At 47.0% G+C, this 60,948-nt stretch overlaps 1 protein-coding gene and 2 long non-coding RNA genes across 4 annotated transcripts; 1 reads left to right on the top strand and 2 right to left on the bottom strand.

Annotated features, from left to right (window-relative positions):
- Positions 1–16,917: 16,917 nt before the first annotated feature.
- Positions 16,918–18,934, bottom strand: LOC135972019 (uncharacterized). 2 transcript variants are annotated; one of them, XR_010588556.1, is made up of 2 exons: positions 18,720–18,934; positions 16,918–17,199 (listed from the first exon to the last, which is right to left on the bottom strand). It is a non-coding gene; the product is annotated as an uncharacterized lncRNA (long non-coding RNA). The 2 variants fall into 2 exon arrangements; XR_012415998.1 differs by having other exon boundaries at positions 18,776–18,934.
- Positions 18,749–21,938, top strand: LOC135972018 (uncharacterized). The gene is made up of 2 exons (XR_010588555.2): positions 18,749–18,857; positions 21,498–21,938. It is a non-coding gene; the product is annotated as an uncharacterized lncRNA (long non-coding RNA).
- An 8,977-nt stretch (positions 21,939–30,915) lies between these two features.
- FOS (Fos proto-oncogene, AP-1 transcription factor subunit) lies at positions 30,916–34,324 on the bottom strand. Its single transcript, XM_005561816.4, has 4 exons — positions 34,029–34,324; positions 33,023–33,274; positions 32,480–32,587; positions 30,916–32,362 (listed from the first exon to the last, which is right to left on the bottom strand). The coding sequence occupies exons 1-4, from the start codon at positions 34,167–34,169 to the stop codon at positions 31,721–31,723; spliced, it is 1,143 nt and encodes a 380-aa protein (XP_005561873.2). The 5' UTR covers positions 34,170–34,324; the 3' UTR covers positions 30,916–31,720.
- Between the last annotated feature and the right edge of the window lie 26,624 nt (positions 34,325–60,948).

Here is a 60,948-nt window from a genome sequence, read left to right as displayed (position 1 = left end):
TTTCATTTCCTCTTGATGGGTGGGCTTAACCTGTTTCTCAATTTAGGCAGAGCAAACGGGAGAAGTATTTTAAATTGCCATGATATTCCAAGTTGGTCTTACCTGCAGGCCCCTGAGCATGAGCCCAAAATTCTCTCCAACTCTCCTACGGTATTTGGGTATTTTCCAATTCCTCGGAATGCCAAATATAAATAATCCTTTCCTTAGTTTCCTCCAAAACTCTCCCTTTCTCCTTTCCTTTTGCCCCTTGGCATTTGGGTACCATAACAATGAATTTTGAAATAATACTTTAATCACATTTTATATTCTTGGCCAGGCTCAGTGGCTCATGCCTATAATCCCAACACTTTGGGAGGCCCCATCTCAAATTAAAAAAAAAAATTACATTCTTATGGTGCATTTCTGTTCACTAAATGCGTTCATATCCACTCTTCACAATTGGCAGTAAGGAAGATAGTGTAAATTCCACTTGATGGACGACACAGCTGAGGTTCAAAGAGGTGAACCCAAGGGCCCTAGGTGCTGGCCTTCAAGCCAACACCACTATCTTCTGGTGTGACGAGAAGACAGTCTTTACTGACAGACACGTTTATTTTTATCATGGTAAAATATACATACCAAAGTGTACTGTTTGAACGTTTTAAAGTCTACAGTTCAGTGGCATGAAGTACATTCGCATTGTTGTGCAACTGTCATCACCATCATCTCCAGAATGTTTCATCTTCCCAAACTGAAACTTCATGCTCATTACTCAATCCCCATTTTCCCCTCCCCTCGGCCTCTGGCAGTAGCCCCTCTACTTCCTGTCTGTTTAAACTTGACTACTCTAGGAAGCTCATATGAGTAGAATCATAAGCTATTTTCCCTTCTGTGTGACAGACACTTTTGCAGCAAGATTTCTGAAGATGCCAAGATTCTTTCTTCCACGCATTTGTCTTGGTTCATGTTGCCCATTGGCCAGAAAGAGTGTCTATATCCTAAACCCACCTTCATGGACCTGAACACCATTCATAGACAAGCCCTGCAAAGCAGTTGTTTTCAAACATTTTACATTGAATGTTGTTCATTCTTCTTGTCTTGCAGGTAATTACTTGAGTTGTCATCATCAGAGTAGAGAAAAAAAAAAAAAAAAAAAAGAACTCCTGGAGAAGAATATAAGGCATTTCCGTGTTCCACCTCTGAGGTTCCCAAAGCCCTCTCTCTCCTCCATTGGTGTGTGTGTGTCTGTGTGTGTGTGTGTGTGTGTGTGTGTGTGTGTGTGTGTGTGTGTGGTTTAGGGGAGTTTTTTATTTTAAAACACTCTGTGATTTACTTCAATTCATCTTTTGCCCAGAAAGCCAACACAGCTGCAAATCCGTTCTGCCCAGAAAGCCTTCTAGCCTTCCCAGAGGCCTCTTTGCCTGTTCAGTGTACACTTCCGTCCCTCTGAGGCCCGCTTCTCCCAGCCCACTGCCCCCTGGGGTGCCTGCCCAGCTCCTGAGAGAAGGCACTGCTCCCCGGAAGTGGCCGAGCCTTCTCTGTGGGTTTCTGTAACTTGGAGAAGCGCAGGCTCCCCTGGGGCACCCCTGCTCCTCCTCCTCCCCTCCTTGGGCTTCCCCCTCAGAAAGCTGGCTCTGCTGCCCGCTGGTAAACGGACTGGCTGTCACCATGGCAACAACCTGGCCTGGAGCCGGATGACGCCAGACCTGACTCCCCTTCCCAACCTCACCCAAGTCTGTTTGTTTGGGCTCCAGCTGCTTTTGTTGGGCTTTGTTTTGCTTGTCAGTCTGAAGCAGCTACTTTGCTAATTGGCTGCAGGGGGCTGAGATCCGAATCCCTGGGATACCGAGAAGTCCCGCTCCCTGCCTGGGCAGGATTTCCTGGCACTTTGGAGTATTTCCCCCATCACAGTAACAAGTTCTAAAGGAGCCCTGTTTGATGAACACACACTTGCCCTTTAGGCAAGGCAGAGCCCATAGAAAGACTGAGCATCAGATAATCTGGTAAATGCCCCAATCCGCACACCCAACTTCAGTCAAGAACCCTATCACTAAACCATGCTGGGTTCCAGAATGCCACACTTATGACTAAAGACCAGCCTGTTATTTGATAAAACAAAAGAAGCACACCATGTCAGAGAGCAGTCCAGGTGTGCAGAAACATCAAAAATAAATAAATCCAGGAAGAAAAACAAACAAGTATGTGGATGTTAAGGAACAACTTAGGTGAGTGTGGCGAGAGACATCCAAGTAATTTTCACCTCAAATTTGGGGTGGTTTTGCTGCTTTTATTCAGATAACTGTAGAAGCAAGAATCCAGAATATTGTTTGTGACTCATTTGAAAACATGGCATCTACCCTTCTGCTATTTCATCGGGTTTTTAATCTCCCAAATAATCAATTTTAATAACTTACTTGGTCCCCAGTAATCCTGAATTTACCCTCAGGACTATCAGGGACCAAGCAAGTTATTGCTGTGCTTTAAATTTTTGTTTTGTTTTGTTTCACTCTGTCGCCCAGGCTGGAGTGCAATGGCGCGATCTTGGCCCACTGTGGCCTCCGCCTTCTGCCTCAGCCTCCCAAGTAGCTGAGATTACAGGCACCCGCCACCACGCCCAGCTAATTTTTGTATTTTTAGTAGAGATGTTGGCCAGGCTGGTCTCAAACTCCTGTCGTCAATGGATCCGCCCATCTCGGCCTCCCAAAGTGTTGGGATTACAGGCGTGAGCCACCACACCCAGCCATCTGCTTTGAGATATAAAAAATATGTTTCTGGCCTGGTGCGGTAACTCATGCCTGTAATCCTAGCACTTTGGGAGGCCGAGGCAGACGATTGCCTGAGCTCAGGAATTCAAGACTAGCCTGGGCAACATGGTGAAACCCCATCTCTACTAAAATACAAAAGAAATTAGCCGGATGTGGCAGTGTGCACCTGTAGTCCCAGCTACTTAGTAGGCTGACGAAGGAGAATTGCTTGAACTCAGGAGGCAGAGGTTGCAGTGAGCCAAGATTGTGCCATTGCACTCCAGCACTCCAGCCTTGGCAACAGAGCAAGACTCTGACTCTCAAAAACAAACAAACAAACAAACAAAGATGTTTCTTGTGCATCAACCTTTGAAGCTGTGTAAGAGCGGCCTCAGCTCCTCATCTGTAAAATGGAGATAAATAATACCCACAGCCAGGTTATAAAGGGCTTAGCTCAATTTGCGTACTTACTGAGCTACTATCATCAACTCTCACCTATGCCTTTTTTCTGATGATCCCAACACTTTTCATAAGAACTGCATCATAGGCTGGGTGCGGTGGCTCACGCCTGTAATCCCAGCACTGTGGGAGGCTAAGGCGGGCGGATCACCTGAGGTCAGGAGTTCGAGACCAGCCTGGCCAATATGACAAAATCCCATCTCTACTAAAAATACAAAAATTAGCCGGGCATGGCGGTGGGCGCCTGTAATCCCAGTTACTCGGGAGGCTGAGGCAGGAGAATCGCTTGAACCCCGGGGGGACAGAGGTTGCAGTGAGCTGAGATCACACCACTTCACTCCAGCCTAGGCAAAAGAGCAAAACTCCAAAAAAAGAAAAAGAAAGAAGGAAAGAAGGAAAGAAAAGAAAGGAAAGGAAGGAAGGAGGGAGGGAGGGGGAGAGAGAGAGAGAGAGGAAGGAAGGAAGGAAGGAAGGAAGGAAGGAAGGAAGGAAGGAAGGAAGGAAGGAAGGAAGGAAGGAAGGAAGGGAGGGAGGAAGGGAAAGAAAGGGAAAGAAAAGGAAAGGAAGAAAGAGAGATCACATCATTGCCAGGGACAGTAGCTCTTGCCTGTAATCCCAGCACTTTGGGAGGCCAAGGCGGGCAGATCACCCGACGTCGGGAGTTCAAGACCAGCCTGACCAACATGGAGAAACCCCATCTCTACTAAAAATACAAAATTAGCTGGGCATGGTGGAGCATGCCTGTAATCCCAGTTACTCGGGAGGCTGAGGCAGGAGAATTGCTTGAATCCGGGAGGTGGAGGTTACAGTGAGCTGAGATCGCGCCATTGCACTCCAGCCTGGGCAACAAGAGTGAAACTGCATCTCAAAAAAAAAAAGAAAAAGGCCAGGCGTGGTGGCTCAAGCCTGTAATCCCAGCACTTTGGGAAGCCGAGACAGGCGGATCACGAGGTCAGGAGATCAAGACCATTCTGGCTAACACGGTGAAACCCCGTCTCTACTAAAAATACAAAAAAAAAATTAGCCGGGCGTGGTGGCGGGAGCCTGTAGTCCCAGCTACTTGGGAGGCTGAGGCAGGAGAATGGCATAAACCTGGGAGGCGGAGCTTGCAGTGAGCTGAGATGTGGCCACTGCACTCCAGCCTGGGTGACAGAGCAAGACTCTGTCTCAAAAAAAAGAAAGAAAAAAAAATCACATAATTGAGTCACTTAGCACATATTTACTAAACACCCTAATGGGTCAGCACTGTGCTAGACACTAGGGATAAAAATGATAGGCAAGAAAGACCTTGATAGGCAAGGTCAGCACTGTGCTAGGCACTAGGGATAAAATGATAGGCAAGACAGTCCCTGCCCTTTGGGAGCCTCTGGACTAGTAAGGGAGACAGACATTGGTCAAATAACCACACACAATGTAAAATTACTTCTGTGCCATGTGAGTGAAGCCATCTCAGAGCCCCCCAGACCAGTTCATCCTGCTGCTGAATACCACGGAGGATCTCAGTCATTGCTATAATGAGCAGAAAAATTCCCAGCCAAGTCCTGCCTTCATCCCTGATTTGCAGAATCATGAGCTATAGGAAGTCAGTGTCGGTTTTAAGCCTCTCCAAAGTAAAAATAATTGCATCTCTCTTAGGTGCCTACAGCATTAAGAGGACAATTTTTTAAAAGAGGAAATAAACTACATTTTAGTCCTTTTTTCTAGTTAGGAAACCAGAGCTGAGGTAGGTTTAGCTATAAGAACGCAATGATTTGACCTGCTAAATCCTAAACCCTAAAGTGAAGTCCGTCTGCCATCCTGCAGAAACATCCTGGCGGTTTCCTTCACACCTTGTTTTGCTGAAGAGCGCCCTCTTCTGGCTCGGGACCCTTCTCCAGCCACGCTGCCTCTTGCGGCTGCAGCTTTTGGGATTGTACGCTACGACGTCCATTCCTCCACCAAACCTGTACCGAGCGCTGAGGCCCTGGCAATACAGCCTGAATCAGACACCGGCTCCCCCACCCTTGGGGCTGACAATCATTTGAACTGAGTGTCTGAGATTGCAGGGCAAGCACCGTGACTCTTGTTTGACAAAGAAGGAATTGAGACAGGGAAGGTGGCTAAAACTTTGCTATGTTATTGATGATTTGCGGCTGGATTTTAGGGTTTACGGAGACAAAGAACCTTCCACTGAACATTAGATTGGGCCCACGTTTCTCACTCTCCAAAACCCACCCTGCTGGTCACCCTCTGGTTCCAGACCTCAAGTCTCCTCCATCTTGGAAGTCTCCTCATGACGCTCCAAATGTGCCGTTCTTATTGTCACCTCTGCACTTCCCAAATACCTTTCCCTGCCACCTGCCACTTCATCTCTGTAATAACTCTTCTCCAAAGCCCACCCTCAGCTTCCCTATTCTCTAAGATCCTGTAGACCCCACTGGAGGGTCCCCTGGTGTCCCTGATACTATGGACTGTAATATACATTTAGAAACAGTGTGTGGAAGCATTTGGAAAAATATACCTCGTTGTATATGCTGGCTCATGGAGGGTAGAGGGTAGTCCCTACCTGATAGGGCTGTTCTTTGACTTAAATGATGAGTTTGAAGCACTTGGCACACAGTAAACACTCAGCACAGGATACATGTTAACATGTTCAATGTGGTCACCTGCTTAAAAAGCACATGGTCCTCAAAGCATCTGGGATCATCTTGAGCATATCATAAAGAGATGGAACCCTGCCACCGTGTGGAGAGCAGGGCTCACGCAGGAGGCACCGTGCCCGAGACCCAGGGTATGTTTAGGAATACACAAACATGTTTTCATTTCTTTTGAAAATCAGAAGAAAAAAATTAACTTTTACATTGAAAAAAATTTTGGTTGTTTCGTTTTATTTTGTTTTTGTTTTGTTTTGTTTTGCAGTTAGAGTCTCCTTCTATCCCCCAGGCTGGAGTGTAGTGGTGTGATCTCCTTGGCTCACGGCAGCCTCCTCCTCCCAGGTTCAAGCGATTCTTATGCCTCAGCCTCCCGAGGAGCTGGGATTATAGACGCCCACCACTATGCCCGGCTAATTTTTTGTGTTTTTAGTAGAGAAAGGGTTTCACCATGTTGGCCAGGCTGACCAAACTCCTGACCTTAGGTGATCCACCCGCCTCGGCTTCCCAAAGTATTGGGATTATAGGCGTGAGCCACCATGCCCGTCCTGAGAAAAAGTTTTAATATATAGTATTAATATATTTTTCTTTATACCAATGCAGTCATAAAATATAATTTTATAATTATATTAATTGTTAATCAATATAATTATTAATTAACTTGACAATTAACTGTCAAGTGATTTTTGACAAGGGTGCCAAGACCATTCATTGGGGAAAGGACAGTCTTTTCAACAAATGGTGCTGGGAAAACTGGATATCCACGTGTAAATGAAGTTGAACCCTTGCCTAACACCATATGCAAAGATTAACTCAAAATGCATCAAAGACCCAAATGTAAGACCTAAAGCTATAAAACTCACAGAAGAAAACACAGGAGACAAGCTTCACAACATTAGATTTGGCAATGATCTTTTTGGATATGACACTTTTATTGCATAGGCAATAAAAGAAAAACTAGACAAATTAGACTTCATGAAAATTTTTAAATTTTGTGCAAGAAAAGACACCAGCAACAGAGTGAAAAGGCAACCCACAAGATGAGATAAAACATTTGCAAATCATATAGCTGATAAAGGATTAATATCCAGAATATGTAAAGAACTCCTAAAATTCAACAACAAAAAAAGCAAACAACCCAGTTCAAAAATGGGCAAAAGAGTTGAATAGACATTTCTCCAAAGAAGATATATAAATGGCTAATAAATAAGCACAAAAGATGTTCAACATCACTAGTCATTAGGGAAATGGAGATCAAAACTACAATGAGATGCCACCTCACACCCATTGGGATGGCTACTATTGAAAAAAAAACAAGACCGGGCACAGTGGCTCACGCCTATAATCCCAGCACTTTGGGAGGCCGAGGTGAGTGGATCACCTGAAGTTGGGAGTTCGAGACCAGCCTGACCAACATGGAGAAACCCCATCTCTACTAAAAATACAAAATTAGCTGGGCGTGGTGGTGTATGCCTGTAATCCCAGCTACACAGGAGGCTGAGGCAGGAGAATCGCTTGAACCTGGGAGGCAGAGGTTGCAGTGAGCCAAGATCGTGCCATTGTACTCTAGCCTGGGCAACAAGAGCAAAACTCCGTTTCAAAAACAAAAAACAAAAACACCACACACGCACACACAAGCTAGGTGCAGTAGCTCATGCTTGTAATCCCAACACTTTGGGAGGCTGAGGCAGGAGGATTGCTTGAGCCCAGGAATTTGAGACCAGCCAAAGCAACATAGTGAGACCCCATCTCTATAAAAAAAAAAAAAAAAGGAAAATAAATTAAATTAAATTAAAATTAGCCTATGTGGTGGTCCATGCTTATAGTCCCAGCTACTCGGGAGGCTGAAGTGGGAGGATCGCTTAAGCCCAGGAATTCAAGGCTACAGTGAGCCCTGAGCATAACACTGCACTCCAGCCTGGGCAACACAGCAAGGCTCTCTTAAAAAAAAAAAAAAAACCACACACACACAGAAAATAACAAACATTGTCAAGGATGTAGAAAAATTGGAACTCTATGCACTGTTGGTGAGAATGTAAAATGGCACAGCTGCTGTGGAAAACAGTGTGGGAGTTTCTTTTAAAATTAAAAATAAAATTACCATATGACCCAAAAATTCCACCCTGGGTGTATACCCCCAAAAGTTGAAAGCAGGTCTCAAAGAGATATGTGTACACCCATGTTCATGGCAGCATTATTCATAATAGCTGAAATGTAGAAGCAACCCAAATGTCCATCAATGATGAATGGATAAGCAAAACGTGGCATATATGTATAATGGAATATTATTCAGCCTTGAAAAGGAAAGACATTCCAACACACACTGTAGCCTGAATGAAGCTTGAGGGCATTATACTACATGATACAAGCAGTCAGAAAAGGATACCCACCGTATGATTCCACTTATATGAGGTCCCTTAAAATCATAGCTAGAGAAAGTAAAATGGTGGGTGCCAGGGGCTGGGGAGAGGGAAGAATAAGAAATTATTGTTTAATGGGTACAGAGTTTCAGTTTTAGGAGATAGAGTTCTAGAGACAGATAGTGGGATGGTGGTGACAGCTTCAGGACATTGTGAATGTATTTAATACCACTGACCTGGACACTTAAAAATGGTTAAGATGGTAAATGTTCTGTGTATTTTACCACAATTTATAAAAAATTGGGGGGAAAAAAAAGGCCTGGGCATGGTGGCTCACACCTGTAGTCCCAGCACTTTGGGAGGCTAAGGAAGGCAGAGTGTTTAGCCCAGGAGCTGGAGACAAGGTTTTGTACAAAACTATGTCTGTACAAAAAAATACAAAAATTAGCCAGACGTGGTGGCACACACTTAGAGTCGCAGCCACCAGGCCCAATCAGGAAATTTATTCTTTTTTTTTTTTCTTTTTCTTCTTTTTTGAGACAGTCTTGCTTTGTCACTCAGGCTGGAGTGCAATGGCGCCATCTTGGCTCACTGCAACCTCCGCCTCCCAGGTTCAAGCGGTTCTCTACCCCAGCCTCTGGAGTAGCTGGTTATTACAGGCACCCGCCACCACACCTGGTTAATTTTTGTGTTTTTAGGAGAGACAGGGTTTCACTATGTTGGCCAAGCTGGTCTTGAACTCCTGACCTCGTGATCCGCCCGACTCGGCCTCCCAAAGTGCTGGGATTACAGGCGTGAGCCACCACACCCGCCCCAATTTATTCTTAAGAATACACTCAGGCCGGGTGCGGTGGCTCGTCTCTACTAAAAATACAAAAAATTAGCCAGGCGTGGTGGCGGGCGCCTGTAGTCCCAGCTACTCGGGAGGCTGAGGCAGGAGAATGGCGTGAACCCAGGAGGTGGAGCTTGCAGTGAGCCAAGATCGCGCCACTGCACTCCAGCCTGGGCAACAGAGTGAGACTCCGTCTTGGGGAAAAAAAAAAAAAAAAAAAAAAAAGAGCGTTGTGTGTTTTACAGTTCAGGCACGGTGTCTATCCCCTCGGTCGAAGATTGTCATATCCTCCAGTGGTCAAGAGGGGGCGCATCGACTCAGCCTAAAGCGTGGAAATCACACTGGCGTGATCACAGATGCCAAAGTCTGAAAGCCTTGGTCCTGGAATTAGCATTATGGACTTCACCTGGAAGCTTGTTAGAGCCGCAGAATCTCGATCCTACCTGAGATCTGCATCAGAATTTGCGCCTTAAGAAGATCCCGGTCGAAGGACAGGTGCGGTGGCTCAGGTCTGTAATCCCAGCACTTTGGGAGGCTGAGGCAGGCAGATCAGGAGTTCCTACTGGTCAGGAGTTCAAGACACAGCCTGGTCAACATGATGAAACCTCGTCTCTACTAAAAATACAAAAATCAGCCGGGTATGCTGGTGTGTGCCTGTAATCCCAGATACTTGGGAGGCTGAGGCAGGAGAATGGCTTGAACCCAGGAGGCAGAGGTTGTAGTGAGCCGAGATCACGCCACTGCACTCCAGCCTGGGCAACAGAGCGAGACTTGGTCTCAAAAAATAAAAATAAAAAATAAAAATAAAAAAAAAGAAAATCCCCGGGGTAATTTATAGACACATTAAAGTTTGAGAAGTACTGGTTGAAAGTGTCTAGTCGTAGAAAGGGAAGCTTCTTCAAGGGAAAAGAGCATAGGAAAGGAGCTGGCTAAGGCATCCCTCGAAGCCCCCAAATGTCCTGTTCCTTCAACCAAGCAACCAGCATCAATCAAGATGGAACTGAAGCCATAGGAGAGGGTGTAAAAACATTGCATTGGTCACAAATGCATAGGCCTGTCCGGGCGCAGTGGCTCATGCCTGTAATCCCAGCACTTTGGGAGGCGGAGACAGAGGGATCACTTGTGGTCGGGAGTTTGAGACCAGGCTGGGCAATATGGTGAAACCCTATCTTTACAAAAATTAAAACAATTAGCCAGATGTGGTAGCGTGCTCCTGTAATACTAGCTACTCAGGAGGCTGAGGCAGGAGAATCGCTTGAACCAGGGAAGTGGAGGTGGCGGTGAGCCAAGATGGTACCACTGCACTCCAGCCCGGGGGACAGAGCAAGACTCAGTCTCAAAAAAAAAAAAAAAAAAAAGCATAGGCTTTTTCCATTTCGATAAATGCTTATTGAGTGTTACTATGTGCTGGGCATCAGGGATACAATTGTGAGCAAAAATCAGACCCTGTTCCTGCCCTCATGGAGCTTTCAGACTAGTGGGGACACCAAGTGTGTGTAATCCCACAATCACACATAAGTACAAACCTTGACCTTGCTCTGCAGGTACAGAGAGAGGGCCCTGACAGGCTGCTTTACATGGAATGGTCAGAGAAATCCTCAGAAGTCTTGTGAGGATTTCGTTTTGTTTTGTTTTCAGAGTTGGGGTCTCGCTTTGTCATCCAGGCTGGAGTAAAGTGGTGCCATCATGGCTCATTGCAGCCTCCACCTCCAAGCCTCAAGCAATCCTCCCACCTCAGCCTCCCAACTAGCTGGGACCACAGGTGTGCACCACCACGTCTAGATAATTTTGTCTATTTTTTGTAGAGATGAGGTCTCACTGTGTTGCCCAGGCTGGTCTTGAACTCCTCAGCTCAAGTGATCCTCTTGTCTCGGCCTCCCAAAGTGCTGGGATTACAGGGGTGAGCCACCAGGCCTGACCAGGAAGTCAGCTTCAAGCTAGAGATCTGAAGGATTCGTGGGAGTTAACCAGGAAAGAGGAGAGTTCCTGTGGGGGGGGGTTGGCGGGGGGGAAGAATGTACAAAGGTCACACAACAGAGAGGAACATGCTCACTCAAGGAACTGAGAGAAGACAGCCATGGAGTGATGCAAGATGAGGCTGAGAGGAGGGCAGGAAGGGGCAGCCTCAACGGGGCCAGGGACCAGAGGACACAGGCTCACCTAGACCTGAGAGTGGTAGCCTCCCAGTTCCCAAAGTGACTAGTGCATGGTTCTGCCTCCCGGGGACCCTGCACCAAATGGCCCATGTGGATGTCTCACCTCTGTCCTTCCAGTTCCCATTCTCTTCCCATCCTCCCCTACTCTCCCCACTACTAATCCTTTCTTCACCCTGTCACTATCAGCTCCTCTATTGCTTATCCTCTTCTCGCTTGCCCTCCCCAGCATCTTCCTCTTTTTTTTTTTTTTTTTTTTTTTTTTTTTTTGAGGCAGCATTTCACTCTGTTGCCCCCAGGCTGGAGTGCAGTGGCATGATTGTGGCTCACTGCAGCCTCAAACTCCCAGGCTCAGTTGATCCTCTCAGCTCAGCCTCTCAAGTAGCTCGGACTACAGGTGCACGCCACCATGCCAAGCTAAATTTTTTTGTATTTTCTGTAAAGATGGGGTTTCGCCATGTTGCCTAGGCTGGTCTTGAACTGCTGAACTCAAGCGATCCACCAGCCTCGGTCTCCCAAAGTGCTAGAATTACCAGCATGAGCCACTGCACCCAGCCTCATTTACCATCTCCACCTGCTCCCAACTTTTCCAGGAAATCAGATGTCAATCTCCAAGCCAACTTCTTCCCCTGAAAAGAAGACACTCTTTAAGTTAGACACAACCAGCATTCATTGAGAGCTCCCCATGTGCTGGGCCCGGCATCACTTTCCACATTTTTTTCATTTAACCCTCACAGCAATCTTATCCAATAGCTACTATCATTCCAGTTTTACACTTGAGGAAATTGAAGTGTAGAGAGAGTAAGTAATTTTCTCAAGATTACACAGCTAGAAACTGGTTGAACCAAGACTGCCCTCCTGTGTGATAACAGGGACTGCACATTGTCCTGTTTGACAGTATGCTGACTGCACGACTGCATTTCGAAAGCCTTCAAAATGTGCACACCCTTTGGCCCACTTCTGAAAAAGTCATCTTAGATGTGTACAGAGGTCCCGGCAGCATTTCTATAATAGCACAGAATTTAGAAACAACTCAAAGGTTCAACGATATAGGGTTGGTTAAATTGTGGGTCATTTAGAACTAGAAATCTATGTAACTTATTTTTGTTTGTTTGTTTGTGTTTGTTTGTTTTTGAGACACAGTCTCGCACTGTCACCTGGGCTGGAGTGCAAATGACAGGATCTCAGCTCACTGCCACCTCCACCTCCCAGGTTCAAGCGATTCTCCTGCCTCAACCTCCCAAGTAGCTAGGATTACAGGTGCATGCCACCATGCTGGGCTAATTTTTTGTGTTTTTAGTAGAGACAGGGCTTCACTGTTGGCCAGGCTGGTCTCAAACTTCTGACCTTATGATCCACCCACCTTGGCCTCCCAAAGTGCTGGGATTACAGGCGTGAGCCACCACGCCCAGCCTCATGACTATTAAAGTGATCATGTAAAAAAAATTGATGTCCATGAACTACCATGTAGGAGCAGCAAAATTACAATACTTGTAATTACAAATATTACAGCATGGTTCTGTTTTGCAAAAACTACAGTATGTAAATTGAAGTATAAAACTAACATGCAAAGAGGACCGCTTGTGGCCAGGAGTTTGAGACCAGCCTGGCCAGCATAGTGAGACCCCCCCCATCTCTATAAAAAATAAAATATTAGCCCAGAGTGGTGGCATGTGCTTCTAGTCTCAGCTGCTCAAGAGGCTGAAGTGGGAAGGTCACTTGAGCCCAGGAGTTGAAGGGTGCAGTGAGCTAGGATCGTGCCACTGCACTATTCCAGCCTGGGTGACAGAGCAATATCCTGTCCAAAAAATAAATTAAAAATACAACTAGTGTGTGTATTGGAAAGGTAGAATTAAAAATGTTGACAGTGGTTATTCCTGTGATGGGACTACAGTCAATTTTTATTTTCTCTATTTTTTAAGGATCTGAATTTTCAAAGGTTTCTGCCAGGAGCATGTATTTCTTTTGGGAAAAGTTTTTTTAAAACAAGTGAAGAGGTATTGGAAACTTCCCATTTATTATGTTGTTATCTATTTTAAAAACAAACGTACTACTCTGCTGAGAATGTTTTGAAAAATTTTTTTTTTTTTTTTTTTTTTTGAGACGGAGTCTCGCCCTGTCGCCCAGACTGGAGTGCAGTGTCCGGATCTCAGCTCACTGCAAGCTCCGCCTCCCGGGTTTACACCATTCTCCTGCCTCAGCCTCCCGAGTAGCTGGGACTACAGGCGCCCACCACCTCCCCCGGGTAGTTTTTTGTATTTTTTAGTAGAGACGGGGTTTCACTGTGTTAGCCAGGATGGTCTCGATCTCCTGACCTCGTGATCTGCCTGTCTTGGCCTCCCAAAGTGCTGGGATTACAGGCTTGAGCCACCGCGCCTGGCCTGAAAATATTTTTTTCCTATTACAAAAGCAATATGTACTTGCCAAAAAAAAACAATCAGAAAGTACAGACAAGCAAAAAGAAGAAAATAAAAACACATTCCCTCCCACCCAGGAACAGCCAATATTCGCACCTTCATGACTCTTCATAAGCTATGGTTTTTGTTTTGTTTTGGTTTTTTTTTTTTTTCTTAAGAGATAGTGTCTCACTATGCTGGCCAGGTTGGTCTTGAACTCCTGGCCTCAAGTGATCCTCCCACCTCAGCCTCCCACAGTGCTGGGATGAGCCACCAAGCCTGGTCCACGTTTTTTTTGTTTTTGTTTTTTTTTAAGATAGCTTCAACCTTCAAGTTCTGCTGCAGGGGTTACTCAGGGCCCACCCTGTTGCCATCACTGGAAATATGAGTTTGGAAGGAGGTTTGCAGAGTCCTCTGTGATCCCCAGTTCCTAAGATGGTTTTCCTAAGATGGGGCTGTGTTTGGGATCCCCAAATCACAGCTAGTGGTAACAGTGGTAGACACCCTGGCCCTGGCCTGTTTCGGAGCACAAAACTCCTCATGTGTCATGGGGGCCCGGAGCTGTCAAGTATGAGGACCTTAAGAGTAATTCCTCACACGTTTGGGATTGCGACACCCTATCACTGTTTGATTTTGCAACCCTCCTTCCCCTTTCAAAAAGAACTGAAGGAATACATGCAGCATTTGCATATTCCGTTGAGTACTTTTCCACACACGGAGTTGAAGGGAATTAAGATTAATTCGGCTGCAAGACTACCAAAACCCTCCTTCCCCCACCCCTCAGATAATTGCAGGCAATCAGTCAGTCTTCAGTTGGAGTGAAGGATGGCAGCTTTGAGGAGCCATGAAGGCAAGTTCTGCCATGAGGAAGGCCACCCCAGGCCTGGGAGTCCATGTTCCAGGGCCAGATATCCCTGGGCCATTCTGACACTCCCCCAAACCCCACGCACACACAACCAGAGGTTTCCAAGGCCCACCCACACCCTCTCTACTAAAGTCTCCCCTCCTGGGAAGGAGAGCAAGAGAGGCCTCCAGCTCCTGGCATCCAGCCCCAGTGGGTCCACGCCCTCAGCACAGCCCTGGAGCAGAAAATGTTCTTAGAGCTGATGTGCAAGTCGGACCGTTTCTGTTTCCTCAAATGGGGTGATATTTACTCCTGGCGCAGACCCAGGCCCACCCTCCCACCAAGCTCCACAAGTTGAGCTGGTCTCGTTGCTATTTGATATGTTCAATCTTTCTGGAAACTTCAACGACCTTGGAAACGCTATTCTCCTTTACATGTGACTCCTCTTGTCCATAATAATAACTATAGTTTCTCTTTATTATGCTCCTTCTGTGCCAGGCGCATTACAAACACGCAATACCTACAACAGTCTTTTGAAATAGACACAATTATTCCCATTTCACAGATAAGAACATTGAGGTTCCGAGAAGTTATCTGCGCAAAGTCACACAAGTACCGACAGAGATAGGAGTCAACCCAGACCTGCCTGACCCCGAAGCTTATGCACTGCCCTGAAAGGTCACTGCTAGAGGGAACCAAGAGCACATATAATCAACCCCCATTCCATCGACAAGACAGCTAAGCTGGAAAATTCATTTACAAACAGTTACATGGTACTTATGAGGTGCAAGATGCTGCTTTAGCACTTTACAAATACCAACTAATTCACCCTCATTGTATCACTATGAGATGGATACTTTTTTTTTTTAGAGACAGAGTCTGCTCAGTCACCCAGGCTGGACTACAGTGACGCGATCTTGGCTCACTTCGACCTCTGCCTCCTGAGTTCAAGAGATTCTCTTGCCTCAGCCTCCAGAGTAGCTGGGACTACAGGCGCGTGCCACCACACGCGGCTGATTTTGGTATTTATAGTAGAGATGGGGTTTCACCATGTTGTCCAGGCTGGTCTCGAGCTCTTGACCTCTGGTGATCTTCCCACCTTGGCCCCCCAAAGTGCTGGGATTACAGGCAGGAGCCACCACGCCCAGCCTTTTTTTACAGATGAGAAAACTGAGGCACAGAGAGAAGAGTAAACTTGTCCAGGGACACACAGCAAGTGGTAGAGTCTGGATATGAAGTTAACCTTAGAGCTGCATCTTCTATCCCGGAAGCAGAGGCCCATCTCTCCTAAGTCTTTGTCCTTTGACCTGTCTACACCACCGCCACTCTCCTCATCTTTCTGAGAGTCCTCTTCAAATTTCAGACTTCCTCATCCCACTCTGGGTGATGTTACTGTTCTCTTGTGAAATTGCTTTGTGAAACGACTTATTGTGCAAGGCCATATTTGATTAGATCACTATCCAGAGTCCCTAAAGAACTAAGAGTTCTTTAGGAAGGTTTATCGAAGCAAAAGCTCAGGGTTGTTTCTGTGGAAACTAATCAATCAATTCAATAAACAAGGGCTTATTGAGAGCAGTTTGTGTCCCCAGCCCTGTGCTGGGCACCCTGGGGTCTGTGAACAAAAAAGACGTACAGACTTGGACCCCAATAAAGAAACACAGTATATAAGTGCACACTGGGTGCGGAACCTGTGTACAGCCATATTTCAAAAGACGTATAGGATGGCTGGACGCAGTGGCTCATGCCTGTAACCCCAGCACTTTCGGAGGCCAAGGCGGGTGGATCACTTGAGGTCAGGAGTTCAAGACCAGCCTGACAAACATGATGAAACCCCATCTCTACTAAAAATACAAAAAATCAGCTGGGCATGGTGGCGGGTGGCTGTAATCCCAGCTACTCGGGAGGCTGAGGCAGAATTGCTTGAACCCGGGAGGCGGAGGTTGCAGTGAGCGGAGATTGCGACACTGCACTCCAGCCTGGGTGACACAGTGAGACTCCAGCTCAAAAATAAAAAACAAAAAAGACGCATAGGAAAGGAAAGTCAGGAAAAGTGTTTAGGTAAGGGGTGGAATTTGAAATAGGCTTTTTTTTTATTTGAGACAGTCTCACTTTGTCACCCAAGCTGAAGAGCAGTGGCCTGATATCAGCTCACTGCAACCTCCGTCTCCCGGGTTCAAGTAATTCTCCTGCCTCAGCTTCCCAAGTAGCTGGGATTACAGGCATCTGCCACCTTGCCCAGCTAAATTCTGTATTTTGAGCAGAGACAGGGTTTCAACATGTTGGCCAGGCTGGTCTCAAACGCCTGACCTCAAGTGATCCGTCTGCCTCAGCTTCCCAAAGTGCTGGGGTTACAGGGGTGAGCCACCGCACCTGACCTGAATTTGAAAGAAGGGGCAGGGTTCGGATAGCAGGAAGAGAAAGAGCAGACTTCGCAGCAGCAACAGGCATGTTTTCTGCATCCAAATCTACCAGATCCTCAGAAAGAAACCAAAGACAGAAAAGGCTACAATGGCTCGTGTGTTTTGGTTTGGCTTGGGGTTGTCAAGTTTCGCTTGTTCCACCGGAGTGAATACAGAAAAACTCCCTTGCTGGCAGCACCGCGAGGAGGCTTCTGGATGAGAAGGGCGCGCTGCCTCACATGTGCACTAGGAGGCAGAGCTGCCGCGGGGCTGCTGTAACTCCGAGAACAACCAGGGAGCAAGGGGAAGGATCCCAGACCCTTCCTCAAATCCGCGGGCTGCAGGGCCAGAGGGCAGTTGGAAAGCAGTCGTCTTCTTAGTCCGAGTTGCCTTCATTTTCAGCCTAGAAGTTAGGGAAGAAACACCCCCAGTTAAGAGGAAGTTGGGTGAGACTGAAAGGGGAAAGACAAAGAGAGCAGCATTAAAGAGGCACTCTTCCCCACCCCCAGCAAGGAACCTCCGTGTGCCTTGAGAAGACTTCCAAACAGCAGAAAAGGGTTAGGGCTACTCATGCCTCCTGCTGTAGTCTTGGCTGAGAAAAGTTTAATGCAAGGCTTGGGTAACTGTGAAAAGTGACCAACTGCTAGACGAAGACTAGTTTCAGAACAGCCAACTCCTGTTCCCTGGACAGGGGTGACCATTCCAGCCCTCTAAGGAGGAGTGCTTGAGGCTTTAGGAAGTACACAATTATTGGCCATCCCCCTAGGCCCTGGTGTCATGGTGAGGGCTGCGTGTGGCAGCAGACGTGACAATGGCATTCTTTAAGAGCCCTGAAGTCAATATTTAGCCTAAATGTACAACCCACCAGCTGAGCCAGGCAACAGGGTTCTGAAGCACAGGAAGTTAGAAGCACCTAGGCGATGTGGAACACTATTTGAAGCTAGATATCCTGACTTTTATCAGTTTCTAACTAGCTGTGCAAGTTTGGATGGCTGAACCAACTTCTCTGAGCTTTAATTTCCCTGTTGGCGAAATAGGTTAAATTAGATTAAGTCTCCGATGTGCCTTCCAGCTCTGAAACTCTAGAAAACACACACTCCTTCAGCCAGAGGAACTGGGGAATCTAGGGGGCAGGAATGGGGGTGGGAGGATGGCGACAGGCGTCTTGAGGGATTAACCCCACGCTTCTCCTCGCAATTGCAATCGGCTCCCCAGCAGTGGCCACTGCGGCACTGCCTGCCCCACCCCCGCCCTCCGGGCCCGGCGGTACACACCCACGGCTCCCTCAGAGACTTCTGGAATCTCGCTGGATTTCTCCCAGGAATGCTTATTGCCCTTTAGATCTGCAAATCGCTTTACATCAGCAACCCTGCCGCGCGATTATTAATCATCGCAATATTCTCCCCCATCCCCTACCCTCCCCGCTCCCGCCCCCGGCCTGGAAGAGGAATTGCAGGGGTCCGGATTTATGAACGTGATTCGTATTATTCATTCAATAATCAGTTAACTAAAGTTCATTAAGCGCCTAATAGGAGCAAGGTGCAGAGACACACAAATCCAATCACCACAGGGGGCAGAACTGTAGGGGTCCATGCTCAAAGAAATTCACTGATATTCCAGTTATGTCCTGGGGAGGGGGTGGTTAGTGGGTGATGGAAGTCCCTCACAAGTCTGATGACAAGGCTGCAACCATTATGGACCACTCCCACGGTTCATTTTATCAAGCCAGGAAAAGGCAAGTGGCCTTCCCAAGGTCACTTATCCCCCGAGAGGCAACGCTGACCCCAGAACCGCGGTCTTCAAAGCTTTCCACTGCGCCATGAAGGAAAATTTTGAGTTGAAGCCTATAAAATACAGCGTTGGGCGAGGGATGGCATGATTTCCGGGCACAGAGTGAGAAAATCGTGATCCCAGATCACCCACCCACAACAAACGAGACAGCCCCAAATCTTGACTGCAGCCTCAACCAGCAGACGCACAGGAATGCTGGAAACAGCTCATCCATCAATCGCGGCGTCCTCTCTCTGGGCCCCCAGCGCCCCTGCCCTCGCCTCCGCCCAGGTGGGTCCCGGGGCAGGGGGCGGGGGTCTCGTGGCTCGGAGCCTCTGCCCAGCATTCCAGGGGGCGGGGCAGGAACCGGGGGCGGGGCGCGGCGGGAGTCCCGCCCTCAGCCTATCCCGGGCCGGCTGCGCAGTGGCTGAGCCAAATATGGGCAGAGCGGAAGCGGAGGGCTGACGTCACGGCGCCGGGTGGGGACCGCGCTGCGGGGCGGTGACGGGAGTCGCTGACGGCGCCTACGTGTCACCGTGGAAACCAAACAGTAAACAGAGGATTCGCGAGCTCCTGGCACCGCCTGGCCCTGCGACCTGGCCTGGAGCGAAGGGCCGGAAGCTGGGAAGGGCCAGGAGAAACTTTGGCCTGGCGGACGAGGACAGGAGCGCGGCAAGGGTGTAGAGAGGGCGGTGAAGGGGACGCTGAGAGAGCACTCCCAAACGTCCCTCCCTGAGGTTCCTGGAAGCCGGCGCTGCCTCTGCCCAGGGGCCAGCAAGGGCTGGTCAGGAACGGAAGGAAACCCTCCTGTCCCTACTTTTTCTTTTACTTTTTTTTTTTTTTTTTTTTTGAGATGGACTCTCGCTCGATCGCCCAGGCTGGAGTGCACTGGCGCGATCTCGGCTCACTGCAACCTCCGCCTCCCGGGTTCAAGCGATTCTCCCGCCTCAGGCTCCCAAGTAGCTGGAACTACAGGTGCGCGTCACCGTACCCGGCTAATTTTTTACATTTTTAGTAGAGACGGAATTTCACCACGTTGGCCAGGTTGATCTCGAACTCCTTACCTCAGGTGATCCGCCCACCTCGGCCTCTCAAAGTGCCGGGATTACCGCGCCCGGCCTCTCCTGTCCCTTCTGAGGGCCTCCCTGCCTGCAAGGTTGTTGGGGATACTGATTTTGCTTTGTTTTTCCTTTATAATGGCTAAGAGTTCAGGCATTGAAGCCACACTGCCTGGACTCAAATTTCAGCCCTGCCACTCCAGTTGGATGATCTTGAGCAGATCTCTGGGTCCCAGACTAACAGGACCTACCTTTAAGAGTAGATGAGGACTTTTAAAATGAGTGTGTGTGTGTGTGTGTTTGGAACAGTGTCAAGCATGTTGTGAGCCCCAAGTTAGTGTTGAGTGTTTATTTTTATTTCCAGGCAGCACAAGAGAAACTTACCTAGTATTAGTAGTGCAACTCCTAAATCATACTACTGATGTAATGTTTTTTTCTCGAGTCTTCCTTAGATTTAAAATAAACAAAAGGGGCCAGGCACTGTGGTCCACGCCTGTAATCCCAGCACTTTGGGAGGCCAAGGCAGGAGGATCAGTTGAGCCTAGGAGTTCTAGACCAGCCTGGGCAACATAGGGAGACCCCGACTCTACAAAAATAAAAATAAAAAAATTAGCTGGGCATAATAGCACACACCTGTGATCCCAGCTACTTGGGAGGCTGAGGTGGGAAGATCTTGGGCCAGGGCAGTCGAGGCTGCAGTGAGCCTTGATTGCAGTCACTGCACTCCAGCCTGAGTGACACTGGGAGACCCTCTTTCAAAAATAAATAAAATAAGCAAAAGGAATTATCTATTTTAAAGATAATTTTCAAATCTAGTAAAAATATTTGATGTATTAACTAAAATGTGCATTTGTCAAATAAAAACATGGCAAAGCACTGTATCACACTGCTTCACAGTTTTAAATTTGAAACACAAAAACTCCAAATGGTTACATGGAACAGAAGCAACCCAAATTCAGTCCTCACAGTCACTGTGTTATCTCTGTTTTTTAAGTAATTTTTAAAAATGAAGGGTACGTATTACATTATTCAAACTCAATAGTAATCCCAGCAAATGTTTAGAACTTAAAACAACAAAAGATATTTTCAGGAAGAAGTACTTTGTCACTGACAACATTAGAATTGCCAGCTCATAGTGTTTATTTAAAAGGCAGACTGCTCAAAGACCTGAGTGTGACCAGTGCTGGCCTGGATGCCCTACCTGGGACCTCTCATCCCCTTCCCCCAACAGACCCGGATACATAATCCCTTACCTCGAACCGATGAGCAAGGCCATGCTCCAACTGAAGGCTCTAGAGTCTTCAGACCTCACCGAGGTCGTGGCTTACAGCTCCTATTGGTACAAGCTCCAAACCAAGTGGTGCTCCAGTCCATGGCTGAGTGGCACTGCCAGCACCAGGAGCAAGCGATGCTCAAACTTGCAGAAGCCATGAATGCCCTCAAACTAGGCCCTTGGACGAAGCAAATCAGCTTCCAGCCAATGATGGAGGCCAGGATGTAGAGATTAGGTTGTGGCCAGAGTCGGAGTGATTCCAGCTCGGTTTAAACTCTGCTCCAGCCTGAGGAATTAAGGAAAAACCATCTGTTTGGGGATCTCTGCCCTTGCTCTGAGTCCTGTTGTGAATATCTTTTTTGAAGGTTGCCAATTAAAGAAGAAAGTTTTGGGGTTTTCTCATTTTTTCTTTATCAAGAATAAAGTTTTAAATAAGGAAAAATGGTAAAAGGCAGACCAACTTTTTTTGGTTTTATTATTTGTTTGAAATTCTAAGCAGATAATGTGATCTCTTGTGGATAACAAATCCTAGGGTGACCCATAGTAATTCCTGCTTCCTGATGTCCATACCTTTGTGTAATTCCCTCCATCTGAGTGCAGGTGGAACCTGAGACTTGCCTCTTAATGCAAAGGTGACGGGATGTCTTTGTCTGTGTATGGCCCCATCTTGCTGACATGCTGGAGAGGTTCTCCTTGCAGGCTTGATTATGTGAGCAGCTATGTTGAAGAAGTTTACAAGGCAGCCTCTAGAACCGAAGGATAACCTTCAGCCAACAGCCAGCAAAACACCGGAGCTCTTAGTAACACAGCCACAAGGAAATAAAGTCTGTGAACAACCTGAGTGAGCTTGGAGGTGGACTCTTCCCCACTTAAGCATCCAGCTGAAAACACAGCTCAGCTGACACCTTGATTGCAGCCTTGCGAGACCTTGAACACAAAACTGTTCTATTCAAAAGATGGATGGAGTTTGCTAGATAAGCATCTGGCTATACCTGGACTTCTGATTTGCAGAAACTGTGAGATAATAAATGTGTGTTGTTTTAAGCTGCTAAGTTTGTGGTAAACTGTTGTACAGAAATAGAACACAAATACATTCTCATTGCCTATCCCTAAAACAGACTGCTCCCACCTCCCCATGCTTGGTACACTTCTGTGGCTCTGTACACACTGCTCAGGCCTCCTATCTTAAAAAGGTTCCATGAGAGGATTGCAAGGAGTGTCAACTGCAGAGCCTGCCACAGTGTTGCTACCAGAACATCGAGCATCTAAGAATGATGTGGTGTATGCACGTTAGGGCATTTTCGTAGCAGTCTCCTGATGTCACCAGAGTTTTGAAGATGGAAAGGCAGCTTAGAGATTTTCGAATCCCACCCCTGATCTGGCATAGGAAACTGTCTCAGAGGGGCTGAAGTCTCACCCCAGGTCACATAAGCACATCTTTAAGGGCAAATGTTCACTTTCTAGCAATGCAGTTAAGCACTTTGGGCTTTAGAGTCACAAAGAGCTGGATTCAAATCTCGGATCTGCTGCTTACCAGTTGTGTGACCTTGGTCAGCTTATTTAACCTTTCCTAAATTGTTTTCCTTATCTGTAAAATGACGACACTCATCATATCTGCCTCATGGGATTGTTGTATGGACTAAATGAGAGTGTTTATTAAACAAAATAATTATTGTATGCCCATTATGTGCCAGTTGCTAGAGGTACAATGATTAGCAAATCAGTCATTGATTTAGCATGGCCTGTAAAGTGCATAGCACAACCTGGCAGAGAACAAGCACATGTGAAATACTGGGTATTATCAATATTTTCCTTAGGGCTCCAGGTTCTATCCCAACCATTTGCCTCCAGACAAGCTCTATAAGCTCATATCATAGAACCTCTGTTGTGGTTCCAACTGCCCACATCTCCCCCTGGATACTCCCCAGGCATTGTAAACTCAACATGTCCAACATAGAACTTACCCTGTTACCCCCCAAACCTGCTCCTCTTCCTATAGTCACAAAGCCATTGGTAGAACCACAAGCCTCCCGTGTTTCAAGCCTGGTAAACCTGACAGTGAGCTTGGGTTCCTCCCTCTCCCTCACCTCTACCACCCACTCAATCACCAGGTCCTGACCCCCTAATTACCTCTCATTCCCTCTCCATTCCCACCACCACTGCCTTGGTTCAGCCTACACATAACTGAGCTAAGTAAGCACCAGGCTTTTCATGATCTGGCCACAATGATCTCTTCTTGGCCGATCTTCAGCTCCATATATTTGATGCTGCAATATTGATATAAGTGAAATTAAATGCATTTACGTGATATTCTGTAATTTACATCTCCACCTCGTCATCTCCCCCTCACTGTCCCCTCACACACTTTGTAGTCGAGCAAAACCAAATTCGGTGTTTTATGAGTCTGTGCCCTTGCAGTGCTAATCCTTGGCCTAGAAGCTCTCTGCCACTTGCTCATCTAGCAAACTCCATACACCTTCGAAGCCTAGCTGAGAGATCACCTTCCTCAGAGACTCCCCAAGAGAGAGTTTGTCACTACCTCTTCCATGCAACTCCTAAACCTGGTGTTAATTTCCATTGTTACAGTGTATTATAAGGTTTGTGTTTACCCGTCTTGTCCCTTACTTGAGCTCTTTGAGGATAGGATTGTCTCTTCCTCACGCTGAATTCAATACCTGATACATAGCAGACACCCAGAAAATTTTTAATTAAATGAAATGAAGCCCATATTTGTTCCCCTGACCCCCATCTCCCTAAACTATAAAGATAATAAAAACAGTTAACTCTTATTATTATTATTTTTTTTTTTCTGAGATGGAGTTTTGCTCTTGTCACCCAGGCTGGAGTGCAGTGGCAGCATCTCAGCTCACTGCAACCTCTACCTCCAGGGTTCAAGTGACTCTCCTGCCTCAGCCTCCTGAGTAGCTAGGATTACAGGTCCCACCACCGCGCCCGGCTAATTTTTGTATTTTTGGTAGAGATGGAGTTTAACCATGTTGGCCGGGCCAGTCTCGAACTCCTGACCTCGGGTGATCCACCCACCTCCGCCTCCCAAAGTGCTGGGATTATAGGCGTGAGTCACCTTACCTAGCCAAAAACAGCTAACCCTTCTATCATACTTCTGTGTGCCCAGAATAATATTCAGTCTATACATACCAACTTATTTAATGTTCACAACCCCAAGAAGTGGATACGATTATTATCCCCATCTTACAGGAGGGGAAACTAAGGAGCAGAGAGGTTAAATAACTTGCCCAAGGTCTAGGAGTGAGGATTCAGGGTTAAGTCTACGCTTTGGACCACTGTGCTAAATTAGATCCAATTCTTGCCTGGGTGCGGTGGCTCACACCTGTAATCCCAGCACTTTGGGAGCCCGAGGTGGGCGGATCATTTGAGGTCATAAGTTCGAGACCAGCCTGGGAAATATGGTAAAACCCCATCTCTACTAAAATTACAAAAATTAGCCAGGTGATGGCATGCGCCTGTAATCCCAGCTACTCGGGAGGCTGAGACAGGAGAACCACTTGAATCCAGGAGGCAGAGGTTGCAGTGAGCAGAGATTGTGCCACTGCACTCCAGCATGGGTGACAAAATGAGACACTGTCTTAATACATGCATACATACATACATACATACATACATTGGATCCAATTCCCCAAATTTAGATCAATGTATTCTATTGTTTTGATAAATTTAGCTGTGATGTCACCTAATAACAAAAAGCCTAAAAACAAATCATTGCTTCCATAAATCTGACCAAAAATTGTTCCCCAAAGTAAGCATGGCAGCAACTGGAACCTGGGTCATTTACTCTTAGGACTAAGGTGTTGCCTTTTGCTCAGTCTAGACCCTTTAATAGCGGCCCCTTCATATGGGCCTGCTTCAAACATAACCAACAATTAAATCCCTGTGTGTTCTCAGACCTCCCAGTCACCTGATTGTACCAAACCCAGTCACCATGAGCTGAAAGGGAAAAGGGCTTATTAAGAAGAGCTTGCTGTGCTCCGTGGCTCACGCCTGTAATCCCAGCACTTTGGGAGGCTGAGGCAGGTGGATCACCTGAGGTCAGCAGTTCGAGACCAGCCTGGCCAACATGGTGAAACCCTGTCTCTACAAAAATACAAAAATTAGCCAGGCGTGATAGCAGTTGCCTGGAATCCCAGATACTCTGGCGGCTGAGACAGGAGTGAGGCAGGAGAGTCGCTTGAACCCAGGAGGCAGAGGTTGCAGTGAGCCACCCTGCACAACAGAGTGAGACTCCATCTCAAACAAAAAAAGAAAAGGGAGAGCTGATGGCCATAAGGCCAGGCAGGCTCCAGAGCCCTTACTGCTCTGTGTCCTCTTAAGCAACTGAACAATGCTTGGGCAAAGGAAAGGCTGCTTAGTTTAGTCCAAAAATGAATGTGTGGAACCATGAAAATAAATTATGTTGCAACGGAACTGGTTTATGTTTCTGTTGCTTTCTCCTGCATGCAAAGGAAATGGAGATCTATCCAACCATTCCCCTTCAGAGGCTCTGCACTGATTCCTCAGGATTCAGTGTACCCTATTTCTACCTGCTTCTCCTCAGGTCTGGATGTATTCTTGGCAAATGATAATTATGATAATGATGTTGATATTGATAATGATAATGATAGTAGCTAACCCTTGTTCTTCTATTTTAATGCAGACTAAATTATAGGTTTTACCATTTAGCACACTGATTGCTAAGAACCAGTGAACTCAAATGGATTTTTGTGATAGTCTGAAAGTTTTATATCAGTAAGAGTGAAAAACATAATTTTATTTGTTTCTTTGAAAATGATTATATCTAGATTTGTATATGCATTCATTCTGCATTTAATGGTGAAACAATTTCTCAACCTATAATTAGCCTAGAAGTGTCACTGACTTACAGTTTATTTGTATTTTTTGTACCCCTTAAAATTCTTTCCCAAGCTAGCTGGCTCCTCATCTTAATATTGTAGAATCCTTGAAAGCAATTTTTTAAACAAATGAGCATACTCTTCTACCCTGAAAATCTGTGAAGCATACAATTCATCTTCACTTCAAGTTCTAGCTATGTCCCTGTCGATATTTTTGCAATTTTCATCTGCATTCATTCACTCATTCATCTTCATTTATTCAACAGGCACTTGAGGGCCTAACAGACACTAGAGATACAGATGTGATCAAGACAGAAAAGGTTCCTGCTCACATGGAACTTACAGTTTAGGAATAAGAGACAGACAATTTTTTTTTCTTTTCTTTTTTTTTTTTTTTTTTTTTTGAGACAGGGTCTTGCTCTGTCACCAACCGCCACCTCCTGGGTTCAAGTGATTCTCCTGCCTCAGCCTCCCGAGTAGCTGGGATTACAGGTGCGCACCACCACCCCTGGCTAATTTTTGCATTTTTTAATACAGACAGGGTTTTGCCATGTTGGCCAGGCTGGTCTTGAACTCCTGACCTCAGGTGATCCGCCCACCTCAGCCTCCCAAAGTGCTGGGATTACAGGCATGAGCCACTGCACTCAATGAGACAGACAATTTTTTAAAAGGAAAATAACACATAAACTAGATATTGCAAGTAGGGATACAGGCTGTGAAAAAACAGAGCAGGATAACTAAATAGAGAGTCCTAGGGAGCAAGTATGTCCAGAAGTCACCCTAGATAGAATGACCAGGGAAAGCCCCTTGGAGGACATGTCCTTTGAGGAGAGTCCCAAATGACAGGATGCAGCCAGCTTGGGGAAAGAGGCCCCGGCAGATGGACTGCAAGTGCAGAGGCCTGCTGCAGGAGCACGTGTTCTATGGGCCAGGAGTGGAAGGAAGGCTCGTGAGCAGAGTGCCTGTAGGGAAGAAGGAAAAGAGATGGAGTGGGAGAGGAATTAAGAGTCAACGATTTTTTTGTTTGTTTGTTTTGGTGGAGGAGTGGTGTTTAGGGGCAGAGGTTTAATAAGCAAAAGAAAGAGAAAGGAGAATAACTTTCTCTTCAGTAGAGAGACAGAGGTCCCCGACTGAGACTTCCTAAAAGTCAACTCTTTAATATTAACAGGAAACAGCACAATTTAAAGCACTCTGCTATTCAGCATTCCAGTGAGGCACATATCTCTTTTTTTTTTTTTTTTTTTTGGTGAGGAGTTTGGTTACTCTATGTTTGGAGGAAGTCTCATACATCTACTCATACCCCATTTAGAGATTAATTTTGTTTTAGCTTTTTTTCAACTGTAAAAACATTGAAACTTTAGATTGTTACCTTGAGATAATCATCTGAGAACTTTTACTGTGTCTCAATTTTTTTTGTCCATTAATTAAAGATAGCATAATTGATTTACTTTCATTCACACATGGGAATTGCTGTTAATACAAAATTACTGTTATTAGAACAAATTGTTAAATCCTACCCTTTAATTTTGATAATTACACAAGATGCAGTGATGTGCAAAGATGATGCACAATCTACAATCCACAATTCTACAGAGATAAATATTTTTCCTCTTCCCTCTTCCCATCGAAAATTAATTTGGAGCCAGAAGCACAATGGCAGCTTTGAAGTTGAATTGGCCGAGGTCATCCAGGAAGACAGTGAAGGAATCCCAGGAGGCAAGGATGGGAATGGGGTATATTTTGCAGCCAGACATAAAAGATGTAAAATTCCCATTGCTTAATATGCTGACAGGGACCAGGAGAGGAGAAGTTAAAGAATATGTGTGGAATATATTTCTGTGTATGGAAATAGCACATAACTTATTCATCCACTGGGCAAAATATTAATTAACCTTGTACTGTGTGCCAGGCACTGAGCCAGGTCTGGGGATCCTGGTGAGCTAAACTGGACATAATCCCCATGAGGAAATGACTTCTACCTCCATCCCCTTCAATTATGTGTATATGTCTTTATCAATGTTGAATAGTGGTGCCCTCCGGTAGTTTTTTTTTTTTTGAGGTGAAGTTTCGCTCCACCCACCTTGGCCTCCCAAAGTGCTGGGATTACAGGCTTGAGCCACTGCGCCAGGCAGGTAATTGTTTTATTGAGATTAGTATGAGGCCATATCTTGTGGGTAGGAATCCGACAAAGGCTTTTTCAAAAGAAAGTTGAAGGCCAGGTGTGGTGGCTCACATCTGTGATCCCAGCACTTTGGGGACCAAGGCGGGGAGATCACTTCAGGTCGGGGGTTCCAGGCCAGCCTGGCCAACATGGTGAAACCCTGTCTACTAAAAATACAAAAATTAGCCAGGAGTGGTGGCAGGTGCCTGTAATTCCAGCTACTCAGGAGGCTGAGGCAGGAGAATCGCTTGAAGCCGGGAGGCAGAGGTTGCAGTGAGCCGAGATGGCAGCACTGCAGTCCAGCCTGTGCAACAGAGCAAGACTCTGCCTAAAAAAAAAAAAAAAATTCCCCAGAGTTAATAGTCCATGAGAGTTGTCCAATCCTGAGTGAGTTAAAGGGGATTTGGAAGGAGCCATTTAGCTGGAGAAAGGAGGTAGGAGTTTCTTTCTTCTTTGAAGCCCATGAAAGTGGTCAGCAGGAAGCTTGGTGGGGTGTCAACCCTGGGGATCTGATGGCTTCCGATTTCCTCTTTCTGGACCTTTAACGCCATCTTGATGAAGCAGCCTGGTCTCCACTGGGCTGTGTGGTAAGCTAGAGCAAGGGTCTGTGTCTGGGCCTTGGCCAGGCTGTCAAAGGGAAAGCGATGCTCACCCTCTAGAGTAAGCATGGGGTGACAGAGACCATGATTGAAGTTCCCAGGAGCAGGTCAATGTCCGAAGGTCCAGCTACCCTTCTTCATCTGGAAAATCTTCTTCCTCTTCTTTCTTTGGTTGTTATTATTGCACACCTAAGGGAGCTAGCTGGGTTCCTTTTTTTTTTTTTTTTTTTTTTTTTCTGAGATAGGATTTTGCTGTGTCACCCAGGCTGGAGTACAGTGGTGCAATCTCAGCTCACTGCAACCTCCCCCTCCTGGGCTCAAGTCATCCTCCCACCTCAGCCTCCTGAGTAGCGTAGCTGGGACAAGAGAAGCACACTGGGTTTTGCCACGTTGCCCAGGCTGGTCTCAAACTCCTGGACTCAACTGATCCTCCAGTCTCAGCCTCCCGAAATGCTGGGATTACAGGTGTGAGCCACTGCGCCTGGCCCACCAGCTGGGTTCCTTACAGGGTAGATCACCTTGTTATTTCAGACCAGGTGTTTGTTAGTTATATTAATTCTGTATTTAGTTTAGGTATATTTAAAGGCTATAAAATATTTACCCTTTGAACAGCAAACAGGGAGCGTAAGACCACTGTCATTGCAGGACTAGCAGACAGCACCCCAAGTGGTGTGTGATATAGGAGTGATCTAAAGAGCAGCAAGTTGCTTTTAAATGTCCATTTTTATGGGAGGGGCAGAGATATCATAGACAAGAACATCAACCTCAGTCCTTAACTCTAACATGTGTACATGTTGTTGTACTCTTTTATTCTCGAAAGGAAAGGAGGACTGTTGCTCTCTCCCTTATTAATAAATGCATTGTGATTTCTGGTTTCTCTAATACCATATGCCCTTCATTCAGTTTATACTAGGGGGAAGAGGGAGAGAAAAAGTTGCTCAGAAATTGAAAGAGATCTCAAACAGCACAAAAAATGGTTGATTGTAAAACTGTCATTTTGAATTAAAACTTTTAACTCGCCTGAATGTGACACCCCATAAGGCCCCAGTGATTTTCATTATCACCAAAGCATTAGAAGACTGGCGCTGAAGCTCTTCTTCCACCCAGCATGTGTGAAAATCTAGTGCATGGTGCCTGCATGATACTCGCGAGCAGGGCCAGGAGGGCAGTCTCCTTTCCTTGTGGTTTGTACGTGTGCATATGCATGTCAGTGCCCCATTACCAGAGATGTCCCGGACAAAGTTCACGTTCTTCCTTAAGACGATAAAGTTTCTAAGTTAAAGCTTGTTCAGAGTCATGTTGACTTCTTCTTGGACTATTATGTAACTTTTTGTTTACAGAACAATCAACCATTATTTGTGCTGTTTGAGATCTCTTTCAATTTCTGAGCAACTTTTTCTCTCCCTCTTCCCCCTAGTATAAACTGAATGAAGGGCATATGGTATTAGAAAAACCAGAAACCACAATGCATTTATTAATAAGAGTTAGAGCAATAGCCCTCCTTTCTTTTCGAGAATAAAAGAGTACAACAACATGTATACATGTTAGAGTTAAGGACTGAAAACTTTTTTTTTTTAGACAGAGTTTCAATCTTGTTGCCCAGGCTGGAGTGCAATGGTGCAATCTCGGTTCACTGCAACCTCTGCCTCCTGGTTCAAGTGATTCTCCTGCCTCAGCCTCTTGAGTAGCTAGGATTATAGGCATGTGCCACCACACCTGGCTAATTTTGTATTTTCAGTTTCTCCATGTTGATCAGGCTTGGTCTCGAACTCCCGACCTCAGGTGATCCTCCTGCCTTGGCCTCCCAAAGTGCCGGGATTACAGGCATGAGCCACCGCGCCTGGCCTAAAATTTTTTTTTAACCAAGTATCAAGAGGCATTTCAGCCTGCTGGATATAACGAGCAGGAAGATTCTAATGCCAATAACAGAATATCAAGAAAGTTGTTTATTCTAACCATTCTTCAATTTGCTCATCTTTGAAGTAGAATAACCCTCCACATGATTTTGTGGAATAAAAAGTTAAAATAGTTTCTACAAAGCTAGGTTCTGTTTGCTTAAAGGGTTCCTTTAAGATCAAAACATCTAAATGTAATATTAGCACAAACTAAGTATTTCCCCCTGTGAGTACCGAAACAGAAAAGATGTATTCCCACAAAAGCTGCTACACAGCAGTTTCCCCTCCCCAGAAGCAGTAAAATCTTAGCATTCCAATGGAAGGAATGTATTTGTAAAATATTCTACAATCAGCTCTATAGTTTCCCTGTCCTCTTTGATAAGGGATCAGACAGAGGGTGTGTCCCCCTCCAGCAGCTACCCTTCTTGACAAACTGGTCTCCACTAATACCTTTCAGAAACTTACAACACTTCCAGAATGAAAAGAGCACAGGGTTGGTCGCATTCAACTTAAATGCTTTTATTGACAATGTCTTGGAACAATAAGCAAACAATGCTTAAATTTTTCATTCAAATTCACTTTCCACATGTCAAAAGACCTCAAGGTAGAAAAAAATAAAATAAAAATATAAATATCTGAGAATCCATCTTAATAAATAAATTAAAAACACAATAAAACGTTTTCATGGAAAACTGTTAATGTCAGAACATTCAGACCACCTCAACAATGCATGATCAGTAACATTACAATGAACATTGATGTTGAAGAAAAACTACAGTACATGGATATAGCTATTTATTTCTATCTACCAGAAAATAAAGTCATATCTTTTCTTAGTTTAATATTGGTCATTTCTAATCAGAACACACTATTGCCAGGAACACAGTAGTTATTGTTAAAATCAGCTGCACTAGATACAATTTGAAAATATCCAGCACCAGGTTAATTCCAATAATGAACCCAATAGATTAGTTAATGCTATGAGAAGACTAAGGAGAAAGAGAAAAGAGACACAGACCCAGGCCTGGCTCAACATGCTACTAACTACCAGCTCTCTGAAGTGTCACTGGGAACAATACACACTCCATGCGTTTTGCTACATCTCCGGAAGAGGTAAGGACTTGAGTCCACACATGGATGCTTTCAAGTCCTTGAGGCCCACAGCCTGGTGTGTTTCACGCACAGATAAGGTCCTCCCTAGGTCTACAGGAACCCTCTAGGGAAGACGTGTTTCTCCTCTCTGTAATGCACCAGCTCGGGCAGTGGCACTTGTGGGTGCCGGCTGCCTCCCTTCCCTGCCCGCTCACAGGGCCAGCAGCGTGGGTGAGCTGAGCGAGTCAGAGGAGGGCTCATTGCTGCTGCTGCCCTTGCGGTGGGCAGCTGCGCAGCTGGGGAAGGAGTCAGCCTCGGGGTAGGTGAAGACGAAGGAAGACGTGTAAGCAGTGCAGCTGGGAGTACAGGTGACCACCGGAGTGCACAGGGGCTCCAGCTCTGTGGCCATGGGCCCCATCCCCAGGGAGCCACTGTGCAGGGGCTCCCAGTCTGCTGCATAGAAGGACCCAGATAGGTCCATGTCTGGTACAGAGCGGGCTGTCTCAGAGCCGCTGGGCCTGGATGATGCTGGGAACAGGAAGTCATCAAAGGGCTCAGCCTTCAGCTCCATGCTGCTGATGCTCTTGACAGGCTCCACTGAGGGCTTGGGCTCTGGGTCATTGAGGAGAGGCAGGGTGAAGGCCTCCTCAGACTCTGGGGTGGCAGCCTCTGGCAGGCCCCCAGTCAGATCAAGGGAAGCCACAGACATCTCTTCTGGAAAGCCCAGGTCATCAGGGATCTTGCAGGCAGGTCGGTGAGCTGCCAGGATGAATTCTAGTTTTTCCTTCTCCTTCAGCAGGTTGGCAATCTCGGTCTGCAAAGCAGACTTCTCATCTTCTAGTTGGTCTGTCTCCTGTATACAGAGGGAGAAAGGAAAGCATAAGAAACAGTCTTACTCAAGGGCCCTTATGCTCAATCTCCAACTTTCCCCTTAAGTTTTAAAAAGGAGCAACCCGCAGAGTCTACCTACCGCTTGGAGTGTATCAGTCAGCTCCCTCCTCCGGTTGCGGCATTTGGCTGCAGCCATCTTATTCCTTTCCCTTCGGATTCTCCTTTTCTCTTCTTCTTCTGGAGATAACTAGGATAATCACAAAAAAAAAAAGACCGACATTCAGTAAAAGTGTCTGCCATCACCTCCATTCACCCACCCCAGTAGAACTGGCTCCTGCAGCTTCCCTACTTCCTGGCATCCCACTGTGAAACCATTTCTAACCTGCAGTTGCAGACTAGGTGTGACTTGCATTTAAAATAAGATCCTCAGCAAGAGAACAAAGAAGAGCCCAGTCTAAAAGCATGCGGTAGGAAACTTAGGGAAGAAACTATGAGAGTACTTCTTAGGGTGAGACTCAGAGTCTGAGTTGGGATGGAATGGGCTTGGAGCCAGGGTTCCCAGTTAGGGATGTGCAGCCAGCCCCGTCAGGGGCTTAATCCTCTCTGCTGTGCTCCTCCACCTCCAGGGCCGCTTCCCACCCAGCCCCCACCTTCCCAGGAAGGGTAGGCTAGAGTTCCTCACCTGTTCCACCTTACCCCTCCTGCCAGTGCTCTGCGCTCGGCTTCCTGTCATGGTCTTCACAATGCCAGCCCTGGAGTAAGCCCCAGCGGAGGGAGTGGGGACTCCGAAGGGGTGAGGGGCTCTGGTCTGCGATGGGGCCACAGAGGAGACGAGGGCCGGCTGCACAAGCCACTGCAGGTCCGGACTGGTCGAGATGGCAGTGACCGTGGGAATGAAGTTGGCACTGGAGACGGCCAGGTCCGTGCAGAAGTCCTAGAACAAAACAGAAGGGGAAAGCCGACGTGAGCGAGCAGATTCCGGACACAGGTGGGGCGAGTTGCCGGTGCCGCATGCAGTAGCGAAGAGAAACGATCCTGCCACGGACGTTTCATCTTAAATGTCCCTCATCCTGGATGAAAGGTCTCCCCCTTTTCCTCCCAGGCATTCCGCAGCGCAGTGTCTGTCTCTTCCATCCTGCCGCTGCGTTCCCGTTATCCCTTCAGCATCACTCGCTTGAAAGGGGGTTTGTTATAAATATCCCTGACGTCTGCGCTGACGCAGGCGCCGCTCCGGAGTCTCCAGAATGAACTCGCTTTTTATCAATGAAACTGCCTTACACACCCGCCCGCTGCACCCTCCTCCCTCACCCCTCCTCCCTGCTCCAGGCTGCCGGGGGAGGGGGGATTGCCGCTTTCTGCCACCTCCCCAGAGAAGCCAGGCTCTAGTTAGCGAGTCTGTGCTTGGGAGACGTCTGCCCCAGCTAATGTCAGAGATCCGTCCTGGAGTGCAAACCAGACGTTGCTCAGAACGAACCTGCCTCCGGAAGGGGGAACAAATTCTTACTATGGCAAGCTTGCGTGCGCTCAGAGCCAAGTCCCGAGCCCCCGAGCCGGCACCGCTCCGGCCACTGCAGCCTCCCTCCAGGCACAAGGGAGCCCCCTACTCATCTCCTGGAGCGTCCCGCCCGGTGTCTCCTCCTCAGCGACCCCAAGCCCCCGGCCCCGCGGCGGTGGGAAGCCAGCCTTACCTGCGCGTTGACAGGCGAGCCCATGCTGGAGAAGGAATCGGCGGGTGAGTGGTAGTAGGAGAGGCTATCCCCGGCCGGGGACGCGCTGCTGCAGCGCGAGGATGACGCCTCGTAGTCTGCGTTGAAGCCCGAGAACATCATCGTGGCTGTTAGGCAAAGCCGGGCGTGGGGCCGAGGGGCGGAGACAGGTGGGCGCTGTGGAGCAGAGCTAGGTAAGAGCGCGGTCACTGCTCGTTCGCTGCGCCGCGGCCGCCGGCTCAGTCTCGGCTTCTCGGCTGCTCGCTGCAGATGCGGTTGGAGTACGAGGCGCCGCAGCCACTGCTTTTATAACAAGCGTTTTATGAATGAGTGTAAACGTCACGGGCTCAACCACGGTGGCGCCAGAGGGGTGGCGCGCGGGCCTGAGCGCCTCTGCCGCCGCGTGGCTGCCTCCCCAGCGCTCGCAGCTCCCTGCCTGTGCCTTGGCGCGTGTCCTAATCTCGTGAGCATTTCGCAGTTCCTGTCTCAGGGGTCTCGTGGGACCCCCAAGATGAGGGGCTTCGGGGATGGCTCCCCCCAGGGCTACAGGGAAAGGCCGTGGAAACCTGCTGACGCAGATGTCCTAATATGGACATCCTGTGTAAGGGGGAGGGATTGACGGGAACTGCTCGCGGGCTGCAGCCAACAACGAGGGTGCAGCGCGGGGGGAGGCGGGGGCCGCGGCCGGGGGAGGGGAGGCGGGAACGGCGCAGAATGCTAGAGAACATTCGCACCTGGTTCAATGCGGACCCTTGTTCCCGAGGTCGGGGGGGATGGGGCAGAGAGCGCCTCTTTACCCTTGTACGGAAACTGAAGACAGTTCTGAGGCTCAGGAATAGGAGAAACGGCCTCGGGTACACGGCCCCGAGGACTTAAGCCTCGGCTCCCGAAGGAATGCGTCCCTACCCCCATCCCCAATTCTAGCCCTAATTCAGTGCAAAACGAGGAAGCAGACCCTCACCCCTCTCCTCCCGGGCTCGAGCAATGCTAGCACTGTTCCTGCGTTTGGAAGCAGAAAGTGGATCCAAAATAACAGAATACGATAACCTACTTTACGATACTGGGTACTTTATTTATTTACTTATTTTTTCTTTAAGGAAGACAGCGCATTTATTTATTTATTTTTCTCGGCCATGTGTGGGAATATTAAGGAAACTGTCAAATCCCTGAGACACCAGCAGATAAACACTGTGCGACACCTACGTGCGAAGACATTTGAAGGGGGTGTCTGCCCGGTTCTGAGCTGGGCCCCGGGGGTAGGGAGTGCGGGGTGTGGTTATGTGGGCAGGGTGGTCAGTTCGGGATGACAAGGCGGGGTGTGCTTCCTGCGGGGAACTAAAATCTGAGCTGGGGGGCTGGTTCGGTCCCGCCAGGAAGCTGTGCTTACGGGAGCCCGCAGCGGGTGATTTTCCAGCGCGGACTTGGAGAGGGGAGGACAGGGGCTGGAAGGACAGTGTCCAGCAGCGCCCAGGCGGAATACCTCCACCGCTGGGACCCCAGGCGCGGCTCCACGTCCTGGAACACCGGGCTTTGGGGAGGCAAGGTGCTCCAGAGTGTGCCACGCCCCCCAGCCTCCTGCCCTGCTGCGTAGGACAGCCGGGGTCACGCTGCCCGGGCTCAGCCCCAGCGCGCCGGCCACCTCCAGGGTGCGAAGACGCATGTCCCCGCACAGCCCCGGTCTCCCCTTCCCCACTCTTCGGGCCCGGGGGTCGGGACCCGCGGTGAGCACCTGGAGAGGGGCGAGGCAGGATGAGGCGGGCGGGGGGATAGTTCGGGGCGCGCGGTGAGCCGGACCGCAGACCTGCCTCCAGCCGCCGCGCCCGGGAGCCAGGAGATCCTGCTATAGATAGTAACAGGGAAGCGGCTGTTTACAGCAACACAGCGCCGCCAGGGCCGTCTCCAGGCAACGCCGCGCGGCCGGGCGCGCCGTCGGCCTGGCGAGGCCGCCCTCCCTCCCAGCTCCCCTGGGCCGCGGCCTCCCCGGCCCGGCTGCGGCCGCTCCCGTCGCCTGACATCATCCGCCGGGTCCGGGGGCTGAGCGGCCCGCGCGGGGCTGTGCGCTAACCTCCATTCTTAGAGATCCAACCCGGCAGGAGCGGGGAGGGCAGGAGGCGGGGATTGGTGGAACTGGGCCACTTGCTATTTTTGCATTCCCTGTCACAGGCAGAGGTGAAAACAGAATTTCATCATTGTATGTCATTGGTTTATGTTGGTGGGAATTTAGGCGCTTTTCTTTCTCACTCATAAAAAGAGAGGGAAAAGGAAAAACACACATAATGCGTAAACACAGATTCCTTGGAGCTGCTCTGAATCCTAAAGCAATTCTGCGGCCTTCGGTACTTCTAATTCTATCCTTGATTACAGAAGGAAAGAGGGGGACGGGAGGGAAAGGGGTTATGAAGCCAAATACATCTCTCTTATTATTAATATTAGCTTCAGACAAAATAGGTCAAGCTTTGAATTCCTGAGTCTAGCCGTGCCTGCCATTTACAACTAGATCTCGGGCCACTTAAGAGGAAACCTGACTGGGTGCGGTGGCTCACTCCTGTAATTCCTGCACTTTGGGAGCCCAAGGTGGGTGGATCACTTGAGGCCAGGAGTTCGAGACCAGCCTAGCCATCATGGTGAAACCCTGTCTCTACTAAAAATACAGAACTTAGCCTGGTGTGGTGACGCACGCCTGTAGTCCCAGCTACTCAGGAGGCTGAGGCAGGAGAATCGCTTGAACCCGGGAGGCAGAGGTTCCAGTGAGCTGAGATTATGCCACCGCACTCCAGCCTGGACAACAGAGCAAGACTCTGTCTGAAAAAGAAAAGAAAACCTAGAATGATTTGATTTACTTCCCTTTCAGGTCTAAAGTAGTTCAGTCAATACCTGAAAGATGTATCAAGATTTTATATCCAGGATTTATCTCAAATACACTTATCCTGCCTTTGCCAATTAAAAAAAAAGAAAGGTCTTTGAGTGAGCCTGTTTCCTCCAAATAGCTTAACTGTTTCCTTTCTGGCACCATTATGACCAGAGTTGGAGACTTAATAAATCCATCCTCTGGGAAGGACAAACCATATGTCCATTTATTGTTTTATTTATTTAACAAAAGACTATTGACTGGGCTGGAGGCTGGTGCTCACTGTCATGAAGAGGGTAGACCTGTCCCGACCCTCAGAGAGATTCCAGTCTCATAGGAAGACCAACAAGTCAATAGAGCTTACAGGGCAGCAGTAAGTGGTTTGATAGAGGTAAGAAAGGGGTGCCAGGCAACACAGAAGAAGGCTTGGAAACAGGTCCCAGAGGAGGTGACTGCAATACAAAGATGGGGCTCGGATCCTCTGTTCTCTGGATAATGGAATGATAAGGATTGAGTAAGGCCAGAGCATCATCCAGGCAAAGGAAGAGCTCAACCAGAAGCTGCAGTATAGGCCAATACAATCTCAGACTCCATCTCCTGCCCCACTAACATCCGAACCTGTGATCACTCTAACATATTCTCACATCTCAATCTGCTCCTGGTATCCATTTCAGAACTGCAAAATCACATTCTAAAAAGTGGAGCTCACACAAGGTAGCCTAAAAATAAAGACAAATCAGAACAAACATGTGAAATTATTTTTGCCGTTTGCAGAGGTCAGGGTGACTTTGAGACAGGTGCTCATGTGCCTCCATGAGCACAGCGCTGCCTTCCAACAGGGCAGGGATTTCGTGTTCTGGACAAGTCTGAGCATATATAACCAAAATGTATGTAGTTCGTGATTATCTACGTGCTGAGTTCCTCCTATCTGGGGATCCAAAAGTGAAAAGGAGGGCAGAATTCCACATCTGAATGTTAACCCAAATTGAAAAAAAAAAACCTCACTTTTCCTCCACAGTGTTTCCTTATCTGATAGACTTTTCCTATTTTACACTCTCTCTGTGGCACTTGAAGGAGGAGACCTGACCCACACTTTTGAAGTCAGTGCATATTGTTTAGCCTGGTGTTGTTGCAACATTAAGTGCAAGGCTGCTGTCTATACCGCCTACGTAAATGCTGCCGCACACAACCCATCCCCAGCATGCAGAAGTAGTTGTTTATTTGGGGAAGTGTGGTCTAGTGGTGAAGGGTTGTGGTCAAAGCACGGGACCAGAAGTCAGGAAGACGCATATACCCAAATCAACTTAGACTTGTTTGGCAACTTTTCACTTTTGTCTTTTTCATATGCTGATATTCACTTAGGATCTAGCACAGGGCCCGGTGCATAGTAGGTGTTCAATAAATATCCCTTTGTCTTTTTCTTTTTGTCTTTTTTTTTTTTTTTTTTTTTTTTTGAGACAGGGTCTCACTTTGTTACCCAGGCTGGAGTGCACTGGTGTGATTATAGCTCACTGCAGCCTTGAACTCCTGGGCTCAATAGCTCACTGCAGCCTTGAACTCCTGGGCTCAATGCCCCTACCTCAGCCTTCCAAGTAGCTAGGACCACAGGCACACACCAGCAAGCCCAGCTAGTTTTTTATTTTTTGTAGAGATGGGGTCTTGCTATGTTGCCCAGGTTAGTCTCAAGCTCCCGGCCTCAAGTGATCCTCCCACCTCTGCCTCCCAAAGTGCTGAGATGACAGGTGTGAGCCACCATGTCTGGCAATAAATATCTATTGAATAGATGAATGAATGCATGTCCTCATCCAGGCAAGGTGAATGTAGATGGTTGTGCTTTTTGGGTACTTAGAAAGCAAATAGATAATGTTCTTTAAATCTTTGGAAAGGCTGAACAGGCTCTTTTATTCTGGGGTATGAATAGGCAAAAATTGGGAAAGACAAAATTACAAGATGTTTGGGCTATTTTCAGCTGATACAGCCTCTGTGTATAAAGAACACCCCAGTGGTTCATGATGAAAGATCAAACTTACCCTTGTTACTGAGCCCCATGAGAAAGACAGTTAGTGCCCATATATAAATACCACATTGTCTGCAATGACAATGACCATGTTACCACTACCCTTTAATTTATTCATTCTAAATGTCTGGACCCAACAAGAGAAAGAGGCATTCCACAATTCTTGTGGGACTCACACACACATGAGCCCAGTGAAGGGTCTTAGGAGGTCAAGGTTACTCACTCTATGGCTCAGACCGTGAGCAAAAAGATTGCTGCTATTTAGAACACTGGAGGCACAACAGTACCACACCACCCCCCACACATGCCACCACTGCAACTAATTGGTACTAGAGATTTAGCCTCTTTGAGAAAAACTGTTTTTTCATTCTGAACAACTCTTGGCTTTTTGACAGGAGAGGATGATTCAATGGGATCCCCGTCCTTCTGCTAATGTGAGCATTTAAACAAAGCTCTGTATGGTCCCTGAGACACGCTCCATCTGGAGCTGAGGAAACTGGGGAACAGTGGCAGTGCCAAAGACAGGCACACTGTAGCCCAAGCCGGCAACATCTTTTACAGCCACCAGCAGTATGGGACACTGGTTCTGTCAGTGTTGCGGAATCTTGCTTTAGAAACAAGAGCTCCCCGCCAGCAGATAAGCACAGCTTCTCCAGGCTGTCAGCTCCTCTGATGTCCTGAGCTGACCTTCTGCAGCTCTGGCGGACTTAGCTGCTGGAATTCCAAAGGAACCCCATCAACGTCACTAAACCTATAGGACAAAAACACACCCCAAGAAACCTCAACTGCAGGGCTCCCATCCAATAAGAAAAATCTCATAATCACCATGGGCAGGGCCAGGAGTGGCTAGAAGAAGCTGCCATATGACGTGATTCGAGGTGTTAAGACATATTCAGCAGAGGTCACACCATGTCATCCACGACCTTATTCTTACTCAACAAGATAAATCTTTTTTTCTTTCTCTCTCCCTGTACTGAAAAGTTGCAAGGGACAGATTTTTTTTTTTTTTTTTTTGAGACTGAGTCTCACACTATCGCCCAGGCTGGATTGCAGCAGCATGATCTTGGCTCACTGTAACCTCCGCCTCCCCGGTTCAAGCAATTCTCATGCCTCAGCCTCCCAAGTAGCTGGGATTACAGGCGCCCACCACCATGTCTGGCTAAGTTTTGTATTTTTAGTAGAGATGGGGTTTCACCATGTTGGCCAAACTGGTCTCAAACTCTTGACTTCAGGTGATCCGCCAGACTTGGCCTCCCAAAGTGCTGGGATTACAGGTGTGAGCCACCCCACTCGGCCACAAAGGACAGATCTTTAAGAGAGACTTTGGCCATTGTAATGCCAAAGAAATTCTCCTTTCCCAAATCAGGAAAATCTTAACAAATCAGGAAAATCTTATGTAGGAATTCAGTTAGGCTGCCCTCTAATCTAGAACTCATAATTTCATCCTCAGATGTGACAACTTTTTGTCTTAGTTTAGTACATGATTGTGTTCTACAAGAAAACTTGCCATTGTAACTCCCAGGTGAGGTCTGATTTCTCCACGGATGTTTTATTACTGTGGAGTACTGAGTTAGAGATCGATGGTGAAATTCCCAGAATGACTCTTCTGAAGAATTCCACCTTTAAATTCTGGCCCATCCCAGACTGTGAGGTAATCAGTTAGGACAAGGACAGATTATACACTAGCAGAGTCTACTGTCCCACCTAGGGGGGCTCTGAATTAAATCAGAACACCAAACAGAACTGTTGTCCCCCCAAACCTGTTTAGAGGTCAGTTTACAGAATGACACTTAGCTAAAAATCTATACTCCTTATGGAGATTCCCAGTCCATAGGCTTCAGCCTCCGCCTCGCCTTCCAACCTTACCTTGAACCATTTTCCCGCACTCCACTCCAGTTCCATTGACCTTTCTCTCCCTCAAATATGCCAAGCTGCCCTGCCTCTGGGCCTCTGTACCCACTCTTCCCTCTTCCTCACAGACCTTGACAAGTTGACTCTTCCTCCTGACCAACATCTGCTCAAATGTCACCTTCTCCAGGAAGCCCCTCCTGTCCTCCCCATTCAATGTTGCAACCCCCTTTGCCCTTCAGTCACTTTCTGTCATGTTACCTGGTTTTCTTTTCTATCCAGCACTTATCACTACATTACTCTGTCTATTTATGTACTGTTTCATTGCCATCTTCTACTAGTCCATAAGCTCCACAAGAGCAGGGACCTTATCCATCTTATTTAGCAGTTACCTATCCTCAGTACCACGCTTCCTGACACCAAGGCACTCAATAAATCCTTGTAGAATAAATGTATATTTTTATTTTTGTTTATTTACTTTTTTGAGACAGGGTCTCACTCTGTCACCCAGGCTGGAATGCGGTGGCTCACTGCAGCCTCGACCTCCAGGCAATCAAACCAGATAATCCTCTTGCCTCAGCCTCCCGAGTAGTTGGGACCACAGGCATGGGCCATCACGCCTGGCTAATTTTTTTTTATTATTTGTAGAGATGGGGTCTCACTATATTGTCCAGGCTGGTCTCGAACTCCTGGACTCAAGCAATCCTCCTATCTTGGCCTCCCAAAGTATTGGGATTCTGGGCGTGAGCCACTGCACCTGGCCTATGAATAAATGTTAAACAGAGGTTCATCAGTTATTGTCCTTGTGATGGACAAGGCAGCATGGATTCCCTTTCTGGACAGAGGGCTTTGATGGGTGGTTTATTACCTGTATCCTTCTCAGCTTAGGAAACCAAAATCCCAGTCAGCAATTTTTTTTTTTTTTTTTTTTTTTTTTTTGAGACGGAGTCCCACTCTGTCACACAGGCTGGAGTGCAGTCTGCAACCTCTGCCTCCCCGGTTCAAGCGATTCTCTTGCCTCAGCCTCCCAAGTAGCTGGGATTATAGGCATGCGCCACCATGCCCAGCTAATTTTTTTTTTTTTTTTTTTTTTTGAGACAGTCTTGCTCTGTTGCCAAGGCTGGAGTGCAGTGGCACGAGCGTGGCTCACTGCAACCTCCGACTCCTGGGCTCAAGCAATTATCCTGTCTCAGCCTCCCAAGTAGCTGGGAGTACAGACATGCGCCACTATGCCTGGCTAGTTTTTTATAGTTTTAGTAGAGACGGAGTTTCGCTATGTTGGTCAAGCTGGTCTCAAACTCCTAACCTCAGGTGATCCACACGCCTCAGCCTCCCAAAGTGCTGGGATTACAGGCGTGAGCCACCGCACCCAGCCTAATTTTGTATTTTTAGTAGAGACAGGGTTTCTCCATGTTGGTCAGGCTGGTCTCGAACTCCCGACCTCAGGTGATCCGCCTGCCTTGGCCTCCCAAAGTGCTGGGATTACAGGCGTGAGCCACCATGCACAGCCCCTAGTCAGCAATTTTCTTATCGGGCATAATTTAGATGCCTATAAACCCAAGGGGTATACCCATCCTTAGAACTACAAAGACCCATCATACCTGCTGTCTAAATGTTTCCACATAATCACTTCTTGGCCTTTTGGCTAAGATCAAATGTAGTAAATGTTTCCACTACCTACTGAACAAGATGGTATGGGATGCCCCCCCACCCCAAAACAATGATTAGCACAGTGAGAAACTTCACCTAAGGTTGGTTACACCCCAGATCCCTTCTTTTACACAAATTTAGCCTAATTCAAAAAGAATTTTTTTTTTAAGTCAGAGTCTCACTCTGTCACCCAGGCTGGAGTGCAATGGCGCGATCTTGGCTCACTTCTACCTCTGTCTCCTGGGTTCAAGCAATTCTCCTGCCTCAGCCTCCCAAGTAGCTGGGATTACAGGAGCACACCACCATGCCCTGCTAAGTTTTTGTATTTTTATAGAGACGGGGTTTCACCATGTTGGCCAGGTTGTTCTTGAACTCCTGACCTCAGGTGATCCACCCACCTCAGCCTCCCAAAATGCTGGCTTTACAGGCATGAGCCACCACACCCGGCCAAGAAACTTTTTAGAAAATATTTATGCATAAAAGTAAAAATCTAACCAATTTTTAGTTTAAAAGTGCTGGCCACAGGGCCACAGTAGACATTTATGGCCCTAATACTGAAGTGATTATGGTGTCCTTTCAAGTAATTAAAAACAAAAGCAACACTGCATTGTAAAATACATTTTTATTTAAAAAAGTAAAACTCAGCCGGGTGCAGTGGCTCACGCCTGTAATCCCAGCACTTTGGGAGGCTGAGAGAGGTGAATCACTGGAGGCCAGGAGTTCAAGATCAGCCTGGCCAACATGGTGAGACCCCCGTCTCTACTAAAAATATAAAAAATTAGCCCAGCGTGGTGGCAGTCACCTATAATTCCAGCTACTTGGGAGGCTGAGGCAGGAGAATCGTTTGAACCCAGGAGGCAGGGTTGCAGTGAGCTGAGATCGCACCATTGCACTCCAGCCTGGGCGACAGAGTGAAACTCTTGTCTCAATAAGTAAGTAAGTAAATAAATAATAAATAAGGAAAACTCACAAGTATGCTAAAATAATGCCCGGATGTAAGTTCCATGAGGGAAGGAGACACTGCTATCTCCCCACTGCCAGATCAGTGCCTGACATAATACTAAGCCCTCAGTAAATAGAATAATGAATACAGCTTTCTGATTTCTTTCTTGAACGCCCCCCACCCCCACCCCAGAATGTGCTTACTTGGTTTCTTGGGCAACCCAGCAGTGACTGGGCACGTGGCTGGGGCCAGGTCAGTATTTGTCAATTGTTTGGATTGCACAGAACTGTTCTCACATACCACAGGCTCAGCTGAGGCCAGCATATAGAACCTACAACAGGAGCTGATCTGGCAGCTATAAACAGAACACCACACTCCTCCCAGCCTCAGATTGGTTAGCATGGAGGGCTGGGCTGGGCTGGGCCCACAGTATTCTTCATTTAAATCATTTGGCAGAACCATTCTATTCGTTTCTCCAGGTTCATCAGGTGGCTGGGAATAAATCATGGGTTAGCTGCCCAGAGGGTTTGTGCGGGTGAAGAATCTTTGCTTTCACCTGGAGTTTGCTTTGCGGTGACTGGGCAGCTTCACAGCAGGTGAGGAACTGGGAGTTCATTTGCTACTAGTACTTTGACATCCAAGGCAAGTTTGTTTGAACCTGGGGCTTCATCCAGCTGATGTCTGTCTGAGCTTAGAATTTGGAAAAGAAGGAAGCGAGAGGTTGTGAAATAGGCTGGGGAATGAAAGAAGGAAAAAAGTTCTTCAACTAGCACTCTACTCATTGGTCTGCGAAATCAACGGTTTCACCAAACGACAGCTCCAAGCCCCAGGGCATAATTTCTACATTTTTTACCCATTTCTGGCCCATATGGTAAAATGGCCAGAAAATAATGCAGAAAGCTGAGGGATTTCAGATTAAGATGTTTTAGATTGTACATTTAGATAAGAGCAGCCCTGAGGCATTTATATCACACATCTAGTTTGAGATTAACTCAGCTATATTCTTATCAGATATCTCTAGCCTGCTTTCTATTTCTCCATTGGTTTCAGAATTCTTTCCAGGAAAGAAACGACTTTCACATACCTCAAAATATTATTACCTCGTACAAGGGTCAGAAAAAAACCAATTACCTACAGTTACTTTGTATGGACCCTGCAAAGGTAATTCCTTCTTAACTCAAATTGTACAAAGTCAATTATCCTATCCCTTGCTACTCATTCATCACTTTTATTGAGTACCTACTACGTGCCAGTCACTAGACTCCACAGTAAACAGACAAACTTCCTACTAACATGAAGCTAATAGTCCAGTATTGAATCAATAAGAAAACAAAAATAGATAAAAGTGAGTGCTGGGCAGGTAATTTTTTTTGTTGTTTTTTTGTTTTTTTGAGACAGAGTCTTGCTCTGTCGCCCAGGCTGGAGTGCAGTGGCACGATATTGGTTCATTGCAACCTCTGCTTCCCCAGTTCAAGCAATTCTCGTGCCTCCACCTCCTGAGTAGCTGGGTCAATAGGTGTGCGCCACCAAACCCAGCTAATTCTGGTATTTTTAGTAGAGACAGGGTTTCACCATGTTGGTCAGGCTGGTCTCGAACTCCTGACCTCAAGTGATCTGCCCACGTTGGCCTCCCAAAGTGCTGGGATTACAGGTGTGAGCCACCGTGCCCAGCCTTGGGCAAGTAATTAAAATGGAAGAATATGTTGTGAACAAGTGTGTTGCTACTTTGGACTGAGTAGAAGAAGGTGACAATTTCCATGAGAAGCAAATGATAGCAAGGAACTAGCCATGAAAGAACAAGGAGCAGGATATTCAGGGCAGAGGAAATGCTTCCCAAAGGTTATGTATTGAAAACCATAAGTGCCAATCCCCCTACACCTTTGAAATCAGCCGTCCTTGCAAGGTGCACCTCAAACCCTACTGTCTGACTTACCAACAACAATCTCCGTCTCCCTCCAGATCTTTGGATCAGTGCTACTAAATGTAAAAAGTTCCCAGCTACTCCCAGCTCACTTTCCTCCCTAGCTGTCCCTACACTTCCAACAGGATATGGACAGTTGTATTTTATTCTCCCTCAATTACAGCCCATCTAGATCCTTCTTATACGTGGCTCCACACTAATGTTGATGATTGATAAGACCTCTCTCAAAAGCTTAGAGTCTTAAGTGAAATAATTGAAAAATAGTGAAGTAAATCACCAACACCAGGCTTGGAGGTCTTCCAGGGCCCTTTTTTACAGGAATTTGAAAACAGGCACATTCCATTGTGTCCTTTGTTAGAGAGCTGTTGACAATAAACAGAGTTCAGAATTTGTGCTGTAAAACAGCACACAGTGAACAAACCAAGGCTTTCTCACCCCAGGCCCCACTTCCCTGGATTCTGGTGAGCCTTATACAGGATTTAAGCTGGTACATTTGAGAAGTTTGTGGAGAACTAGACTCTCAAAGCATTTGTTTTTCAAATTCTTTGTTATTTTGACTGCACTGGAGACTATTCCACAAGCCACTATCAGAATCCACCCATCTCTGGTTCCCGTAAATATTATGTCTACACAGAACTATGTGAACTATTTCTAAGCTGGAATATGAAAGCTTGCTGGTGGAAATGACATAAGAAGAGCATTAAAACTTAAATGAGAGAAAACTCAGTAGCAAAGGAAAAGTGGGCTAAAGGATATGTGCATGTTTTGGTAGCTCAGAAGGTAGTTCAACTCTCAAAGATTGATTATTCAGCCCACCCTAGATTATTTAAATCCAGCAGCAAATGTATACTGGCTTATTTCTGGGGGCACCGGGGTGACACTTACTAAGGCAAGTAAAAGAAGCTGAAGTCAATTCCCAGAGAGATGATTCCATTTTTTTTTTTTTTCTTTTTTTTTTTGAGATGGAGTCTCGCCCTGTCACCCAGGCTGGAGTGCAGTGGCGTGATCTCGGCTCACTGCAACCTCTGCCTCTTAAGTTCAAGCAATTATTTGTGCCTCAGCCTCCTGAGTAGCTGGGATTACAGGCGCAGGCCACCACACCTAGCTACAGAGAGGTCATTCCTAGCATAGTTGGGACTGATTGTTCCAGGTAATGGGGACCAAGGGAAGCCGAGGTGGCAACTGCCAACTGTCAGTGGTTCCTGAGAAGGCAAAAACTAGGCAGCTGCTGCCATGCATCCTGGAGCTGAGGATTAAATTCAATCTGATTGGGAATGTCTTTTAAAAAGAGGCGGGGTTGGGGGAGAGAGAGAGAGATAGGATCTCCCTATATTGCCCAGGCTGGTCTTGAACTCCGGGGCTCAAGCAATCCTTCCACCTCCGCCTCCCAAAGTGCTGGGATTACAGGCATGAGCCACTGCACCCGGCCTGATTGCAAACTTCGGATGCAGGAATCTCCTCTCATCTTTGGCAGTCCTGGCCTCTAGAACATTTGTGAAAAGGCATGGAACATGGAATTAAATATGAGCTACTAGCATTATACATATGTTCTCTGCCTCCACCTCCCACTCTTCATCTCAGTTCAGCCTACTTTTTATCCAGAACTCAAACTTAAAATGTCACATCCACATAAAGGACTTTCCCCAGCAGCCAGACTGAATTAGGAACCTTTTAGAAGCCCTCATTCCACCCTAGGCTTTTCATGATTAGCACTTACCACCATTTCTAATAATACATTTATTTAGAAAGCATTTGGGCTAATTTCTAAAAATTAAGTTCCACAAGAGTAGGAATCTTTGTTTTGTTCACTGATGTACCCCCAAGGAGTTAGAGAAGCCTGATCCTAATAGCTGTTAATTGTTGAATGAATTCATTTAGTGTCTATCTCCCCACTCCGGGAAGGCAGATACCTTGCCTATTTTACTCATCACTGACGCTCTAGCCCCTAACACAGTATCTGACATATAATAGCTGCTCAAAATATACTTCTTGAATAAAGGGAAATAATGATAGCTAATATTTATTGAGTGCTTGCTCAGGAATTATGCTAAGTGCTTTACAAATATTATTATGTTTTTGTTGTTGTTTTGTTTTGAGACGGAGTGTCGCTCTGTCACCCAGGCTGGAGTGCAGTGGCGCGATCTCAGCTCACTGCAACCTCCACTTCCCAGGTTCAAGCGATTCTCCTGCCTCAGCCTCCTGAGTAGCTGGGATTACAGGTGCCCACCACAATGCCTGGCTACTTTTGTTGAGATGGAGTCTCACTCTGTCACCAAGGCTGGAGTGCAGTGGCACAATCTCAGCTCACTGCAACCTCTGCCTCCCGGGTTCGAGCGATTCTCCTGCCTCAGCCTCCAGAGTAGCTGGGACTACAGGCACTCACCACCACACCTGGCTAATTTTGTATTTTTAGTAGAGACAAGGTTTTTCCATGTTGGTCAGGCTGGTCTCGAACTCTCAACCTCAGGTGGTCCACACACCTCGCCCTCCTGAAGTGCTGGGATTACTGGTGTGAGCCACCACACCTGGCCTACTTTTTGTATTTTTTTTAGTAGAGACAGGGTTTTACCATGTCGGCCAGGCTGGTCTCAAACTCCTGACCTCAAGGAATCCTCCTGCCTCGGTCTCCCAAAGTGCTGGGATTACAGGTGTCAGCCACCGCACCCAGCCTTGTTATGTTATTTAATATTCACCACAATTCGATGATGTAGGTATGTTGTTCTGCTAGTTTGGTTGAATAGGTTCAATAATATTTTTTTTTGTAGAGATGGGATCTCACTACGTTGCCCAGGCTGATCTCAAACTCCTGGGCTCAAGCAAATTTTCCCACCTCAGCCTCCCAAAGTACTGAGATTACAAGCATAAGCCACCACACCCAGCCAATTCAATATAATTTTAAAATAATGATCTTATAATTTTCTAATCCACACCAACATAATTGGGCTAAATATTTCCCCAGTGTAGTTGATAGTGCTCTGGTGACCTGCATAAGTAAATTTATTTCCCTAAGTACCTACCAGGGCATGACTAATAAGAGAGAAACTCAGGGCCAGGTGCAGTAGCTCACGCCTGTAATCCCAGCACTTTGGGAGGCCAAGGCGGGTGGATCACCTGAGGTCAGGAGTTTGAGACCAGGCTGACCAACATGGTGAAACCCCGTCTCTACTAAAAATACAAAAATTAGCTGGGCATGATGGTACGTGCTTGTAGTCTCAGCTACTTGGGAGGCTGAGGCAGGAGAATCACTTGAACCTGGGAGGCCGAGGTCAGCAGTGAGCCAAGATTGCGGCGTTGTACTCCAGCATGAGCAACAGAATGAGACTCTGTCTCAAAAAAAGAGAGAAACTCAATTTCATGGGCCTTAATTATGCTAATGTTGCTTGGAATTAAAATATAGATTCAGCTTCTAGAGACATTGGGCTTTGAAGAAAAATTTATCTATGTTGTGCTGGTTGCATTGGGTTCACATACAACCACAGAACATATAGAACGCTTCCAGTTTTGCTAGGGGACACTGGAAGCAGGAAAAAAGTATGGGCCAAATCTTGCCCAAGACGCTGGTTAAACCGGCTTTGCCAGTGTCTCCTGTACCTACCTGGGACACTAGCTGGAAGGCAGGTTTGTTCCCTCCTCTGGGAGGAACCATGCCAGTCCCTACCACTCTGCCCCATCTGATCCGGCTAGATCAGGCTTCGGGAAGTCAATAATCCCACCTCGCCAGGTAAAACCAGAAGTGTTCAGCTGGTACAGCATGGTTCCAGCAAGGAATGGACTCACTGAAAACAAACTGATCTGCCCAGAGTAGGAGTTATTCCAAGAGAATTACTCAAAGTATTATATTCCCCATATCGGAACCCATTCTGGTGAGATTATGTTATTCTCCTTTAACAAAGAAACTGGTGACCCAAAGAAGCATCATATGAGAAGTGGTCATCTTATCAGGAACATTAATTCTTGAGTTAAATTTTTACCTCTCCTTGATTTCTCTATCTGCTTTTGTCACTGTCAGCACCACCCCATAAATACTGAAAAAGAAACAGGAGTGTACAAGGAAGATAGGAAAAATAAAGACAAAGCAGGGAATTTGCATAAAGCTGCATGTCTTTGATTTAAAAGGGCTGTCCTTCAGTTTTAAATAATGTCCTTTTTTTTTTTTTTTTTTTTTTTTTGAGACAGAGCCTTGCTGTGTTGTGCAGGCTGGAGTGCAGTGGTGCGATCTTGACTGACTCACTACAACCTCTGCCTCCCACGTTCAAGCAATTCTCCTGCCTCAGCCTCCCAAGTAGCTGGGATTACAGGCGTACACCACCACACCTGGCTACTTTTTGTGTTTTTAGTAGAGACAGAGTTTCTCCATGTTGGCCAGGCTGGTCTTGAACTCCTGACCTCAGATGAGGTCTACTGGCCTAAGCCTCCCAAAGTGCTGGGATTACAGGTGTGAACCACTGCACCTGGCCAGATAATGTCCTTTTGACTTTTTTAGTGTTAAAATGTCTTCTCATTTATGAAATGATAGTGATAATAAGTAGTACTTGTTGTTAGGTTAAATTCAAAGTTGGCAACCTGTGTCAATTCCCAAACATGTAAAAAAAACTTTGCTTGCCCCTGTAGTATATGGGAGTCTCTGGATGACTGCAGTGGTGTTTCAGAGGTTTTAGATGAGGATGGGGAGAAGTGTTTCCCCCATCATGTGTGAGTGGAACTATGGGTCTGCTGGGTGGGTTCCGAGAGTCCTGTGTCAGCAACTGGTACACCGTGAGGGTTGACTTTGACTAAAATGAATAATCTCTAGGATTCCAGCATCTCATTTCTCAGACCTACCCAAGAGCCCAGTGCCCCTGTCTGGTGCCATCTCACCTGTCGGGGAGGAACATATCTGGTAATGTAATTTACAATAAATTTCAGGAGACTACTGCTCACAAGAGAATTTGTCTTTTAAGAGTAAGACCCAAAGGGAATGGCAAATGCTTAATCCAAAGAAATATATTGCTGATGATGGAATTTTAGGGACAGTGAGGGAGCATTCCTTGGCATAGGGCATATCAAATCACATAGATGGGCATTTATCCAGTCTCTCTATGAGTTACATCTCTTGACACTTGACCTTGACACTGCTCCATTTACAGGCCACCTCATCTTGCAAAACATTTTTAAACTTTAAAATACCCTCAGATTTATGGTTTTTGAAGCCCTTCCACAGCGTGACCTAGTATGACCCTCCTAACAGTCCTGAGAGGTAAGGAGGCCAAGTAGCAACATCTCCTTTTTTTTTTTTTTTTTTTTAAAGGAATTTCACTCTTTTTGCCCAAGCTGGAGTGCAATCGCACAATCTTGGCTCACTGCAACCTCCACCTCCTGGGTTCATGCGATTCTCCTGCCTCAGCCTCCCGAGTAGCTGGGATTACAGGCATGCGCCACCACACGTGGCTAATTTTTTGTATTTTTAGTAGAAATGGGGTTTCACCATGTTAGCCAGGCTGGTTTTGAACTCCTGACCTTAGGTGATCCACCTGCCTCAGCCTCCCAAAGTGCTGGGATCACAGGCGTGAGCCACCGCACCTGGCCACATCTCCATTTTTATATCTGAGGAAAGCCAGACTTGAAGAGCATGAGTGGAAGAGTGAATTCCATCATGACTGAGATGTAAAGGAGGATAGTGTGCACCCGGACCTTGAAAGGCCAGGTAGGTCACGGCTCCTACACATCTTGGCCTGGGCCAAGGCCTCTTCTTTGCCAGGGAAACCTGGCAAGTGGAGGCTTCACTCAGCACTAAGATGGAGAGGTGTTGAGGGAAAATATACCCACAAATAATAATCAGGCATTTATACAGCATTTAGTATTTCCATACCACCTACTAATAATCACTGTATCATTGCAATCCTGTTGAGTTAAAGCAAACGTGTGGGGTCAGTGAGTTTGCCAGAACCCATTTTATAGATGAGGAAATAGGTTGAGGATATTAATCATCTTGTGGTTTAAGGAAGTCAGCAACATAGAAGGATATCATGGTCCTTATGTTGAATCTGGTCATCTAAACAGAGAGGCTCAGCCGAAACACAGGGCAGCAAAAGAATATGCATGTGTGTGTGCATGCAAGCATATATGAAACAAACTGCTTCTCACGATACTATCAAAACGATATCTATCTGGTATTTCCTAGACTAAAAATTCCCTGGGTCCCACACCACGGCCCATGACCATGTTTGGGTCAAACAGAAAGAACTGGCCTGGCCAGGTGTGGTGGCTCACATCTGTAATCCTAGCACTTTGGGAGGCTGAGGCAGGTGGATTGCCTGAGCTCAGGAGTTCAAGACCAGCCTGGGGAATACAGTGAAACCCTGTCTCTACTAAAAACACAAAAAATTAGCCAGGAGTGGTAGTGTGTGCCTGTAATCCCAGCTACTTGGGAGGCTGAGGCAGGAGAATTGCTTGAACCTGGGAGATGGAGGTTGCAGTGAGGTGAGATTGCGCCATTGCACTCCAGCCTGGGCGACAGAGTGAGATTCCATCGAGAGAGAGAGAGAGAGAGGGAGATGGAAGGAAGGAAGGAAGGAAGGGAGGAAGGGAGGAAGGGAGGAAGGGAGGGAGGGAGGGAGGAAGGGAGGAAGGGAGGGAGGGAGGGAGGGAGGGAGAAAGAAAGAAGGCAGGCAGGAAGGCAGGAAAGAAGGAAAAGAAGGAAGGAAATAAAAAAAGAACTGGCCAGGCACGGTGGCTCATGCCTGTAATCCCAGCAGCACTTTGGGAGGCCGAGGTGGGCAGATCACTTGAGATCAGGAGTTCAAGACTAGCTAGGCCAATATGTCGAAACCTGTCTCTACTAAAAATACAAAAATTAGCCAGACGTTGTGGCAGGTGCCTGTAATCCCAGCTACTTGGGAGGCTGAGGCAGGAGAATCACTTCAACCTGAGAGGTGGAGGTTGCAGTGAGCCAAGATCCTGTCACTGCACTCCAGCCTGGGTGACAGAGCGAAACTGTCTCAAAAAAAAAAAAAAAAAAAAAAAAAAAAAAAAAAAAAAAAGAACTAAGAATGGGAAATGGAGAAGGACATGGAAGTTTGGAGGTTATAACTGATGCTGCCCTTGGACAGAGTCATAAAATCAGTTCATATACTAGAATCAAATCTAGGCACTTAGATATTTTGTCATCTTTCACCTTCCTCCCCTCTTCTTCATCTACACTGAGAAAATGCCCTCATTCACCTCTTCCAGCTTTTCAGGTCATCTTCAATGTACAGCGTAAATATTATCTCATTATCCCTCTTTCAGTGTAACCCAGATATATTGGCTCTCAGAGACCAAGACATGCTATATTCCTGGAAATGTAAAGCGAGATGATAGAATTAGAAAGGGATGTTTGATGGTCTAAAAAGGATCTTATATCAGACTTTCAAATATTCCCTGGCAGTGTCAGGACAGAAAGGAGACTAGCCTAGCAATTTAATATATTTACTGGGTAAATAGTAAGCACTTGCAGTCCCTGACTTAATCAGAATGAAGTTCATTACGATAAAGAGCTGTGCCCTTTGGTCCTGTTTGCATTAAACAGGCTCTCAATTTCATTTAATTTCACTCACATCTCCGAAGGAAATTATAGACTATGAGGCTAGCCAAAGAGTCGGCGGCGAGGACAGATAGCAAGGATATCCACCAGAGGAGATAGAGGAAAGGAGGTAGTGGGCTAAGATGCGAGCATAGAAGACAGATATTCTCCTTATCAACCCCAATCAATGAAACTAATTTTACTTTCTTGTTTTTAACTTGACGTTTGTATCAGTCTCTCTCTCTCTCTCTCTGGTTTTTAAAAACATGTTATCAGGTCATCTAAACCTTTTATGAAACATTTCAGACTTGTACGTGCATGAGCTGGTGAAGATTTATTATATTTGACACCATAACTACAGATTTTAAGGCATTCTTGTAAGCACAACTTGACTGAAACCCCTGAGGCTAGATCGCTATCTTTTGCCAGATGTTAACTTGGTTTCACTGATGGAAACCCAGGGTAAGGTTAAAACTGTTTCTGGACACATTCATACCTTGGAATGTTTAACTCCATCAGTATATTAGTATTTGATTTCAAGAAACCTGGGCTCTTGATCTGTAATACTCTGTTCATCTCTGTCCTCAATTTCTTTGTTTCTATTGGAGAAATCAAACGGTCCCCTCGATTTGAATTAAAACAGGCGGAGAGGAAATAATAAGATCCAATGAGCCCATAAACAGAAGTACCCACCCAGGTCCTTTGGGATTCTTTGGTATCTATTCAGGCTACAAGAAATCTGCCCATCTCTGGGTGGGAATACGGATAAATGATGTCATTCAACAGAATTAGGACCAGACGGGGAAATGTATCCAAATCCTGCAGGGGGTAGCACTGAATGCCGGCCTCCGAGTGCTCTCAAGCATAAACAAGAGTAACCGTGAAACCAACAGTTTCTGGGATGTGGCTGAGAGGGTAACGGCACTTCTTGAGATGTGCTGGGGGGTGGGAGCCGAGGTTATAACACCAAATATTGGGTTGTGACAGATGCTGGACATGAGGGCCATGATTCCTACAATGGACTAGAGCACAGTGGAACTATGTCATCTGCTGGGCTGTAATCGGTAGGAGCAAGCTGCACGTGCAGCACGTTTTCTCCTGGATCACATCCTTGGCGACCGATCTAGACCTCAGCCTCCAGGATCTGTTAGAGAAATAAACAAGTGGGAGACAACAACCAAAACAGCAACACAGTCGAGCGGGCGCGGGAGACGAAACTCCGCCTTTGGAAGCCTCGGGCCAATCAGAAGCCTGTTGCTGGGGCCCGGTGTTTGGCCGCCTGACGTTCCCATGGAGACGGAAGAACGTTACACACTAAACACTGGCGACGTTGACGTCTATGCATTATATCCATGGAGACGACAGAGTAAACGTCATCCCCCTACACCTCCCCGCCTCCCTTAGCGCCAGGGGCGGAGGGAGCGACGCAGGCGTTGCCGTCACGTGCTGGACGCCGGGAGCGAAGCCGGGTGGGCGGGGCCTGTTGCTATGACTGCAGCTGCGGCTGTTTGGAGCTGCAATTAGAAAGTGCTGAAGTAGCAGTAGAGCCAGAACCGATTCTGGAACAGCTTCTCCAGCCTCCGGGCCAGAGAGGGTTCCCCAGCCCCTGGAAAGCCAGGACACCCCCTAGGCTGTCCCAGCACGCCTCAGCCTCAGGTCCTGAGCCAACATCTCTCTGCGCTGCCTGTGACTCCAGACTGAGGGCCAAACCGAGACCACTCCCTCCACCCTCAGTTGGCCATAATTGTCAGGGTGACCTCCCCGACCGACCGTCTCCTCCAGACAGCAGCCCACAGAACAGCCACCGACCAAACTGCCTTGCTGATGAGACAGGAGCAAAACCAGCTTAGAAATTTTCCCACTGTTGGAGTAAACCCCAGAATTCTGCCAGAAAGGAGAAGCATAAGGAACTTTGCATTTATCTTTTATACGTTAAAAGCAGCAGCACTTGAGACATTCATTCCTTGGAGCTTTGTTGAAGAATTGAGGAAGGGGTGCTTAATAATCCCATTCAAGAATAGTTCCTCTCGAAGGGAGAGAAAACTCAGAAATCCCTGAGTACTGTGATACTCAAAAATGGGAAGGCCTGGAAAAACCTAAGTCAATAAAAACTGAAGCTTAAATTTCTACGTTGCTTAATTTCATCTCGACTGCACAAGCCAACAGAGTGTGAGAAATCTCTCTGCGTGCCAGCCTCCTTTTTCCTCACGCAACTCTGGAAACAGTTATAGGAAGATTGCAGCAACAAATTGTAAACAAAACCAGGTCAAGAAACAGAGGAGAGCGCCGGGCATGGTGGCTCAGGCCTGTAATCCCAGCACTTTGGGAAGCTGAGGCAGGTGGATCTCCTGAAGTCTGGAGTTCGGGACCACCCTGGGCAACATGGCGAAACCTCCCCTCTAATAAAAACAAAAAACAAAAAAATTAGCCAGGCGTGGTGGCAGGTGCCTGTAATCCCACCTACTCGGGAGGCTGAGGCAGGAGGATCACTTGAACCCAGGAGGTGGGGGTTGCAGTGAGCCAAGATCGAGCCACTGCACACTCCAGCCTGGGCAACAGAGCAAGACTCTGTCTCAAAAAAAAAAAAAAAAAAAAAAGTTGAGCTGACCATGTGAAGCCAGTCAACCTGAACAAAATGTAACTTTTGAATGATAAGGCACAGCTGAGCAGTCCAGACTTTGAATTTTCTCCAAATACCATGATCTTCCATCCTGGCTGAATTTAAATGGTGTCTTTTGTATTTGGGGAAAAGCAGAGGGGATATTATTTGCCGGAATTAAAAGCAAGCCATTGGGGTGAGCACATAGTCTGTTGCAGATGGTGGAGGCATAAAGAGGGATTTCATGAAAATGAATGGCATTCGGAGTTGGCCTGGGCGTTCTCCATTCCTCCACCAACACATATCCAATCCCATTGTCTATCTCTGACAAATCAGCACCTCAGGGTCCCTTCCCTGTTACTCCATAGTAGCCCTCCCTGGGCCCCCATTCAGATATTTTACCACCTGCCCACAGAACATATCCGTTGCCTTTCAACATTCCCTTGCTCCATCCTCTGACCTACCTATTACTCACTTCCCTGACATCCTTCTCTAAACACTTTTTCTTTGACTCCCTTCCCACTCAATTGCCACTCCCCAGGATTTTACCCAGTTGATCATTGCTCCCCAAACCCTTGCCCTATCCACTCATCCCCACCATAGTGTTTTTCATGTCTGGTCCTTACTTAAGAAAAGACAGTAGCTTATTGGAACTGCTGTCTAGTTCCAAACAGAGGAAGCAGGGCACAGTGAGTGGAACAAAGCCATCATCAGCACTTCAGGAAAAAAAAAACCCTGGCCAGGCGCAGTGGCTGGTGCCTGTAATCCCATCACTTTGGGAGGCCGAGGCAGGCGGATCACTTGAAGCCAGGAGTTCGAGACCAGCCTGGCCAACATGGTGAAACCCCATCTCTACTAAAAATACAAAAGTTAGCCAGATGTGGTGGCGCAGGCCTGTAGCCCCAGCTACTCAGGAGGCTGAGGTGGGAGAATTGCTTGAGCCTGGAAGGCAGAGATTGCAGTGAGCCAAGATCCTACCACTGCCCTCCAGGCTGGGCAACAGAGTAAAACTCTGACTCAAAAAAAGAAACAAAAGAAAAAAGAAAAAAGTAATAAAAAGAAGAAAAGAAAAAAGAAAAAAATATTGGCCGGGCGCAGTGGCTCACGCCTATAATCCCAGCACTTTGCAAGGCTGAAGTGGGTGGATCACCTGAGGTCAGGAGTTCGAGACCAGCCTGGCTAACATGATGAAAACCCGTCTCTACTAAAAATACAAAAAATTTTAGCCAGGCATGGTGGCGCACACCTGTAATCCCAGCTACTTAAGAGGCTGAGGCAGGAGAATCACTTGAACCTGGGAGACCGAGTTGCAGTGAGCCGAGATTGCGCCACTGTACTCCAGCCTGGGCAATGGAGTGAGACTCGGTCTCAAAAATAAATAAATAAATAAAAATAAAAATAAAAACCCAGATAGTAGTTGAGATTCATGCTATAATTCATTCAACCATAATGCAGATTCTGCTTATTACGGGATTATGGGCAAGGTAGCAATTTACTAATTCTGATATTTTCAGGGAAGAAATTACAATTTCTACTTTTTTCTGTCAACGAATGGTTAAGCTAGACTTCTCTTTTCTAAACTCTACCTAGAACATAACAGCAGATGGAAAAGAGAGAAACTTCAAATTCAGGTTAATGGGAAAGCCTGATTTATGGGTAGATTTGATTGAATCAGTTTTTGACATGGAAATGAAGTGGTTTGTGTTTTGTTTCAGATGGAAAAGCATTGATGCAGTTTACCCCTAGGCACAGAAATAACCCATTTTAGGCCAGGAACGGGCACGGTGGCTCATGCCTGTAATCCCAGCACTTTGGGAGGCCAAGGCAGGCGGATAACCTGAGGACAGGAGTTCGAGACCAGCCTGACCAACATGGTGAAACCCCGTCTCTACTAAAAATACAAAATTAGCCAAGTGTGGTGGCACATGCCTGTAATCCCAGCTACTTAGGAGGCTGTGGCAGGAGAATCGCTTGAACCCGGGAGGCAGAGGTTGCAGTGAGCCGAGATCATGCCGTTGCAGTCCAGCTTGGGCAACAAGAACGAAACTCTGTCTCAAAAATAAAAAATAAAAATAACCCATCTTGTCATCTAGAAAAGAAGTGGAACAGCAGTCTTTCTTATTTCCCTACTTTAAACTCAGAGTTAAGTTCGAATAAGATAGTTGTATTTACTTTGCCATTCTCTCTTGAGGTCTCTCTTTCAATTCTTCAGGCTAATCAAGGACCCAGCAAGCCACTCACACAGTGTATGAGAAGGAGAAAATAAAGGCAAGATTTATCTAATACTTTTGATATGCTAGGACTATGTAGAATACTTGAGAGTACTCTATATGTTATCTCGTTTTATCCCGTTAACATCCATGAGAACTAGGTCTTCATGTGCCCACTTTTACAACGGAAGAAACTGAGCTTCAAGTAGTTAAATAAGTTGCCCAAGAATGCAGTACAGAGCCAGGACATCCCCAACGATGCGGTGGAATGCATGGAAAACCTCCACTTGGATCATTCCACAAGCTTTCTTTTCCATGGGGAGACTCTAGCCCCCTTTTCCAAACTTTTTTTTTTTTTTTTAAGGAGAGAAGATTGTGAGATCTGCTAGAGCTTCATGAAAAGGTGCTGACACCACAAAGAACACGAATCCATCCCTGCCTCCTGGGACTAGCCTATATTTCCTCATTGGCCCAAGATCCAAGGAGGCAAAGAGAGACATGCCCCAGAGCACACGCAGCAGAAAGGTTTGGGCGGTTCGGGGAGACTCTGACCTGCCCCAGGCTAGGGAGGGCACTACCTGAGTTCACCAGCTCCCTGGAGAGCTCTGCACAGATTTATCTGCAGCTGTCACTTACAACCAGCTCCTTCTTCCTCTTCTCTCTCCTCCCCCATGCCTGACCCTGCAGGGAAGCACGTCTAGCACGAATTCCTTCAAACCTCAGCTCAGCTGCCTTTAGGATTTTTATTTGTCTGAAGAGTTCCCTCCTTGACAAGCAGCATTAGTCAAGTCCAGTGGGTGGGAAGGGCATTTCCCGGTGATCCTGGGCTTGGAGGAAGGGGAGACCCTTCTCCCTCCTGGCTTTGGCAAGCAACCCTGGAGAGGCCCATGTGGGTGGCAGTGAATACAGACAAGCCACAGGGGTTCTTGCTGGGCAGGAATGCCCACGGGCCACACCTTCCTCAGCCCTCAGAGCACTTCATCATGTCTGGACCCGCGAATGGGGTGGCAGTGCCAGGGAGTGGGTTCTCCCAGTGTCTGGCTCCAACAACCGGTTTACTGTGATGATTCTATTTGTGTTCCCTGGGTTCTGTTTGGCTTGGCAGCAGGGAAGGAAGAGGGCAACAGGTTCACTCCAGTTTGTACTGGGTTGTTCCTGCAGCCACACCCAGGCATTAAAGCAGGCGGCTTGCACCCTGGATGCCTTTACCTGGGGGCCCTTGGTGTGCAAAAGCAAAGCGTGGGAAGTATTTCCTTTTTATGGGCCAGCCAGGTGTGGCTGGCATTTCACCTATTCCTGTATTACTAACGTCATCCAGATTCAGGTCAAAGGGCGTGCTTCCTAGACTGCCATCATCCTGAGATCCGGGATCAGGGGACGGTTGATCAAGTCCATTTGGGCTGGATTATCCTGAGTTCCTACTACCCATGGACACTTAATTCCTGCTTCTGAAACAAAAATCTGTCCAGGCACGGTGGCTTATACCTGTAATTCCAGCACTTCGGGAGGCTGAGGCAGGAGGACCATTTGAGCCCAGGAGGTCTAGGCTGCAGTGAGTTATGATCATACTACTACACTCCAGACGGGGAGACAGAGCAAGACCTTGTTTGTTAAAAAAAAAAAAAAAAAAAAAAAATTCTGGGCCAAGCACAGTAGCTCATGCCTGTAATCCCAGCACTTTGGGAGGCCAAGGTGGGTGTATCACCTGAGGTCAGGAGTTTGAGATCAGCCTGACCAGCATGGAGAAACCCCATCTCTACTAAAAACACAAAATTAGCAGGGTGTGGTGGAATATGCCTGTAATCCCAGCTACTCGGGAGGCTGAGGCAGGAGAATCACTTGAACCCAGGAGTTGAAGTTTGCGGTGAGCCAAGATCATGCCATTGCACTCCAGCCTGGGCAACAAGAGCGAAACTCCGTCTCAAAAAAAAAAAAAAAAATTCTGAGGTCGGATAACTGTGCTGTACCTTGGAGGACTGGTGTCCCCAAAGTTATAATATGGTTTCTCCTAAAGCATGCAAAGTAGGGGTTCTTTTTATACAAGATAGTAACTTTCAAGGAAAATAGACTTCAAGGTCAAATAGACTTAGTCTAGAACTCTGGATTTGCCACCTTACTTAGATGAGCCTCCGTCCAGAACTAAAATCTCTAGCATGTGAAAAATAGCAGTTAATATTTATGCTACGACATGCCAGGCATTGTTCTGAGCAGTTTTGTAAAAACTCGTTTAAGCCTCAAAACAACATAAAGAGGTGAGTAAGTGAGTAGATTATTATCATCCCCTCTTACAGATGAGAAATGGAGGCAGAGAGGTTAAGGAGATTGCCAAAGGTCACACAGCTGATAAATGACAGTGCTAGGATTCGATGAAAGGAAGTCTGGAACCCATATGAAGCGAACCAGAACCTCTGGAACACATCTCAGAACCAGAATGGTAGCGATGTTCCTGGAAAGCCCTGCTGTGCCGGTGGCTAGATGCCTTAGACAGCAGACAGAGACACAGCCCCCCAGACCCGCCCTGTCATCTCTACGCTTCCCTTCGGAGGCTCCCAAGTCAACTTTGGAAAGGGCCTTTCTTTTTTCTAAGACAGGTCTCGCTGTCTTTCCCAGGCAGAAATGCAGTGACTTGATCCTAGCTCACTGCAGCCTTGACCTCCCAGGCTCAAGTGATTCTCCCTCCTCATCTTCCTGAATAGCTGGGACTACAGGTGCCAGCCACCACACCAGGCCAATTTTTGTATTTTTTGTAGAGATGGGGTTTCACCATGTTGCCCAGGCTGGTCTCAAACTCTTGGGCTAAAGCGATGGCCTGCCTTAGCCTCCCAAAATGTTGGGATTACAGGTGTGAGCCACGGCACCCAGCCAGAAAGGGCCTTTCTACCAGCCTAAACATTGCCCTTGCCCTGGACCCTGGGGTAGCCTTCCCTTGAGTACAGGGATTTCCTGGCTGAAGGTCACAGTCATGGTCATCCAGCCGGTTCAACGAAAGGGTCTTCAGAAGTGCACTAGCATCCATGGGCTCCTCACCTGCTCCAGGGGCAAGAACAAGCATTGTGACACTATGGACCTGTCATGAATGAGCGTTCTTCCCGGCAGGCAGGCGTATGCCTCTCTGTGCTCCTTCTCACGCTGGGGGCCGGCAGAGCCAGGCTGGCATGCTGGGCATAACCAAGCATGTCGAGCAGGCAAGGCCACAGAGAGCCCTGCCCTGAAGAAAGTGGCCATGACCTAGACAGCTGAATGATGAAACCATTTCCTCTCCAAGAGAGGCCTGAGCACATGGCTGCAGGGCCTGGCAAAGCCATAGGCTTTGTTCCTGGGGCCAC

Source organism: Macaca fascicularis, chromosome 7, assembly GCF_037993035.2.
Source record: "Macaca fascicularis isolate 582-1 chromosome 7, T2T-MFA8v1.1".
Classification (NCBI taxonomy): domain Eukaryota; kingdom Metazoa; phylum Chordata; class Mammalia; order Primates; family Cercopithecidae; genus Macaca; species Macaca fascicularis.
This window is presented reverse-complemented; position numbering and strand designations above follow the sequence as displayed.

What these genes read in the sequence shown, in the direction of transcription:
- FOS (XM_005561816.4), bottom strand. Translation starts at nt 34,169, where the DNA reads ATGATGTTCTCGGGCTTCAACGCAGACTACGAGGCGTCATCCTCGCGC. An exon ending in GGAGGGGTAAGGTGGAACAG is followed by an intron (nt 32,588 to 33,022) that starts GTGAGGAACTCT and finishes TGATTATCCTAG; the next exon opens with TTATCTCCAGAAGAAGAAGA. An exon ending in TGACTGATACACTCCAAGCG is followed by an intron (nt 32,363 to 32,479) that starts GTAGGTAGACTC and finishes CTCTGTATACAG; the next exon opens with GAGACAGACCAACTAGAAGA.